The sequence below is a fragment of the Pelodiscus sinensis genome, chromosome 1 (genome assembly GCF_052426305.1).
Source record: "Pelodiscus sinensis isolate ZL-2025 chromosome 1, ASM5242630v1, whole genome shotgun sequence".
Classification (NCBI taxonomy): domain Eukaryota; kingdom Metazoa; phylum Chordata; order Testudines; family Trionychidae; genus Pelodiscus; species Pelodiscus sinensis.
This window is the reverse complement of record NC_143052.1, coordinates 355,955,274-356,026,642: the sequence shown is the minus strand read 5'-3', so window position 1 is coordinate 356,026,642 and position 71,369 is coordinate 355,955,274. Positions and strand designations below refer to the sequence as shown.

Genomic DNA, 71,369 nt, shown 5'->3' with positions numbered 1-71,369 from the left:
GGACACCCCTAATCTATCTTTGTCCTTTGATGCCTTTAAAGCCAGGCTAGAGAGTTCAAGCAGTAGGTAGTCCCTACTTGGCTGGAAAGTTGAGAGTCGGAAAAAAACCAAACAAACCTTTTCTATGACAAGAGCCGGAAACCATCCCAATTAGAACAGACCTCATCTGAAAATCTGGGCGGTATTGATAGCAGCTGCCCAAAAGTGAAACTAGGTTTGCATGCCAAAGGAATGGGATGGAGAAGAACTGGCACAGGACATGTGCTCAGTTTTCCTCTCCAGTCCCTATAAAGGATAAAACTGATACAAAGAGATTTTCTGAAACAGGTGATGAGAATGGGGGATGCTGCCCTATGTGGACAGATTGAAATGTCTGGGACTCTTTACTTTGGAGAAGAGAAAAAAGCAAGTGGGAGATGATAGAAAAGAGGATGTTCACAATTGAATTCATTGTATTGAAATGGAAAATGAGGGAAACTTTCCAACTAGTAATAGCTATAGACAGTTAGTGCTTCAGACGAGCTAGTACCCCAAAGCGGAGGGAAATTATCAGCAGAATTGATTGGGAGGAAAAAATAGACCAAACGGAAACAAAAATTGAAATTTATTTAAGACAAGATTATTAGATACCTCAAAGTGACCATTCTGCAGTCGAAGCTGGCAAAAAACAAGCTAAAAACTTAGTAGAGAGAATAAGGTAGGAAAGAAATGAGGGAGAGGGGGACAATATATAACAAAAGGGGGAAAGGGAAAAAAGCAAGGAATGCAAATTGGAAGTAATGAAAATTAATGAGGGATGTTGAAAACTTCACGGAAATATCCATGATTAGCAGAGCTAGGGATGACAAAAAGGAGTGTTTTAGGTTTTAAGAGCAAAGGAAACCCAAGGAAGATTTAACCAGTTCCTAAAGGGAGAAAGGAAACTTGTTAATGTTGCAGCAAAGATCGATATGTTCAAGAAATAGTTTTGTTTTTCATTTGGAAAAAAGCAGTATTATATCCTCCTATGACGTGAGAGGTGAAATACATTCCAGTCTATGAGCATCCAAGAAGAAGGTTAAAAAATATGAACAGTTGAACATTTGAATTGTGAACACTACAACCGCACACTGCCCAATCAATCACACATCCCATGTGGAATCAGAAGTCTGAAACCAGGCAGCAAATGCTAAATATAGACATTAAATAAATAAAGGCAAATGAAAGGCATTTTCTGTTTCATGTAATTAAAAAAAGACAAACTATCTTGTTAGTCTTCAAAGTGCTGCATAGTCCTGTTTTAACTATTGGGAGTAACTGTGAAGAGAAGTGGTGGATTCTCCAACTCAGCACGTCTCCAGATCCAGACTGGATGCTTTAATGGAAGGTTAGTAGGAGGTCTTGTCTACACTTAACATGCCACAGCGGCACTGCAAGAACCCTTGGGTCACAGTGAGGTGCCTACCACTGCCATGTTTCCCAGATAAAAGTCGAATAGCGGCCACCCCGTTACCAGCGAGAGCCCAGAGGAGAAGTAACAGTGTCCGTACCTGCACACACACCTGCCCCCTGAAGTTGTTACTTAATTCTTACTCTGGTTTTGCCTCAGGTGGTACTGAGGAAACATGGGGCCCCAGCCTCAGGATTTTGGTTTCTATTGTACATCTAGTAACATTCACTTTCCTTCTGAAGGATTCCCTGTGCCACTGAAATGGAGCCAGGGCCTGCAGAAAAAAGAATGGGGTGTTGAACCAGGCCAGTGGAAGAAATCCACCCCTCTGGCAAGGGCTGTGGGAGGTGTAGAGTCTGTTCAGAGCAAAAAGGACCATTTATTTCTGCGCTATCCCAGCACACCCACGTTGCACTAGGTTGTTGAGCGGGGGAGTTCCTCAGCAACACATGGGTACCTGTGAATCCTGAGATCAGAGTGTCTTTCCTGGGAATCTCCCTCAAGTAGCCGTATCCTGCTCCTCTCTCAGCCCAGCATCTGCAGCAACAGCCGACGCTGAAAGCTGATGCAGGGATGGCACCATTTATAAGGCAGCTCTGTGCCCTCCCACGGGGGTTCACTCCGCGTCTGGGGGAGAAGCAGCATCTAGATGTAAACAAGCTGGAGACGGGAGACCCTCAGTCCATTGTCCCTGTTCCTATTTCTGTGTGTCTGGGCTATCTATCCAGGGTTAGCGGTAAACAGTAATTATGGGACCTTCCCAGGGGGAGATGAGACGATTCAGGCTCCTGCTGATCCAGAGAGGAATTGGCTGCTCTGTGTATTTGTTTGTATTTTAAAATTAAAGTTGATTAGTAAGGAAAGGAGAGATTCGTGCCTAGAAGATCTGATGCCACGTAAATGTCCATGATGGTTGGGTGGATAGTAGAGACACAGATGCGGAGACAGATGACTGAGGAGGCCCTGCTTGTGGTGTGGGGCTGACACAGTTCCCTGGGGTGCAAGCTGCCATGTGGTCAGCTCTGAGCCCTTTGGTCTGTGCTGCCTCTTGGCCCAGGCACTGTCTTCTCTCTGTTGGATGGGTATGATGGACCGGGCTGGGTCTGAGCACTGTTGAGGGCATCAGCTTAGGGTGAATTTCTCAAAACCAGGGCTACTTACAGCCCTCAACTGGAGACCAAAACCATATAGGCCACAAACCAGTCAGACTGGGTACATCTAAACTAGATGGCTCTGTCGACAGAGCCATGTAGATTAGTTTACTCAAAAAAGGGAAATGAAGCGGCGATTTAAATAATTGCCGCTTCGTTTAAATCAAAATGGCTGCCACGCCATGCCAATCAGCTGTTTGGCGGCACAGCACAGCAGTCTAGATGGGGATCTGCCGACTCAAGATTCCTTTGTCGGCAGATCCTGTAAGCCTTGTTTGACGAGGCATAAAGGATCTGCCGATGAAGGGTTCTGGGATCGGTAGATCCCTGTCTAGACTGCTGTGCTGTGCCGACAGACAACTGATCGGCATAGCATGGCGGCCATTTTGATTTAAATGAAGCAACTTCATTTCCCTTTGTCGTCCTGCCTCGTCTACATGGCTCTGTCGATGGAGCCATGTCGTCTAGACACGCCTACTGAGAGCTTCTGCTGCCCATCTGGCCAGCAAAATTCCTTAGATACCCCAGCTCTACCTGTGCCACAATCAGCCTCAGGCTTACACACAGGTGAGGGGTTATAAAACCTGATCTCACCTACTCAGAACAGATCCTCCCGGTCCCAAAGAACCAGTCACAGTCCCTGGTCAACTTGCACTTTAGATCTTACTCACGAGAGCACACTGAGACAATCCTTTAGAATCTACAATCTAAAGGTGTATTAATAAAAGAAAGAAAAGGTGGAGAGTAAGATTGCTAAGGAGAATATATTACATACATAATTACCAAGATGCTGGCTCTTACCAGAGCTGTTACAAACTTCTAGCTTAAAAGTCTCTGGTGTACATCCTGTATTAGGATGGGTCAGCAATCCTTCCCAGATCTCTGTAATCAGTAGCAAGATTGAAGACAAGATGGAGACAGCCTCCTGGCACATTTATATTCCTTTGACACCTCACATGCCCCCCTTTGTACAGAAATGGGGGCTACCCTCCTTCTCCCGTGGGTGCAAGAGTGATCAGTCTACTCACTTTAATCCTCTTTTCAAAACACCCCATCTCTTTAATTGAGGATGTTGCTGAGGCTAAGGAAATGGCCATCTGAGAAAACACGTATGACCCTTTGTCACGTTTTTGGATTTTAAAGAAAAAATCCAGACCCGGATTAGGGTCCCTTTGTCACCTCTCTTCCCATTGCTGAGAGGTCAGTGGTATGACAGCTTCCCTGAGCCATGTCACAACACAGTTCCATCTCAGAGCCTGACCCACAGGCTGGGTGGCTGGGTGCAGGGAGGTGGAACCAGCCCATCTGCCCTGGTCACATTCCCACCATTGACCAGTGAGGTGATATACCCGTGCCAGCACTATTCCTCCACCGGATTCCTCCTCCGCCAGACCCCCCAGGACACAAACCTCTCTGCTCAGATGGGGTCTGTCCCCTGCTCATCTGGGGTGGGCTCAGAGCCAACAATCTGGACAGGTAGGTCAGGGGCAGGTACCACGTCCCCCTCCCTGTCTGAGGTGGGGTTGCCTCCTGCTGCAGGTTTATTCACCACAGAGTCTTGTCTAAGCTCAAACCATCTGCTAGAGAAGCCATCACCTCATCCACAGCTGTCACTTTTGTGTCCCACAGACATTGTGTGACGGCATGTTTGCTGAGCAACAAGAGCCAATCTCCCTTCAAAGTGCATACTGCCTTTGTCCTTCCTCACTTTCCCATCAGATCTTCCATTGTGTTTGCAGATTCCACATTCCCCACACCAACACCCCCTGCAGGTTCCTGGCAGTGGATTGGTGGGGCTCCCTCCCACTCTGGGTCAGAGGGAGGCTGCCCCACCTTGCTACATCTCTGGCCATCACCCCCAGTAAAGGAGTTACCAGGCAACCACAACCTGTGGCCCTGGCTGGCCATGTAGAGACACAGACAGTCGGGGTCTTTGTCCTGCAAACAGGGCAAAGCAGCAGTTACAAGTGCAGGCCATTGGGCAGGGCAGGGAACCAACGAACCCCTGGCTCAGGCCTGTGTCCAGGGCCGAGCAGCCAACAGCCAGTTCTGAGACCCACCCCTCAGTCAGGGTGGGCAGTGACAGGTCTATCATAGAATCATAGAATCATAGGACTGGAAGGGACCTCGAGAGGTCATCGAGTCCAGCCCCCCGCCCTCAAGGCAGGACCAAGCTCCGTCTACACCATCCCTGACAGATGTCTATCTAACCTGTTCTTAAATATCTCCAGAGAGGGAGATTCCACCACCTCCCTTGGCAATTTATTCCAATATTTGACCACCCTGACAGTTAGGAATTTTTTTCCTAATGTCCAATCTAAACCTCCCCTGCTGCACTTTAAGCCCATTACTCCTTGTCCTGTCCTCAGAAACCAAGAGGAACAAATTTTCTCCTTCCTCCTTGTGACACCCTTTTAGATATTTGAAAACCGCTATCATGTCCCTCCTTAAACTTCTTTTTTCCAAACTAAACAAGCCCAGTTCATGAAGCCTGGCTTCATAGGTCATGTTCTCTAAACCTTTAATCATTCTTGTCGCTCTTCTCTGAGGGGCTGAGACGTGAGGTAGCTGGGAATCCAGTGGATGTCTGACAGTCACAGCTTGCTTGGCCTAGAGATCAGGATAGCTTGACAAATGGTGGGGTAATGAGGTAGGGGTGCATAGTCCTTTCCACTTGCACCATGCCTCAGCCAGGTGCACTAATGAAGGCAAGCAATTTGTCCTCTTGTTGAGTGGGGAATCCAGCTAAACCACAATATTAGATTTTGTGGTTCTCACAAAGCCAGACTACGGTTGGCTGCCCCTTGGTCATTTCCTGCCCTACCCTTCATGGGTACTTGGATTCATAGGGGGTCCTCTGCTTCCACTGGTGGAAGCCAGAGGTAATCCCAGTGACTCCTCAGTGCCCTGGTCACTGTCTGGCTTCAGCAGCTCTGGGCTGTCTTCAGCTTGGTGGATATCCACTGCAGTACCCACTGGTATTTTTCATGGTATTTAGTAATTGTAAATCCACAAGCTCACTGATCAGTTTAAAAGGGGCCCGAAAAGACAACATCTAATGGCAGACAAAGCCCATTTAAGAGGGATAAACTCAACAGGAACAAGTCCCTGGGACCAGATGTCATTCACCCAAGAGTTCTGAAAGAACTCAAATGTGAAAATGCGGAACAAGTCACTGTGATTTGGAACCTATCCTTTAGATCAGTTTCTGTACTTAATGACGGGAAGAGAGCTAATGTGATGCCAATATTTAAAGAGGGCTCTAGAGGTGATCCTAGCAATTACAGACTGGTGAGTCTAATGTCAGCACTGGGCAAATTAGCTGAAACTATGGTAAACAATAAAATTGTCAGACACATAAATGAGCATAATTTGTTGAGGCAAAGTCAACATGGTTCCTGTAAAGAGATATCATACCTTACTAATCTGTGAGAGTTCTTTGAGAGAGTCAACAAACATGTAGACAAGGGGGATTCAGTAGATATATTATACTTAGATTTTCCAGAAAGCCTATGACAAGGTCCCTCACCAAAGGCTCTTCAAGAAAGTAAGTTTTCATGGGATAAGAGGGAAGGTCCTTTTATGGACTGATAACTGGTTAAAAGTCAGCAAACAAAGGGTAGGAATAAATGGTCAGTTTTCAAAATGGAGAGAGGTAACTAGTGGTGTCCCCCAAAGGTCTGTCCTGGGACCCACCCTATTCAACCAATTTATAATTTATCTAGAGCAGGGGTTCCCAAACTTTTTGATACAAGGACCAGTAAATCCATTCACGAGCTTTTGGAGGACTAGCAACATTCTTTTGCAAATTTGCATATTCATTAAGCAAATTATGAATATTCAGATGAGTTTTTTCTGGTCCTCCCAAAGCCCCCAGTGCCAGCGTTAGCAAAGCTTTAGATACAGTCACCCACAATATTCTTGCCAGAAAGTTAAGGGAATATGGATTGGATAAATGGACTATTAGATGGATAGAAAGCTAGCTAGATCGGGGTTTCCCAAACTTTTTACTTTAGTTGTAACCCGTTTCTTTTCAGTACTGTTTTTTGCAGCCCAAAAATATAAACACATTTAAAAAAAAGAATGAAAAATGAATACATTTTCAGTGTTTCACCCGGTTGCATCCTCCATGCAGCCTGGGCCAGGGTTTGGGGGGCCCAGCACCATATGGACACTCCAGGAGGCGGGAGCAGAAGCAGATTGGCGGTAGGGTATCTGGCTAAGGGGGAGGGTGCAAGGAGGGTGGGGTTGCCAGGTGTCTGGTTTTGAACTGGACAGTCTGGTATTTGATGGTTTTGTCTGGGAAACAAATTGAGAAGTTACCAGACATATAAAATGACCAGTATTTTCTAATTAGGTAAGTTTTATTATAATTGGGTGTATCAGTCCTTAGCTGCAAACTGCCTGGCTGGTAGATGTGCTCACGCTGCCTGCGTGTGTCTACCTGCCAAGCAGTTCGCAACTACTCGAGGGAGGGCATGTGGGGAGGGGGAGGAGCAAAATGGAATCCCCGGGCAGACTCACTCGTCTGCCAGGGTCTGCAGAGTCTGCATGTGCCCACGTCAGTCCTGCTCCCTACCTTCTCCTCCCGATCTCCCAGTCAAGCCCTGCTGCCCCCATCCAGCCCTGCTTCCAGTGACCGGTTCCCCCCACCCCACATCAATCTCCCCAGGTCAGCCCCACTCCTCCCATGACCCCTCCACCAGCACCGCTTCTGGCAGCTGGTTCTCCCGTCTTCCTCCTCCTGATCTCCCCTGGCCAGCCCCTCCACCTCCCTGTCCAGCCCTGGTTCCGCCGCCTGCCCTCCCCGATCTCCACCGGACACCCCACTGCCCCCAACCCTGCTTCTGCCACCCGCTCGCCTACCCCCATCTCTGCAGGACAGCCCCTCTGCCCCCAACCCTGCTTCTGCCACCCGCTCGCCTACCCCCATCTCCGCAGGACAGCCCCTCTGCCCCCAACCCTGCTTCTGCCACCCGCTCACCTACCCCCATCTCCGCAGGACAGCCCCTCTGCCCCCAACCCTGCTTCTGCCACCCGCTCGCCTACCCCCATCTCCGCAGGACAGCCCCTCTGCCTCCAACCCTGCTTCTGCCACCCGCTCGCCTACCCCCATCTCTGCAGGACAGCCCCTCTGCCCCCAACCCTGCTTCTGCCACCCGCTCACCTACCCCCATCTCCGCAGGACAGCCCCTCTGCCCCCAACCCTGCTTCTGCCACCCGCTCGCCTACCCCCATCTCCGCAGGACAGCCCCTCTGCCCCCAACCCTGCTTCTGCCACCCACTCGCCTACCCCCATCTCTGCAGGACAGCCCCTCTGCCTCCAACCCTGCTTCTGCCACCCACTCGCCTACCCCCATCTCTGCAGGACAGCCCCTCTGCCCCCAACCCTGCTTCTGCCACCCGCTCGCCTACCCCCATCTCCGCAGGACAGCCCCTCTGCCTCCAACCCTGCTTCTGCCACCCACTCGCCTACCCCCATCTCCACTGGACAGCCCCTCTGCCTCCAACCCTGCTTCTGCCACCCACTCGCCTACCCCCATCTCCGCAGGACAGCCCCTCTGCCTCCAACCCTGCTTCTGCCACCCGCTCGCCTACCCCCATCTCCACTGGACAGCCCCTCTGCCTCCAACCCTGCTTCTGCCACCCACTCGCCTACCCCCATCTCTGCAGGACAGCCCCTCTGCCCCCAACCCTGCTTCTGCCACCCGCTCGCCTACCCCCATCTCCGCAGGACAGCCCCTCTGCCCCCAACCCTGCTTCTGCCACCCGCTCACCTACCCCCATCTCCGCAGGACAGCCCCTCTGCCCCCAACCCTGCTTCTGCCACCTGCTCACCTACCCCCATCTCCGCAGGACAGCCCCTCTGCCCCCAACCCTGCTTCTGCCACCCACTCGCCTACACCCATCTCCACTGGACAGCCCCTCTGCCTCCAACCCTGCTTCTGCCACCCACTCGCCTACCCCCATCTCTGCTGGACAGCCCCTCTGCCCCCAACCCTGCTTCTGCCACCCGCTCGCCTACCCCCATCTCCACTGGACAGCCCCTCTGCCCCCAACCCTGCTTCTGCCACCCACTCGCCTACCCCCATCTCTGCTGGACAGCCCCTCTGCCCCCAACCCTGCTTCTGCCACCCGCTCGCCTACCCCCATCTCCGCTGGACAGCCCCTCTGCCTCCAACCCTGCTTCCACCTGCTGCCTGCCCAGATCTGCACTGGACAGCCCCTCTGCCTGCAACCCTGCTTCCACCTGCTGCCTGCCCAGATCTCTGCTGGACAGCCCCTCTGCCTCCAACCCTGCTTCCACCTGCTGCCTGCCCAGATCTCCACTGGACAGCCCCTCTGCCTCCAACCCTGCTTCCACCTGCTGCCTGCCCAGATCTCTGCTGGACAGCCCCTCTGCCTCCAACCCTGCTTCCACCTGCTGCCTGCCCAGATCTGCACTGGACAGCCCCTCTGCCTGCAACCCTGCTTCCACCTGCTGCCTGCCCAGATCTCCACTGGACAGCCCCTCTGCCCCCAACCCTGCTTCCACCTGCTGCCTGCCCAGATCTGCGCTGGACAGCCCCTCTGCCCCCAACCCTGCTTCCACCTGCTGCCTGCCCAGATCTGCGCTGGACAGCCCCTCTGCCTGCAACCCTGCTTCCACCTGCTGCCTGCCCAGATCTCTGCTGGACAGCCCCTCTGCCTGCAACCCTGCTTCCACCTGCTGCCTGCCCAGATCTGCACTGGACAGCCCCTCTGCCTGCAACCCTGCTTCCACCTGCTGCCTGCCCAGATCTGCACTGGACAGCCCCTCTACCTCCAACCCTGCTTCCACCTGCTGCCTGCCCAGATCTCCACTGGACAGCCCCTCTACCTCCAACCCTGCTTCCACCTGCTGCCTGCCCAGATCTGCACTGGACAGCCCCTCTGCCCCCAACCCTGCTTCCACCTGCTGCCTGCCCAGATCTGCACTGGACAGCCCCTCTGCCCCCAACCCTGCTTCCACCTGCTGCCTGCCCAGATCTCCGCTGGACAGCCCCTCTGCCTCCAACCCTGCTTCCACCTGCTGCCTGCCCAGATCTCCACTGGACAGCCCCTCTGCCTCCAACCCTGCTTCCACCTGCTGCCTGCCCAGATCTCCGCTGGACAGCCCCTCTGCCTGCAACCCTGCTTCCACCTGCTGCCTGCCCAGATCTCCACTGGACAGCCCCTCTGCCTCCAACCCTGCTTCCACCTGCTGCCTGCCCAGATCTGCACTGGACAGCCCCTCTACCTCCAACCCTGCTTCCACCTGCTGCCTGCCCAGATCTCCACTGGACAGCCCCTCTACCTCCAACCCTGCTTCCACCTGCTGCCTGCCCAGATCTGCACTGGACAGCCCCTCTGCCCCCAACCCTGCTTCCACCTGCTGCCTGCCCAGATCTGCACTGGACAGCCCCTCTGCCCCCAACCCTGCTTCCACCTGCTGCCTGCCCAGATCTCCGCTGGACAGCCCCTCTGCCTCCAACCCTGCTTCCACCTGCTGCCTGCCCAGATCTCCACTGGACAGCCCCTCTGCCTCCAACCCTGCTTCCACCTGCTGCCTGCCCAGATCTCCGCTGGACAGCCCCTCTGCCTGCAACCCTGCTTCCACCTGCTGCCTGCCCAGATCTCCACTGGACAGCCCCTCTGCCTCCAACCCTGCTTCCACCTGCTGCCTGCCCAGATCTCCGCTGGACAGCCCCTCTGCCTGCAACCCTGCTTCCACCTGCTGCCTGCCCAGATCTCCACTGGACAGCCCCTCTGCCTGCAACCCTGCTTCCACCTGCTGCCTGCCCAGATCTCCGCTGGACAGCCCCTCTGCCTGCAACCCTGCTTCCACCTGCTGCCTGCCCAGATCTCCGCTGGACAGCCCCTCTGCCCCCAACCCTGCTTCCACCTGCTGCCTGCCCAGATCTCCGCTGGACAGCCCCTCTACCTCCAACCCTGCTTCCACCTGCTGCCTGCCCAGATCTCCACTGGACAGCCCCTCTGCCTGCAACCCTGCTTCCACCTGCTGCCTGCCCAGATCTGCACTGGACAGCCCCTCTGCCTGCAACCCTGCTTCCACCTGCTGCCTGCCCAGATCTGCGCTGGACAGCCCCTCTGCCTGCAACCCTGCTTCCACCTGCTGCCTGCCCAGATCTGCACTGGACAGCCCCTCTGCCTGCAACCCTGCTTCCACCTGCTGCCTGCCCAGATCTCCACTGGACAGCCCCTCTGCCTGCAACCCTGCTTCCACCTGCTGCCTGCCCAGATCTGCACTGGACAGCCCCTCTGCCTGCAACCCTGCTTCCACCTGCTGCCTGCCCAGATCTCTGCTGGACAGCCCCTCTGCCTGCAACCCTGCTTCCACCTGCTGCCTGCCCAGATCTCTGCTGGACAGCCCCTCTGCCTCCAACCCTGCTTCCACCTGCTGCCTGCCCAGATCTCTGCTGGACAGCCCCTCTGCCTCCAACCCTGCTTCCACCTGCTGCCTGCCCAGATCTCCACTGGACAGCCCCTCTGCCTCCAACCCTGCTTCCACCTGCTGCCTGCCCAGATCTGCGCTGGACAGCCCCTCTGCCTGCAACCCTGCTTCCACCTGCTGCCTGCCCAGATCTGCACTGGACAGCCCCTCTGCCTGCAACCCTGCTTCCACCTGCTGCCTGCCCAGATCTGCACTGGACAGCCCCTCTGCCTGCAACCCTGCTTCCACCTGCTGCCTGCCCAGATCTCTGCTGGACAGCCCCTCTGCCTGCAACCCTGCTTCCACCTGCTGCCTGCCCAGATCTCTGCTGGACAGCCCCTCTGCCTGCAACCCTGCTTCCACCTGCTGCCTGCCCAGATCTGCGCTGGACAGCCCCTCTGCCTGCAACCCTGCTTCCACCTGCTGCCTGCCCAGATCTCCACTGGACAGCCCCTCTGCCTGCAACCCTGCTTCCACCTGCTGCCTGCCCAGATCTGCACTGGACAGCCCCTCTGCCTGCAACCCTGCTTCCACCTGCTGCCTGCCCAGATCTCTGCTGGACAGCCCCTCTACCTCCAACCCTGCTTCTACCTGCTGCCTGCCCAGATCTCTGCTGGACAGCCCCTCTGCCTCCAACCCTGCTTCCACCTGCTGCCTGCCCAGATCTCCACTGGACAGCCCCTCTGCCTGCAACCCTGCTTCCACCTGCTGCCTGCCCAGATCTCTGCTGGACAGCCCCTCTGCCTGCAACCCTGCTTCCACCTGCTGCCTGCCCAGATCTGCACTGGACAGCCCCTCTACCTCCAACCCTGCTTCCACCTGCTGCCTGCCCAGATCTCCACTGGACAGCCCCTCTGCCTGCAACCCTGCTTCCACCTGCTGCCTGCCCAGATCTCTGCTGGACAGCCCCTCTGCCTGCAACCCTGCTTCCACCTGCTGCCTGCCCAGATCTGCACTGGACAGCCCCTCTACCTCCAACCCTGCTTCCACCTGCTGCCTGCCCAGATCTGCGCTGGACAGCCCCTCTGCCTGCAACCCTGCTTCCACCTGCTGCCTGCCCAGATCTGCACTGGACAGCCCCTCTGCCTGCAACCCTGCTTCCACCTGCTGCCTGCCCAGATCTCTGCTGGACAGCCCCTCTGCCTCCAACCCTGCTTCCACCTGCTGCCTGCCCAGATCTCTGCTGGACAGCCCCTCTACCTCCAACCCTGCTTCCACCTGCTGCCTGCCCAGATCTCCACTGGACAGCCCCTCTACCTCCAACCCTGCTTCCACCTGCTGCCTGCCCAGATCTGCGCTGGACAGCCCCTCTGCCCCCAACCCTGCTTCCACCTGCTGCCTGCCCAGATCTCCACTGGACAGCCCCTCTGCCTGCAACCCTGCTTCCACCTGCTGCCTGCCCAGATCTCCACTGGACAGCCCCTCTGCCTGCAACCCTGCTTCCACCTGCTGCCTGCCCAGATCTCTGCTGGACAGCCCCTCTGCCTCCAACCCTGCTTCCACCTGCTGCCTGCCCAGATCTCCACTGGACAGCCCCTCTGCCTGCAACCCTGCTTCCACCTGCTGCCTGCCCAGATCTCTGCTGGACAGCCCCTCTGCCTGCAACCCTGCTTCCACCTGCTGCCTGCCCAGATCTCTGCTGGACAGCCCCTCTGCCTCCAACCCTGCTTCCACCTGCTGCCTGCCCAGATCTCCACTGGACAGCCCCTCTGCCTGCAACCCTGCTTCCACCTGCTGCCTGCCCAGATCTCTGCTGGACAGCCCCTCTACCTCCAACCCTGCTTCCACCTGCTGCCTGCCCAGATCTCTGCTGGACAGCCCCTCTACCTCCAACCCTGCTTCCACCTGCTGCCTGCCCAGATCTCTGCTGGACAGCCCCTCTGCCTCCAACCCTGCTTCCACCTGCTGCCTGCCCAGATCTCCACTGGACAGCCCCTCTACCTCCAACCCTGCTTCCACCTGCTGCCTGCCCAGATCTCTGCTGGACAGCCCCTCTACCTCCAACCCTGCTTCCACCTGCTGCCTGCCCAGATCTCCACTGGACAGCCCCTCTGCCTGCAACCCTGCTTCCACCTGCTGCCTGCCCAGATCTGCACTGGACAGCCCCTCTGCCCCCAACCCTGCTTCCACCTGCTGCCTGCCCAGATCTCCACTGGACAGCCCCTCTGCCTGCAACCCTGCTTCCACCTGCTGCCTGCCCAGATCTCTGCTGGACAGCCCCTCTGCCTGCAACCCTGCTTCCACCTGCTGCCTGCCCAGATCTGCACTGGACAGCCCCTCTGCCCCCAACCCTGCTTCCACCTGCTGCCTGCCCAGATCTCCACTGGACAGCCCCTCTGCCTGCAACCCTGCTTCCACCTGCTGCCTGCCCAGATCTCCGCTGGACAGCCCCTCTGCCTCCAACCCTGCTTCCACCTGCTGCCTGCCCAGATCTCTGCTGGACAGCCCCTCTACCTCCAACCCTGCTTCCACCTGCTGCCTGCCCAGATCTCTGCTGGACAGCCCCTCTGCCTCCAACCCTGCTTCCACCTGCTGCCTGCCCAGATCTCCACTGGACAGCCCCTCTGCCCCCAACCCTGCTTCCACCTGCTGCCTGCCCAGATCTCCACTGGACAGCCCCTCTGCCTGCAACCCTGCTTCCACCTGCTGCCTGCCCAGATCTCTGCTGGACAGCCCCTCTACCTCCAACCCTGCTTCCACCTGCTGCCTGCCCAGATCTCCACTGGACAGCCCCTCTGCCTGCAACCCTGCTTCCACCTGCTGCCTGCCCAGATCTGCACTGGACAGCCCCTCTACCTCCAACCCTGCTTCCACCTGCTGCCTGCCCAGATCTCTGCTGGACAGCCCCTCTACCTCCAACCCTGCTTCCACCTGCTGCCTGCCCAGATCTCCACTGGACAGCCCCTCTGCCTGCAACCCTGCTTCCACCTGCTGCCTGCCCAGATCTGCACTGGACAGCCCCTCTGCCCCCAACCCTGCTTCCACCTGCTGCCTGCCCAGATCTCCGCTGGACAGCCCCTCTGCCTCCAACCCTGCTTCCACCTGCTGCCTGCCCAGATCTCTGCTGGACAGCCCCTCTGCCTGCAACCCTGCTTCCACCTGCTGCCTGCCCAGATCTGCGCTGGACAGCCCCTCTGCCTCCAACCCTGCTTCCACCTGCTGCCTGCCCAGATCTCTGCTGGACAGCCCCTCTGCCTCCAACCCTGCTTCCACGTGCTGCCTGCCCAGATCTGCGCTGGACAGCCCCTCTGCCTCCAACCCTGCTTCCACCTGCTGCCTGCCCAGATCTGCGCTGGACAGCCCCTCTACCTCCAACCCTGCTTCCACCTGCTGCCTGCCCAGATCTCCGCTGGACAGCCCCTCTGCCTGCAACCCTGCTTCCACCTGCTGCCTGCCCAGATCTGCGCTGGACAGCCCCTCTGCCTGCAACCCTGCTTCCACCTGCTGCCTGCCCAGATCTGCGCTGGACAGCCCCTCTGCCTGCAACCCTGCTTCCATCATCCACCAGCCCACCAGTCCCGATCTCCGTGGGACAGCTCTGCTGCCCCTAATCCTAATTCCTAGAGGCCCGTTTCCCCACACACACACCTCCTCCCGGCCCGCACCACTCTGCTCCCCTCCCGGCAGCCACGCTGAGGCCTGGTATTTTTTTCCCACGGCCCGGTATCAGGCTGCAGCCCATCGTTTGGGAAACGCTAATCTAGAGAAAGGGATAAGCAATGGGTTGGCAAAATTTGCAGATGATTCCAAACTGCTCAAGATACTTAAGTCCAAAGCAAACTGTGAAGAGCTTCAAAAGGATCTCACAAAACTGGGTGACTGGGCAACAAATCGTCAAATGAATTTTAATATTGATAAATGTAAAGTATTGAGTTTTTTATTCAAGCCCCTGGAGAGTACTCAGAACGTACAGACAAAGCAGTGTGCTTTCTGATGTCATTTGCTACTATGTACTGGTGTGAGACACCGTTTTCATCACTTACCACCCTTAAGCCCACATTCAGAGGCAGGATGAATGCTGAACCTGAGTATGAGCCGTATGCTTTCATTGGTAGACCAAAATTCATTCATTCTTATTAAGGCTTTTTAATATAGCACTGTTATCCAAAGCACTTTACAATAGTTAGCGAATGATGCAAATGACATTTGATGAGTTCATTGGGTACGTCCCAAAAACGTGAGAAAATTTCAAGTGGTGCATGGAAAAAAGTCTGAGAAGACTGGTGAGATGAGAGTGGTGCCATTTCTCTCTCTCCCCGGGAGCAATGGAAGCCACCTCTGCCCAACACCCCTCCTTTCCTGTTAACCCAGAAGCTTGTCCTTTGAAATCTCTGCACTTGTCCTTTTAGCTTCAAAGCTCATCCTCTTCCATATCCATGAGCCTGGCCACAGGACAAAAGGCTCTCACCCAACACCCACTGCAGAGACCTGGCATGCTACAGGCCCCAGTCAGGAGGAACAAACAGCACTGGAAAGCTAAAGAAACAAGCCACACAAAAGCTTATGCCTGCAGGGCTTTGTAGCTGAGATTTATGACTCACAAGCTGTGTGATGCCCGGCCTCCCCTGTGTGTCACACAAACATGGCTCCCAACCTTTAGCCATTTTCATAGAGCTTCTGGGCTTCCCTCTCTGCTTCTGACTAGCCTGTAGACCTTGGCATTGTGTCCTTATTGCAGCCTTCCTGTCAATCTGTAGACGCTCCAGTCCCATCCCTGGTTCTGAGGGAGGCCAATTCCTGGGGATGGAGGTCAGGATGATCCAAGGAGTGATGGGGGAAGGGGAGGAGAGGTGTGAGTGAGAATACGGGGGCTTGTGTCAGAACAGAGGTTTAGACATGGGGATGCAATGGAGAAGGGGATGGGGCCTTTGGGAAAAAGGTGGGGCAAGAGGGAAGGCTTTGAAAGAATAGGCAGGGAGGGCACAGGACCTCAGGGGTCTAATCACAAGAAATTAGAAATTTGGAAACCCTGCAAGTTAAAAATACCTAGGACAGCCCAAGCAAAATGCAGGACAATGTAGCACTTTAAAGACTAACAAGATGGTTTATTAGATGATGAGCTTTCGTGGGCCAGACCCACTTCCTCAGATCAAATAGTGGAAGAAAATAGTCACAACCATATATACCAAAGGATACAATTAAAAAAAATGAACACATATGAAAAGGACAAATCACATTTCAGAACAGAAGGAGGATGCGGGGGGGGAGGGGGAGGAAGGAAGGTAAGTGTCTGTGAATTGATGATATTAGAGGTGGGGAGAGTGGGATGTTTGTGAGTTAATGGTATTAGAGGTGATAATTGGGGAAGCTATCTTGGTAATGGGTAAGATAGTTTGAGTGTTTGTTCATTCCTTTTTGGAGAGTGTCGAATTTTAACATGAATGACAGTTCAGAGGATTCCCTTTCAAGTGCAGAGGTAAAAGGTTTTTGTAGCAGAATGCAGGTGGTTAAGTCATTGAGAGAGTGTCCTTTTTGGTTAAAATGGCAAGAAACTGTTTTTTCTTTGTGATCTTGTCTGATATCTGTTTTGTGGGCATTAATCCTTTGGCGAAGTGTCTGAGACGTTTGTCCAATGTACATAGCAGACAGACACTTTCGGCACATGATAGCATAGATTATATTTCTGGATGCGCAGGAATATGTCTGGCCCATGAAAGCTCATCATCTAATAAACCATCTTGTTAGTCTTTAAAGTGCTACATTGTCCTGCATTTTGCTTCAGCTACCCCAGACTAACACGGCTACATTTCTATCACTATAGGACAGCCCAGTAAGTGATTCAGGGAAGAGGGCCCGATACCATGTCAGCAACCAGCTCTGCACAGACCTTGGTCTGCGAGCCACAGCACCATAGAATACTTCAGGGGCCTTTATGAATAAACAGATGCAGCAGCCTGTTCCGGATCTCTTTGGTCCTCACCCCATAAATGATGGGGTTGAGCATTGGGGGCATCAAGTAGTACACATTAGTAATGAGGACATAGAAATGCTGAGGCACCGTCTGGTGAAATCGGTATGAGAGGGAGAAGAAGAGTCCTGGGATATAAAATACCAAAATAGAACAGAAGTGGGAGATGCAGGTCCCAAAGGTTTTGAGCCGGGCGTCCTTTGTGGGGAGGCTGAAGATGGCCCTGAGGATCTGGGTGTAGGACACAACAATAAATATCACATCCAGACCCATCACACAGAAAAGGACAAAGAGGCCGTAGTAGCTACTGACACTGGTGTCGCCACAGGCCAGCTTCACCACGGCCATGTGTGCACAGTACGGCTGGGGGATGATGTTGGTTCTACAATATGACCACTGCCGCAACAGGAAGGGATAGGGCAGGATGAGTACACCACCCCGAAGCACCACAGCCAGGCAGACCTTGCTCACCATCGGGTTTGTCAGGATGGCAGAATGTCGCAGGGGATGGCAGATGGCCACGTAACGATCCAACGCCATGGCCACAAAGATCCCAGACTCCATTACTGAGAAGCTGTGAAAGACATAGAGCTGGGTGAGGCAAGCATTGAAATCAATCACCGTGGAGTTGAACCAGAAAATTGCCATCATTTTGGGCAGGATGAAGGTGGACAAGACCAGGTCGGTGATGGCCAGCACGCAGAGGAAATAGTACATGGGCACATGAAGGCTTGGTTCCTTCTTCACAACTAACAGGATGGTGAAGTTCCCCAAGAGGGCTATGGCGTACATGGCGCAGAAGGGGATGGCGATCCAGGCATGGGCTGCCTCCAGTCCAGGAATGCCCTGCAAGATGAAGACGGAAGGGTTGGTGAAATCGGTTTTGTTGGAACCTGACATGGAATGAAGTAGAATGTGTCGAACTCTGAAGCAAAACACAGTCTCCTGCATGTGCTGAGCGTTCCTCTGACTTCCTTTAAGTGCCCGGGATCCACAGTGATGGACACAGTACGAATGCCTGCAAGGGGTGACAATGTTAATATGAGACACCGCGTTGCATGACGGGGTGCTGTTCTGGTGGCTGACACACATGGGTTGTTCTTCACAAACTAAAAATGACATTTTCATTATTCAGAGAAACAACTATGAGCCAATAGCTCTACGAATGCAGATTGTATGTTTATGGCACTCCATTTGTCACTAATGTGTCGTGGAGTCGGAGACTTCAATAGGCACAGCAGGAAAATATGAGTTAGGAGACTTCTTACCTATCCTTGTCCTGTCCCCAATTCACCCGTTTACTGAAAAGTTGAGAGTGTGTTAAAAATAAACCACACATTTTCTATGGCATGCACCGGGAACCATCCCAATTAGAACAGACCTCATCATAAGAACATAAGAACATAAGAACGGCCGTACTGGGTCAGACCAAAGGTCCTTCTAGCCCAGTATCCTGTCTGCCGACAGAGCCACCACCAAGTGCCACAGAGAGGGTGGACCGAAGACAATGATCAAGCGATTTGTCTCCTGTCATCCCTTTCCAGCCTCTGACAAACAGAGGCCAAGGACACCATTTTATCCCCTGGCAATAGCCTTTTATGGACCTAACCTCCATGCAATTATCTAGCTTCTCTTTAAACTCTATTATAGTCCTAGCCTTCACGGCCTCCTCTGGCAAGGAGTTCCACAAGTTAACTATGCACTGTGTGAAGAAGAACTTTTATGAGTTTTAAACATGCTACCCATTAATTTCATTTGGTGTCCTCTATTCCTTCTATTATGGGAACTAATAAATAGCTTTTCTTTATTCTCCCTCTCCACACCACTCATGATTTTATATACCTCTATCATATTCCCCCTCAGTCTCCTCTTTTCGAAACTGAAATGTCCGAATCTCTTTAACCTCTCCCCATATGGGACCCGTTCCAAACCCCTAATCATTTTAGTTGTCCTTTTCTGAACCCTTTCCAAGGCCAAAATATCTTTTTTGAGGTGAGGAGACCACATCTGTACACAGTATTCAAGATGTGGGCGTACCATAGTTTTATACAGGAGCAGTAAGATATTCTGGGTCTTATTTTCTATCCCTTTCCTAATAATTCCTAGCGTCCTATTTGCCTTTTTGATCGCCGCTGCACACTGTGTGGACGTTTTCAGAGAACTGTCCATGATAACTCCAAGATCTCTTTCCTGATTTCTTGTAGCCAAATTAGCCCCCATCATACTGTACGTATAGTTGGGGTTATTTTTCCCGATGTGCATTACTTTACACTTATCCACATTATATTTGATTTGCCATTTTGTTGCCCAGTCACTCAGTTTGGTGAGATCTTCTTGGAGTCCCTCACAGTCTGCTTCTGTCTTGACTATCCTAAACAGTTTGGTATCATCTGCAAACTTTACCACCTCACTGTTTACGCCTTTCTCCAGATCATTTATGAATACGTTGAAAAGGATTGGTCTGAGAACATGTCATCCAAAAACCTGGGTGACATTGATAGCAGCTGCCCAAAACTGAAACTAGGTTTGTGTGCCCAAGGAATGGGATGGAGAAGAACTGGCACAGGACATATGCTCAGTTTTCCTCCCAGTCTCTATATAGGATACAACTGATACAAAGAGGCTACGTCTACACTGGCATGATTTTCCGGAAATGCTTTTAACGGAAAAGTTTTCTATTAAAAGCATTTTCGGAAAAGCGCGTCTAGATTGGCAGGAGGCTTTTCTGCAAACGCACTTTTTGTGGAAAGGCGTCCATGGCCAATCTAGATGCGCTTTTCCGCAAAAAAGCCCCGATCGCCATTTTTGCAATTGGGGCTCTTTTGCGGAAAACAAATCTCTACTGTCTACACTGGCCCGTTTCCACAAAATGTTTTTGGAAAAAGACTTTTGCCTTAACGGGAGCAGTATTTCTGCAAAAGCACTGACAATCTTACATGAGATCGCCAGTTCTTTTGCAGAAATTTAAGCGGCCAGTGTAGACAGCAGCTGCTTTTCTGGAAAAAGTGGCCAGTCTAGACACAGCCAGAGATTTTCTGAGACAGGTGATGAGAATGAGGGAGGCTGCCCTATGTAGATAGATTTATAGAATCATAGAACCATAGAGCTGGAAGATATCTCAGAAGGTCATCAAGTCCACCCCCTACTCTAGGCAGGACCAATTCCAACTAAATCAACCCGGCCAGGGCTTTGTCAAGCCGAGACTTAAACACCTCTAGGGATGGAGACTCCACTGCTTCCCTAGGGAACCCATTCCAGTGCTTCACCACCCTCCTAGGGAAATAGTTTTTCCTAATATCCAACCTGGACCTCCCCCACTGTAACTTGAGACCATTGCTCCCTGTTCTGCCATCTGTCACTACTGAGAACAGCCTCCCTCCATCCTTTTTGGAACCTCTCTTCAGGAAGTTGAAGGCTGCTATCAAATCCCCCCTCACTCTTCGCTTCTGCAGACTAAGCAAACCCAAATCCCTCAGCCTCTCCTCATAGGTCACGTGCTCCAGCCCCCTAATCATTTTGGTTGCCCTCCGCTGGACCCTCTCCAATAAGTCCACATCCTTTTTGTAGTGGGGGACCAGAACTGGGCACAATACTCCATATGTGGCCTCACCAAAGCCGAATAAAGGGGAATAATGACATCTCTGGATCTGCTGGCAATGCTCCTCTTAATGCAACCTAATATGCCATTAGCCTTCTTGGCTAGAAGGGCACACTGTTGACTCATATCCAGCTTCTCATCCACTGTAACCCCCAGGTCCTTTTCTGCAGAACTACTACTTAACTGGTTGGTCCCCAGCCTGTAACTATGCTTGGGATTCTTCCGTCCCAGGTGCAGGACTCTACACTTGTCCTTATTGAACCTCATCAGATTTCTTGTGGCCCAGTCCTCCAATCTGTCTAAATCACTCTGTACCCTATCTCTGCTCTCCAGCATATCTACCTCTCCCCGTAGCTTAGTGTCATCTGCAAATTTGCTGAGGGTGCAATCCATCCCCTCATCCACGTCATTAATAAGGGTATGTCTACACTACCACCCTAGTTCGAACTAGGGTGGTAATGTAGGCAACCGGAGTTGCAAATGAAGGCCGGGATTTGAATTTCCTGGGCTTCATTTGCATAAAGCCAGGCGCCGCCATTTTAAAATGTGAAACGAGGAGTAACGGTAGTTCGGAATAGGAAGCCTTGCTTCATTTGCAACTCCGGTTGCCTACATTACCACCCTAGTTCGAACTAGGGTGGTAGTGTAGACATACCCTAAGATATTGAAAAATCTGGTCCCAGAACCGATCCTTGGGGCACTCCGCTAGAAAGTGACCGCCATCCTGACATTGAGCCGTTGATCACTACTCACTGGGCCCGGGCTTCTAGCCATCTTTCTATCCATCTTACCGTCTATTTGTCCAATCCACATTCCCTTAACTTGCTGGCAAGAATATTGTGGGAGACTATATCAAAAGCCTTGCTAAAGTCAAGATATATCACATCCACTGACTTTCCCACATCCACAGAGCCAGTTACCTCATCATAGAAGCTAATCAGATTGGTCAGGCATGACTTGCCCTTTGTGAATCCATGCTGACTATTCCTAATCACTTTCCTCTCTTCCAAATGCCTCAAAATGGATTCCTTAAGGATTCCTCCCATGATTGTTCCAGGAACTGAGGTAAGACTGACTGGCCTATAGTTCCCTGGATCGTCCTTCTTCCCTTTTTTGAAGATGGGCACTACATTTGCCTTTTTCCAATCATCCGGGATTTCTCCCGATCTCCATGACTTTTCAAAGATAATGGCCAAAGGCTCCTCAATGACATTTGCCAACTCCCTCAGATAGAGCTGTCAGAGACTCTTTAAGCAAAATGCAGGACAATGTAGCACTTTAAAGACTAACAAGATGGTTTATTAGATGATGAGCTTTCGTGGGCCAGACCCACTTCCTCAGATCAAATAGTGGAAGAAAGTAGTCACAACCATATATACCAAAGGATACAATTTAAAAAAATGAACAAATATGAAAAGGACAAATCACATTGCAGAACAGAAGGAGGATGCGGGGGGGTGGGAAGGGGGAGGAAGGAAGGTAAGTGTCTGTGAATTGCTGATATTAAAGGTAGGGAGAGTGGGATGTTTGTGAGTTAATGGTATTACAGGTGATAATTGGGGAAACTGTCTTGATAATGGGTGAGAAAGTTCAAAGACTTGTTAAGTCCTTGTCGGTAAGTGTCGAATTTTAACATGAATGACAGTTCAGAGGATTCCCTTTCAAGTGCAGATGTAAAAGGTCTTTGTAGCAGAATGCAGGTGGCTAAGTCATTTAGAGAGTGTCCTTTCTGGTTAAAGTGGCAAGAAACTGTTTTCTCTTTGTGATCTTGTCTAATATCTGTTTTGTGGGCATTAATCCTTTGGCGAAGTGTCTGAGATGTTTGTCCAATGTACATAGCAGACGGACACTTTCGGCACATGATAGCGTAGATTATATTTCTGGATGCGCAGGAATATGTGTTCTTGATCTTATAACTCACTTGGTTAGGTCCAATAATGGTATCAGCAGAATGAATATGTGGACAAAGCTGGCAACGGGGTTTGTTGCAAGGGAAGGTACCAGGGTTGGTATTAGTGTGGTATGTCCTGTGGTGGTTGGTAAGAATCATCTTGAGGTTAGGTGGTTGTCTATAGGAGACTATGGGTCTGTCTCCCAGAGGGTCTGTCTGTCTCCCAGACAACCACCTAACCTCAAGATGATTCTTACCAACCACCACAGGACATACCACACTAATACCAACCCTGGTACCTTCCCTTGCAACAAACCCCGTTGCCAGCTTTGTCCACATATTCATTCTGCTGATACCATTATTGGACCTAACCAAGTGAGTTATAAGATCAAGAACACATATTCCTGCGCATCCAGAAATATAATCTACGCTATCATGTGCCGAAAGTGTCCGTCTGCTATGTACATTGGACAAACATCTCAGACACTTCGCCAAAGGATTAATGCCCACAAAACAGATATTAGACAAGATCACAAAGAGAAAACAGTTTCTTGCCACTTTAACCAGAAAGGACACTCTCTAAATGACTTAGCCACCTGCATTCTGCTACAAAGACCTTTTACATCTGCACTTGAAAGGGAATCCTCTGAACTGTCATTCATGTTAAAATTCGACACTTACCGACAAGGACTTAACAAGTCTTTGAACTTTCTCACCCATTATCAAGACAGTTTCCCCAATTATCACCTGTAATACCATTAACTCACAAACATCCCACTCTCCCTACCTTTAATATCAGCAATTCACAGACACTTACCTTCCTTCCTCCCCCTTCCCACCCCCCCGCATCCTCCTTCTGTTCTGCAATGTGATTTGTCCTTTTCATATTTGTTCATTTTTTTAAATTGTATCCTTTGGTATATATGGTTGTGACTACTTTCTTCCACTATTTGATCTGAGGAAGTGGGTCTGGCCCACGAAAGCTCATCATCTAATAAACCATCTTGTTAGTCTTTAAAGTGCTACATTGTCCTGCATTTTGCTTCAACTACCCCAGACTAACACGGCTACATTTCTATCACTATTCTTCAGAGACTCTTTAGTGTAGGGAAGAGAAAAAAGCAAGTGGGAGATGATAGAAAAGAAGATGTTAACAATTGAATTCATTATATTGAAGTGGAAAATGAGGGAAACTTTCTAACCAGTAATAGCATGGTAATTTAGGGCTTCAGATGGGCTAGTACCCCAAAGCTGAAGCAAATTATCAGCAGAATTGACTGTGAGGAATAAATATAGACCAAATGAAAACAAAAATTGTAATTTATTTAAGACGAGATTATTAGATAGCTCGAAGGCAACATTCCACAGTCAATGCTGGTGAAAATAGCATAAGGTAAGGAAGAAATGGGGGAGAAAAATATGACAGAGGGGGAAAAGGGAGAAAGGCAAGGAATGCAAATTGAAAGTAATGAAAATAAATGAGTGATGTTGAAAATATCCATGATTAGCAAAGCTAGGGAATACAAAAAGGAGGGTTTTAGTGTATTAAGGACAAAGGAAATCCTTGGAAAGGTTTAGCCAGTTCCTAAAGGGAGAAAGGAAACTTGTTAATGTCACAGGAAAGGTCGATATGTTCAAGAAAAAGTTTTGTTTTGCATTTGGAAAAAAGCAGTATTATATCCTCCTATGACGTGAGAGGTGAAATACATTCCAGTCTATGAGCATCCAAGAAGAAGATTAAAAAATATGAACAGTTGAACATTTGAATTGTGAACACTACAACCGCATACTGCCCAATCAAGCACACATCTCATGTGGAATCAGAAGACTGAAACCAGGCAGCAAATGCTAAATATAGACATTAAATAAATAAAGGCAAATGAAAGGCATTTTCTGTTTCATGTAATTAAAAAAAGACAAACTTGGGAAAAAATTGACAAGGAAATAATGGAAAAGTTGATATACAAATGGGTAAAAAAGTTTGGAATCTAATTAATGCCGATCAACATCATGGAGAGTCCATTAGCTGACAAGGAGGCTATTAATCAACCTCAACAATCAAACATTAGAGTTACAAACATCAGAGTTCCAAACTGACCAATCACACATCTCATTGTGAACTTGAAGGGAACAATCAGGCAGTAGAGGCAAAATAAATTCAGTAATGAAAAAAAGAAAGCAAATGCAAAGCTTTTCTCTCTTTAATATAAATTTTATAAGAATAAAAAAATATAAAAATAAAAATAAAGGAAAAGTTGAAAAAAAGATTTCACAAGGTAAAGGAATAATGGAAAAGCTAATATTCAATTTGATAAAAAAGTTTGTAAGCTACTTAATGCCCGTTAACATCGTGGCGAATGGAAAACAGCCCTTGCCAAATAAATCTGGGCAAATGCTAAATACAGGCAGTCCCCGGGTTTCATGGATCCGACTTACATCAGATCCCTACTTACAAATGGGGTGAGGCAACCCCGCACTAGCTGCTTTCCCCCAGCAGACCAGGGAGACGCGAAGCTAGCACCCCCCCCCCCCCAGCAGACCAGGGAGACGCGAAGCTAGCACCCCCCCAGCAGACCAGGGAGACGCGGAACGGCTTTTCTCAGCAGACACCTCAGCTTGAGAATAAGGACTGAGGGAAGTGAGGTGTGGGAGAATAAAACTGAGCTCTGGAGAAATGTTTGGCTAGAGTTTCCCCTACAATATGTACCAGTTCCGACTTACATACAAATTCAACTTAAGAACAAACCTACAGTCCCTATCTTGTACGTAACCCGGGGACTGCCTGTATAAACATTAAATAAATAATGGTAAAGGAAAGGCAGTATTCTGTTTAATGTAGTTAAAAAAAGACAAAGTTGGAAAAAAAGATTTGACAAGGAAAGGAAATAATGGAAAAGTTGATATACAAATGAATAATCTAATTAGTTTGGAATCTAATTAATGCCAATCAACATCATGGAGAGTCTATTAGCCATCAAGGAGGATATACGTGAACATCAGCAGTCAACTAATTAGGGTTACAAATACCAGAGTTACAAACTGACCAATCACACATCTCATTGTGAACCTGAAATGAACAATCAGGCAGCAGAGGCAAAATAAATTCAGTAATTAAAAAAAGAAAGCAAATGCAAGGCATTGCTCTGTTTAACATAAATTACATAAGAATTAAAAAGAAGGGAAAGTTGGGGAAAAAAAGATTACACAAGGTAAGGAAATAATGGAAGAGCTAATATTCTATTAGATAAAAAAAACGTGTAAGCTAATTAATGCCAGTAAACATCGTGGTATATGAAACACAGGCCTTGCCAAATAAATCTGCGCACGTCTATAAGGCAGGGCAAAAGTCAAATCATGATACTCATTTTCAGCTTCGTCAATTGAGTAGTTGAAGTAGCTTAACTCAGCTACATAGTTGCAAGTCCAAGGAAGAACTCACTTCCTTTGACTTCCCTTATTCCTCATGTAATGAGGTTTACAGGAGTCGGAGTAAGAAGTCCTCCAGCTTGACAGTAGTTTGACACTGTTTTGAAATAACTACCTGCTGTGGAGATGTGGACTAAATTATTTTGAAATTATGTTGAAGTGTAGACATACCCTAAGTAACATTCACTTTCCTTCTGAAGGATTCCTCTGGCACTGAAATAGAGCCAGGGCCTGCAGAAGAAAAGAATGGGTGTTGAACCAGGCCAGTGGAAGAAATCCATCCCTGTGGCAAGGGCCGTGGGAGGTGTAGAGTCTGTTCAGAGCAAAAAGGACCATTTATTTCTGCGCTATCCCAGCACACCCATGTTGCACTAGGTTGTTGAGCGGGGAGTTCCTCAGCGACACATGGGTACCTGTGAATCCTGAGACCAGAGTGTCTTTCCTGGGAATCTCCCTCAAGTAGCCGTATCCTGCTCCTCTCTCAGCCCAGCATCTGCAGCAACAGGCGACGCTAAAAGCTGATGCAGGGATGGCACCATATATAAGGCAGCTCTGTGCCCTCCCACGGGGGTTTACTCCGCGTCTGGGGGAGAAGCAGCATCTGGATGTAAACAGGCTGGAGACGGGGGTTCCTCAGTCCATTGTCCCTGTTCCTATTTCTGTGCTTCTGGGATATCTATCCAGGGTTAGCGGTAAACAGTAATTTTGGGACCTTCCCGGGGAGGGGTGAGACGATTCAGGCTCCCTGCTGAGTCCGAGAGGAACTGGCTGCTCTGTGTATTTGTTTGTATTTTAAAATTAAAGTTGATTAGTAAGGAAAGGAGAGATTCGTGCCTAGGAGATCTGATGCCACGTAAATGTCCGTGATGGTTGGGTGGATAGTAGAGACACAGATGCGGAGACAGATGACTGAGGAGGCCCTGCTTGTGGTGTGGGGCTGACACAATTCCCTGGGGTGCAAGCTGCCATGTAGTCAGCACTGAGCCCTCTGGTCTGTCCTGCCTCCTGGCCCAGGTATGATCTTCTGTCTGTCGGATGGGTCATTAGTGGTTTCTCAGACGGCCATTTCCTCAGCTCCACCGGCATCCTCCATTAAAGAGACAGGGGGTGTTTTAAAAAGAGGATTAAGAAAAAATCCAGACGTGGATTAGGGTCCGTTCGTCACCCCTCTCCCCATCGCCAAGAGGTCAGTGGTGTGACGGCTCCCCTGTGCCATCGCGGTGACAGGGTTTCCTCTCAGAGCCTGACCCACAGGCTGGGTGGCTGGGTGCACGGAGGTGGAAACAGCCCTTCTGCCCTGGGCACCTTCCCACCATTGACCAAGGAGGAGATATTCCCGTGCAGGCCCTATTCCTCCGCCAGACCCCCCTAGACACAAATCTCTCTGCTCAGGTGGGGTCTGTCCCCTACTCAGCTGGGATGGGCTCGCAGCCAACAACCTGGACAGGTGTGTCAGGGGCAGGCACCCCATCTCCTTCCCTGTCTGAGGTGGGGTTGCCTCCTGCTGCAGGTTTATTCACCACAGAGTCTTGTCTCCGCTCAAACCACCCGCTAAAGAAGCCATCACCTCATCCACAGCTGTCACCTTTGTGTCCCACAGACATTGTGGGACGGCATGTTTGCGTATAATTGAGAAATGCTGCTGAGCAACAAGAGCCAATCTTCCTTCAGAGTGCGTACTGCCTTTGCCCTTTTCCACTTTCCCATCAGATCTTTCATTGTGTTTGCAGATTCCCCATTCCTCACACCAGCGCCCCCTTCAAGTAGAGGCAGTGGATTAATGGGCATCCTCCCCCCAGGACAGAGATGTCTCACCTCATTACATCTCTGGCCATCACCCCGAGGAAGGGAGTTACCTGGCAACCACAGCCCGTGGTCCTGGCCGGCCATGTAGAGACACAGCCAGTCGGGGCTTTTGTCCTCTTACCAGGGCAAAGCAATATTACGAGTCCAGGCCATTTGTCAGGGCAGGGCAACAACGGATCCCTGGCTCAGGTCTGTGTCCAGGGCCAAGCAGCCCACAGCCCTTTCTGGGACCCAGGCCCTCAGTCAGGGTGGGCAGTGACGAGACTATGGCTCAGGCCTGTTGCCAGGAGCGACCTGCAAACAATTAGCAGCAAGGCCTTGGTCAGGGAAAGGTCTGTGGCTGAAGCCTCTAGTCAGGGCAAAATCTGACTATATGAGCCCCAGGCCTCAGTCAGGGCAGGCAGTAAAGGGTCTATGGCTCAGGGCTGTCCCCAGGCCATGCAGCAGAACCCAAAATTTAGTAGCCCTAAACCCTTAGTCTGGGCAGGAGAGAGGTGCGTATTTCCAGTTCTCGCCTGTAGTGAGAGACCCCACAGAGACATGGTAACACACAGAAACTTGTTGGGGAACATTTTAACTTGCCCAGACACTAACTAATGGATCAAAAAGTGGCTATTCGCTTACAGAGTAATTTCAGGAACCAGCTAGAGAGAGAGAGAGTCTGCGGAACTGGTCTTCATTTGCAAATTTGACACATTTACACAAGGACTGAACAAAGATCTGTCTTGGATCAGCCATTATATACAACACCCAGATGACATCAAAAGCTAGTAGGATCATTTAGCATAGACACTTTAATCAAAGGCTGCATCTAGACTGGCATGATTTTCCGGAAATACTTTTAATGGAAAAGTTTTTCCATTAAAAGTATTTCCACAAAAGAGCGTCAAGATTGGAAGTGCCTTTGCGCAAAAGATTTGCTTTTGCGCAAAAGCATCTGTGCCCAGTATAGATGCGGTTTTGCACAAGAAAGCTCCAGCGGTCATTTTCTCCATCGGGGCATTCTTATGCAAAAAAGTCCTGTCCCTGTCTACACTGGCCATCTTGTGCAAGAACACTTGCACAAGGGGGCTTTTTCCTGAGCGGGAACGTCAGAGTTCTTGTGCAAGAACACTGACAATCTTACATTAGATCGTCAGTTTTCTTGCACAAATTCTTGCGGCCAGTTTAGACATCTGGCAAGTTTTTGCACAAAAGCCAGTCTAGAAGCTCCCAATGGGTTTTTCCCTTCCGACTCTCCACTCTTTTTCTGCTTTTTATTTGAAGCTCTGTTCCTCTTGTCCCATATTTGTTGTCTGAAGAAGTGGGTTCTGCCCATAAAAACTCATGATACTATCTAGATATATTTTTGGTTAGTCTCTAAGGTTATGTCTACACTGCAAATTTGTTTCAAAATAACAACCGTTATTTCGAAAGAACTTTACTAGCGTCTACACAGCCAAAGCGCTATTTCGAAATTAATTTGAAATAGCAGAGCACTTATTTTGAATTTGATAAAGTTCATTCCATGAGGAATAATGCCAAATTCGAAATAGCTATTTTGAAATTAGCACTGTGTAGACACTTATATTGAAATAGGGGGTCTCTAGCCTCAACCAAGAACACTTCTCCCCCTTCCCTTCTCCCCAGAGCCCTTAAAGAGGTAGACTCCAGCCACAGTGCCTGTGCCAGCTCCAAACCTGCCAGCTCAGAGCCAGCAGTCACTGCCCTTACCCCTGACTCAGTGGCCCCAAAATATGAGCCAGCAAGCCACTGGAAGCCAGCCCTCCACTGCTCCCCAGGAACAGTCTGCCAGTTCCCAGGAGCCAGCCAGGGCCAGGAGAAGGCGGGCACCTTCCTGGTGCAGGGTGGAGATCATAGACGTTATTCAGGTTTGGGGGGGATGCCCCTGACATCTATGATCTATGCACTAGATGGAGGAACACAGCTGCCTATGGCAGGATAGCTGCCAGCCTGGCCACCAAAGGCCACATGCAAACCCAGGAGCAGGTTTGCATAACAATCAAGTTGGTCCAAAGATACCCCCAAGTCTGAGTCCTGAGCTTCCCCCCCTTCTTCCCTTTGCTTCCCCCTTCCCACTCCCTCCTCCCAGGTTTCCCCCTCCTCTCTCCCACCCTCTCTTCTCCCTTCTCCCATCTTCTTTCCCCAGTCTCACCAGAGTTTCCTCCCCCCCCAGTTTTGTTAGAGAGTTTGTGTTCATGAAAATATATGTATTTTATTTGACATCAGGAAGTGGGGTTAGGGAGGGGTAAGTGGGAGGAATGAGGCACAACCCCCAGTGGGGAAGACCAGGGAGGCTCTTAGTGCTCCTCAGGGTGGAAGTTCTCCCACAGGGCCTCCTGGATTCTGACAGCCCCCCAATGGACCTTCCAGATGGCAGCCTGCAGAACGTGCAGCCAGGCTCGCAACAACGTGTCCATGAGAAGCACCAGAGTGCCCAGGGGCAGCTCTGGCTCCATGGTGCAGAGTGCTGTGGTGTCCCGAGTGAGGGCAACCAGAACACGCAGAGACAAAATGCGTTGGTGTCTCTCATTGAGGTAGGCAAGCAAGCAGGGAAAGCTGAGAACCGTCTGTCCAGGGGGGTCCCTTTAAGCACAGGCCTCAGATAGCCTCAGACAGCAGCCACACAAAGTAACTCCTGACCTGATGCCCTGCCAGACCTGGTTCCAACCGGCCTTACATGCGATTCAGCGTCCACTCAGTGTGGACGCGCTATTTTGAAATAGTCCAAATAGGGGAGTTGTGTTCACTTAACTTGATGGGAGAACCACTACTGTAGATTTATGTCGTGCCTACACAGAATGTGTAGACTAACACTCAATAGGATCTTTCAGAAAAGTATCTAGTCCAAATCTGTGGACATGCAGAGCCAGAGAATCCAGCACTTTTCTTTGCAGCCCTCTAGAATCGGGGTAGGGAAGGTCGTAGTACTGGGGGTAGGGAGTACACAAATGTCCATAACCCTGAGATTGGGAAAAGGCTCCAGAGAGGCCTACCCACCATGCAACGTCCTCTTATGTCCTTACCTTATCAGGTCCTGGCATACCAAGAACCCAAAGATGACCTTGAACTGACATCCCTACTGACAGGGACACTGAGGAAAACCAGTGACTAAAACATTTTAAGATTGAGCAAGGAGTTGAAAGACACAATGTGTATCGAATAAATGAAACTGTCCTTGCAGAAATTCTTCAATTGTGTGATAGTTTCTTGCTAATGGTAAACCTTATGAAAAAAATTGGTACTGATGGTAAACCTATGCAAAGGTGTAACATGCATGACTTTGGGAATTTTGGACACGTTAGGCATAATCACCAGGAAGATGTATGGGGGAGAGTAATTCTCAACTAACACCTGTCTAATGGCGCCGAGTTTGTCACAGTGGAGAAACCATAACAAACATGCACTACTTGTGCAGAAGGGGAAACTGAGGAAATTTTTTTTAACACTGCTGCATAGATACAAAGAGAGTTATTCTAGCAACCTAGAGAAGGCACACTTCCTGCCTTTTGAGATCTCTAGGCAGAGCTAAAAGGTGTTGCAAGGTATGCAGAGTTCTGCAAGAAAACGTGGGTAACACTACACTATGCAACACCTGCGGAGTTAAAACATAGGGTATGTCTACACTACCCCGCTAGTTCGAACTAGGGTGGTAATGTAGGCATACCGCACTTGCAAATGAAGCCCGGGATTTGAATTTCCCGGGCTTCATTTGCATAAGCCGGCCGGCGCCATTTTTAAATGCCAGCTTGTTCGAACCCCGTGCCGCGCGGCTACACGCGGCACGGGCTAAATAGTTCGAACTAGCAAGCCATTCTGCACTATCTGTACACCTCGTTCAGAATGGCTTGCTAGTTCGAACTATCTAGCCCGTGCCGCGTGTAGCCGCGTGGCACGGGGTTCGAACAAGACGGCATTTAAAAATGGCGCCGGCCGGCTTATGCAAATGAAGCCCGGGAAATTCAAATCCTGGGCTTCATTTGCAAGTGCGGTATGCCTACATTACCCCGCTAGTTCGAACTAGCGGGGTAGTGTAGACATACCCTTAAAGACTATGTTTAGCCGGGCATAATTTTCCGCAAATGCTTTTAACAGAAAAGTTTTTCTGTTAAAAGCATTTGTGGAAAAGAGTGTCTAGATTGGCACGGATGCTTTTCCGCAAAAGCACATTTTGCGGAAAAGCGTCTGTGCCAATCTAGACACGGTTTTGCACAAGACAGCCCCAATCGCCATTTTCACCATCGGGGCTTTTTTGGGCAAAACAGTTTTCAGCTGTCTACACTGGCCCTTTTGCGCAAAAGCATTTCTGGAAAAGGGCTTTTGCCCAAACGGGAACATCAAAGCATTTGCACAAGAAGCACTGATTTTGGACAGTAGAACGTCAGTGCTTTTGCGCAAAATCAAGCGGCCAGTGTAGACAGCTGGCAAGTTTTTGCGCAAAAACAGTTGCTTTTGCGGAAAAACTTGCCAGTCTAGATGCAGCCAAAGAGTGCTTTAATGAAAGGAGCTACACAGTATGATGACAGTTACTAATAACAATTACTAATCTCTGATCCATTAGTGAGAGCCCTACGTGCCTGCAGAACATGTTCCGATCTCCCCTCAATTATTTTTCTCCAGATCTGTCTCATATCTACCCCTCCATCCTGGGTATTTACAGGATTTCAGAACATTGGGGATCTAGTCATTATCCCTAGTTTTCTGATTACTAAACTCTATTTTTTAAATGTACACAAATACACAGAGCTGCTATTTCCTCTCTGAGTCAATGAAGAGCCCAAGAGTCCTCATCTCCCTGTGGGAAAGTTCCTTAATTAGTGTTAAATTCTAACTCTGATCATTATCACAGAAGCGCAGCCATGCAATCAGAGACTTGGCCTAGAGCGTCTCTGGTCTCTGGACTGTTTCCATCAGGAAGCAGCTTCTCCCCTAGAGATGGAGTGAACCCCACTGAGCTGCATTATAAATGGTCCACACGTCTGTTTCAGCGCTTGGCATGCGATATCGCTGCTGATTCTGGAATGTGAGCGATGTGTGATGCGCGTCCCAGGGAAGGCACGTCCATCTCCAGATTCACAGGTACTCATCTCGTGCTGAGGAGCTCACCTGCTCAACTAACCCAGTGCAACAGGGGCATGGCACAATGTAAGTCTGTTTCCCTTTCTGCTCTGCACAGCAATTAAACATCCCAGGGACCCTAGCACATATGACACTCGTTTCTGGATCCTGTCCATTTCCTGTATCACCCTTATGTACATTGGGGACCAAACCTGGACACGATGCTCCAGCTGAGACTGAACCAGTGCCTAGAGCAAACTTTCCCTCCCGTGACTTGCATTTTTTTTGCAATAGCAAAAAATCAACACACCTAAGAGCTGTGAAAAAAACCCAGCAAGCAAATGGTCTGGTAGCTCTTTATAGACTAACAAAACATGTAGATGGGATCATGAGCTTTTGTGGGCACAGCCCACTTCTTCAGATGAGCGGAGTTATGACTAGGAGATAAGAAAACTCGAAATAAATAGGAGAAGGGAAGGGGGAAAGGGAAAGATGCTCTGTCCCCCATCCCACTACCTCTATACATAAAGGCTGTGTCTAGACTGGCCAGTTTTTCTGGAAAATCAGCCGCTTTTCCGGAAAAACTTGCCAGCTGTCTACACTGGCCGCTTGAATTTCCGCAAAAGCACTGACGATCTCATGTAAGATTGTCAGTGTTCTTGCAGAAATACTATGCTGCTTCCGTTCGGGCAAAAGTCCTTTTGCGCAAAAGGGCCAATGTAGACAGCTCAGATTTGTTTTCCGCAAAAAAGCCCCGATTGCGAAAATGGCGATCAGGGCTTTTTTGCGGAAAAGCGTGTCTAGATTGGCATGGACGCTTTTCTGTAAAAAGTGCTTTTGCAGAAAAGCATCGGTGCCAATCTAGATGCTCTGTTCTGAAAATGCTTTTAACAGAAAACTTTTCCGTTAAAAGCGTTTCCAGACAATCATGCCAGTCTAGACGTAGCCAAAATATCAGGAGAAAGGGTGCTAAACCTGAGTAGATAAAGATCAAAGTCAGTGGATAGACTGGTAAGGCAGGAAGGATACCATTCAGAGAGCAGTTAGCACCTTCAGTGATAAAGGGTCCACCACCCCGTATCTTGATTAAGTCCATTAGTAATTGAATTGAGTTTGCATATGTATTGTAATTCCAAGCTTTCCCTGTGGATTTGGCTTGAAGAACTGGCCTGAGACAAGACCGCCACCTTCAGACCTGTGAGACTATGGTTAGGTAAACAGAAATGTTCTGCCACTGGCTTCTGAGTATTTTCTTTACGTATATCCGATTTGTGTCCATTGATGCTTTCCTGTAGAGAACGTCCAGTTTGACCAATATGTATAGTAGAGGGGTGCTGTTGGCACGCTGGTGTAGCCAACATGAGACAGAGGAATTCTTCCACCGACCCTACCTCCACCTCTTTTTGGGGTGGATTACCTGTGCTGATAGAAGAGCCATTGTTGTTAGTTTAAGTAGTGTCTACACTGAAGCACAAGGATAGCAGTGCTGTAGATTGTAAGTGTAGACAAGCCCTTGTGTATATCTTCCAGAAAACGCATCCAGTCTGGATCTGCAGATATGAGTAGCTGGAGAATCTTGTTCTGCCTTTTGCTTGTAGATTACAGGGTTTGTTATTACCTATGGCTGTGTCTACATTGGCCCCTATTCCGTAATAGGGATGCAAATGTAGCACTTTGGAATAGGCAAATCCGCGGGGGATTTAAATATCCCCCGTGGCATTTGCATTAACATGGCTGCCGCTTTTTTCCGGCTTGTAGATAAGCTGGAGAAAAGCGCCAGTCTGGACGCGATCCTCCGGAAAATAGGCTCTTTTCCGGAGGATCTCTTATTCCTACTTGAAAGAGCTTATTTTCTGGAGGATCGTGTCCAGACTGGCGCTTTTCTCCAGCTTATCTACAAGCCGGAAAAAAGCGGCAGCCATGTTAATGCAAATGCCGCGGGGGATATTTGAATCCCTTGCGGATTTGCCTATTCCAAAGTGCTACATTTGCATCCCTATTACGGAATAGGGGCCAATGTAGACACAGCCTATGGTTTTTGATAAGATAAATAGACGAAAGTCTTTAATCTCCGAGGCTATGTCTAGACTGCAGAGTTAAATTGGAAAAAGATACGCAATTTGTGGTATGCAAATTGCATATATTTTTCTGGTTTACTTTTGAAAAAGGCTTTCCCAAAATTTGGCGTGTCTGCCCAGCGCCAAATTTTGGGGGGAAAAAAGTGCTTTTAAATTAATGGAGATGGTCTATCTCCTAGAACTGGAAGGGACCTTGAAAGGTCATTGAGTCCAGTCCCCTGCTTTCACAGCAGGACCAAGCACCATCCTTAATGAATTTTTGCCCCAAATGGCCATGACAAGGATTGAACTCATAATCCTGGGTTTAAGCAGGCCAATGCTCACACCACTGAGCTATCCCTCTCCCTGCTTGTGTGATACATCCCCTATGCCTCATAGAAAGAGGTTTACAGGGATGGTGAACGAGAGCATCCCCTTTTTTAATGTTTTTTGAAAAGTGGACATGTTCCTTGGATGCAGCATTGCTTCTTTGGGATACCTCCAGTATCCCAGAAAAGCCATGGACTCTAGACAAAGCCTTTCTGTCCCACACTTTCGCCAGCTTCAAATATTTTTGTGGCTCTTTTGTGCACCATCTCCAATTTTTCAACATCCTTTCCAAAATGCGGACCTTATGACAGCACTAGTTGCTTTCACCGACATCATGTCCTGCAGTCAAATCCTTCCCCTTCTCCAAGACACCTGTTTATACATGGGCCCATTTGTCCACAGCAAAGCACTGGGAATTCCACATTGACCCCCAAATACTATTCAGTGTCCCTGATTTCCAATATACAGTGCGTTAGTGTGACGGATCCTCTCATGCTTTATGAAATAGACGTATGGACATGAATATACATAACTCAAAGGTGCTTTGAGCAAATTATTTCATGTAACCACCAATCTGCATGTCACGATCCACTGGATCTGTTTCTCTTACTTTGATGTGTGTATCATTTGTGTGTGTAAAATTAGACATATGGGCTACGTCCACACTGGCATGATTTTCCGGAAATGTTTTTAACGGAAAAGTTTTCCGTTGAAAGCATTTTCGGAACAGAGCGTCTAGATTGGCACGGACGCTTTTCCGCAAAATCTAGATGTGCTTTTGCGCAAAAATCCTCAATTGCCATTTTTGCGATCAGGGCTTTTTTGCGGAAAACAAATCTGGGCTGTCTACACTGGCCTTTTTGCGCAAAACTTTTGCACAAAAGGGACTTTTGCCCGAACGGGAGCAGCATAGTATTTCCGCAAAAAGTACTGATTTCTTACAGTAGGAAGTCAGAGGTTTTGCAGAAATTCAAGCGGCCAGTGTAGACAGCTGGCAAGTTTGTCCGGAAAAGTGGCTGATTTTCCGGAAAAACTGGCCAGTCTAGACACAGCCATGGAGTGGGGAATACTTTGTGGATTTAATTGTGTGAATGAGAGACATGGAGGATGTTATCCTCAAAGTCTTGATGAGCAACTTTTAAACAGTCTCTTTTATCCCTAAGGCTAATGGTGGTTGGTACAGAGGGGCCTCTATTCCTTAACAAAGAATAGGAAAGCAGGGGCCTTGGTCTTTTGGCCGGGCTGCACCTGAAGGAAGGATCCGAAGACCCCAGGGTGGGGAGACAGCCTGGTTTGCAGGGGCAGCTGGAAAAGAGTTTGAAAAGAGGTTTTAGGGTGAGTTTGAAGAGTTTGTGCTGAGGTTTCAGTGTAGAATTAGCCAAACGTTTTTGTTTCTTTTGCTTTGTAACCTATTTTGCTCAGCCTGTTTTCACTTATCACCACTTCAATCCTACTGCTTGCACTTAACACAATCACTTTTATTTTCTATCAAGCCCAGTGTAAATAATAGTTACCTGGCGGGAGGGGAGGCACCCAGTGTGCACATCCCCCTTCCATTGTTAAAGGGGGCTCACCCAGGTCATTTATTGGGGGTTTTGATCCCATCTGGGGAGGGGTATCCCAAGGAGCTGGGCCCTACACTGCACTCTCCTTGGACCTGAGGTGGTTCAGTGTCTGTGCTGCTTCTCGGTGGGGGCAGGGACCTCAGCTCGGGGCCTTGGCTGGGGGAGACCAGGGAGCTGGCCCAGCAGCACTGGGCAATTAGGGTTCCCAGAGAGCAGGAACGCAAATGGGAGTGCCTGTGGCAGCACCCCAGGAGGCACCCCCAAGGGGACTTCTGTGACCACCCCCCTCACATCTAGGCCGTGGTTCGGGCCCCAAGAGGATAATTTGGGATTTGACAGCGTTCACATATTTTGTTTCTTTGCAGCCAGCTCACCAAACACTGGAGATCAGTTGGTACGTCTGCTCTGGCTGCTCAGTTACCCCTCTACCAGTCCTTGGATCATCCGCACATTTTATCTGCAGTGCTTTTCTATTGCCTTCCAGATCATCCATGAAAATATTGAGTAGAGTTGAGCCTTCAACAGATCCCTGCAGGACTCCTCTAGGAACATCCCAATTCATTGGCAATGGTCCAATGAGAACTGCATCCTGAGATTTGTAAGTACGCCAGTCCTTTTACCGTGTGCTCTACTGAGATCATATAATGTTCATATTCTTTTCCCATACTACATAAGAACATAAGAACGGCCGTACTGGGTCAGACCAAAGGTCCATCTAGCCCAGTGGCCAGCACCAGGTGCCCCAGAGAGGATGGACCGAAGACAATGATCAAGCGATTTGTCTCCTGCCATCCCTCTCCAGCCTCTGACAAGCAAAGGCTAAGGACACCATTTTATCCCCTGGCTAATAGCCTTTTATGGACCTAACCTCTATGAAATTATCTAGCTTCTCTTTAAACTCTATTATAGTCCTAGCCTTCACAGCCTCCTCTGGCAAGGAGTTCCACAGGTTGACTACACGCTGTGTGAAGAAGAACTTTCTTTTATTAGTTTTAAACCTGCTACCCATTCATTTCATTTGGTGTCCTCTAGTTCTTCTATTTAGGGAACTAATAAATAACTTTTCTTTATTGGCCCTCTCCACATCACTCATGATTTTATAGACCTGTATCATATCCCCCCTCAGTCTCCTCTTTTCTAAACTGAAAAGTCCGAGTCTCTTTAACCTCTCCTCATATGGGACCCGTTCCAAACCCCTAATCATTTTAGTTGCCCTTTTCTGAACCCTTTCCTAGGCCAAAATATGTTTTTTGAGGTGAGGAGACCACATCTGTACACAGTATTCAAGATGTGGGTGTACCATAGTTTTATACAGGGGCATAAAACTACTCTGTCAAATTCCTCAGAGAAATCCAACTTGGTTGCCTCATTGTGGTTTCCTTGAACCGCCAAATGTGTACTCTTACTGAAGGATGAAAGCAGGGATTGTTGACAATTCTGCTTTTTCATGAACCATGTTGTTGATTGGCATAATTATAGTCCTAGAATTTCTTTTTTACTTAATCTCGTTCCTGTCTTTCCATTGTGTCCTAATCGTGTCAAATTTTAAAGCTTCCCCTTTATTTTTAAAAGTTTACTTTTAACACAAAACTAGCCCATGTCTGCCATTTTCCTTTGTTTTGCCTCTGCTGCTACCTGATTGTGTACTTGTGATTCCGAACGAGATGCGCGATTGATCAGTAAATTCACAACTTTTATGTTTGTAACTGTAAGGTTCTACGGTAGCTTTAACAAGCTCTGCCAAGCATGGGATTTTCTCTAATGTTTTTAACCTATTCAATTTGCAGAACTTCCCATTTCTGTTGTTTGCTATTTATAGTCTCTTTTTGCATTTATCATAAATGGATTTCAAGAAGACAGACTTTAGGAAACTCAGAGAGTTGGTAGGCAAGACCCCATGGGAAGCAAAACCAATGGACAAAACTGTTTTCTTGAAAGTCTGTCTTCTTGAATTCCTCAAAAATGAGGAGTAACGTTAATTCAAACCAATGGGGTTTGGTTCGAACTAACACATCCCAGTGCGCACTTCCTGGTTCGAATCAGCTGTAATTCGAACTAGCACACCAGCGATATCATGCTAATAAAGTGCGGGATATTTAAATCCCCGCTTCATTGACTATTTCAAATGCCTGCATTTGTATCCCTGGTTCGAACTAGGGTGCAAGTGTAGACATACCCTCTGTAAGTGATCTCAGTCACTACACGGAAAAGTAGACCTCACCCAGAAGGTGTGTGGGATATACTTTTTCTCGCCATTAATCCACTGGATTTATTTGATGAGCACTCCAGGCCCCTTCGAATGCAAATATTCTATGATTCTAAAATATTTTCCCCTTCCTCAGCTATTACATTCAGTTTGCCATTCAGCTGGGCTTTTAGCTGCAGTTGTGCTTTTCATCACCTGTGGAATTGTTGCTTATTTCCTGTGAAATAAACTCATAAATAACTGACATTTGTCATTTCCAGTTTTCTTTCTAACCTATTCCTCCCCATCAGTTTTGCTGATAATTTTCCTCAGTGCAGAGAATACATTATGTTGAAGAACTAAGTGGCTACGTCTACACTGGCATGATTTTCCGGAAATGCTTTTAACGGAAAAGTTTTCCGTTAAAATCATTTTCGGAAAAATTGCGTCTAGATTGACAGGACACTTTTCCGCAAAAGCACATTTTGCGGAAAAGCACCCGTGGCCAATCTAGACTCAGTTTTCCGCCAAAAAGCCCCGATCGCCATTTTCACGATCGGGGCTTTTTTGCGGAAAACAGTACTGTGCCGTTTACTCTGGCCCTCTAGCGCAAATCATTTGCGCAAGAGGGCTTTTGCCCGAATGGGAGCAGCACAGTATTTCTGCAAGAACACCAACAATCTTACATGAGATCGTCAGTGCTTTTCCGGAAATTCAAGTGGCCAGTGTAGACAGCTGGCAAGTTTTTCCGCAAAATCAGATGATTTTGCGGAAAAACTGGCCAGTCTAGACACAGCCAGTGTGTATAGGTAATACTAGTTGGGAACTCTTCTCTGTTGGTTTATTTGAATGTAATCGATCCCATGTGTTTATTTTCCTCACCTCTCTCATATGCCTCCCTGTTTGCCTCTTTCTTAAAGAGTCCCAGATTTTTCAGTCTGCATCTGGCTGTCTCCCCACTTGTCATAGCGTATCTACAATATTCTTCATAGAGACTGGATGGTCAAAACTGAACTTATGTCCAGAGCAAGTTCTTCTGTATCCCATTCCTTGGGAAATCAGTCTTGGTCTTTGATTTGGCCACTCCTGAAGATGACAGATAACTGGTATCACAATCATATGTCCTGGTTGTGTCTAGTAAGTCCACAATATGACATGCAAGAGTTATTGCTGCATAGATCACCTGAAATAGGCTACTGTCATTGCTAGAGTCAGTTGATCACAATTAGTCTCTATGAATAATGAAAAAAGTCATGTTTTCAATATGTGGTAGGTGACCAATCTCTGCCTCCCCTGAGAACAGTCGGCAGTGTTTTATTGAATATCTCATCTTAACGTGGTCTCTCCAACCAGGTATTTGCACTGTGACCATCACCGTAGCCCTATACACATACAGGAAGTCGGGGAAAGGACGGCACATGCAGGAGACACCGTTCTGCCTCAGAGTTGGACACCTTCTCACCTACTCCATGTCAGCTTCCTACACTGCCAACTTCACCAACCCTTCCGCCTTCATTCTACTTGGAATTCCTGGCCTGGAGGGAGCCCACGTCTGGATCTCCATCCCCTTCTGTACCATGTACGCTATAGCTGTCTTGGGAAACTCTGCCATTCTATTCATTGTGAAGAGGGAGCCGAGCCTCCATGGGCCCATGTACTATTTCCTCAGCATGCTGGCCTTCATTGACCTGGCTCTGTCCACGTGCACCCTGCCCAAAACACTGAGCATCTTCTGGTTCAATTCCAGGGAGATCGATTTCAATGCCTGCCTCACCCAAATGTATTTCCTTCGCTGCTCCTCCATGATGGAGTCTGGGATTTTGGTAGCCATGGCTTTTGATCGCTATGTGGCCATCTGTGATCCCCTGAGACACTGCACCATCCTGAGAAACTCTGTGGTGGCCAAGATTGGTCTGGCCGTGGTACTGCGTGGTGGCGTGCTTGTGCTGCCTTTTCCGTTACTGGCAAGGAATTTGCCATATTGCAGAACCAACATCATCCCCCACTCGTCCTGCGAGCACATGGCCGTGGTGAAGCTGGCCTGTGCTGACACCCGCATCAATAGTTACTACGGTCTCTTTGTGGCATCCTTTTTGCCTGGTCTGGATGTGATTTTTATCACTGTGTCCTATACCCAGATCCTCAGAGCCATCTTCAGCCTCCCCACCAAGGATGCCCGGCTGAAAACTTTTAACACCTGCATCTCCCACCTCTGTGCCATCTTAGTCTTTTACATCACAATTATCTTTTCCTCCCTCACGTACCGTTTTGGCCACAATATTGCCCTATGGGTCCACGTCCTCATATCCAATTTGTACTCGCTGGTGCCCCCCATGCTAAACCCCATCATCTATGGAGTGAGGACCAAACAGTTGCAGAACAGTCTGTTCCAGCTTGTTACTCATAAAGGGACCTAAACTTTTCTCCTGGTGCTCTGGCTTTCATAGTGACCTCCATGCACACACTGTAGGACCTTCTTCCCTGACCCATTGCCTGAAGAGCCAAGGAGACCTTAAATAATTTCCTGGCCTTCCTAGGCTGGGTCAGGGTGACAAACGGTGGACTCATGCAAATCATGAATGCATAATATTGCCACCTTTTTAAAAGCTTATAACTGGAACTCCAAGATTCCACACCTGCCCTGCCTCTCCCCAAAGACTGTATCCTTGTTGTTCTCTCCTTTCCTTTCATCTCCACCAATCCCTGGATCCTCTCCACCTCCCCCAGCAGGTATGGTGACCCCATTTCAGAGTGTGGCTGGGGGGGGTCTACTGTAACTGTGATTAGAAGGGCTCTGTGTCTAATTCCTCTGTGAAAATAAAGTCATACTAAACCCACTCGCCTCTATTACTAACATATTCTAACGTCTCATGGTCTGATGGATGGGAGGGGTACTACCCCTTTCTAAACACCCCAGTATTCAGTAGCTACATTGCCTGTGATGAGTTGAACCCAGAATGGTGGGAACCCGGGAAGTGTTGGCAGGGAGACAGGCGAGCCAATGGGAAGAAAGTGTGCGATTTGAATGGAAAACAGTGATGTGCCTGCTGCAGTTCTGTGTGTGGTTTTAGAAAGAAAAGCTGGTAAAAGATGGAAAGAATCTTGTGAGCCAGACACGAAGGGTACATCTAGACTAGAGGCTTTGTCGACAGATAGGGTACGTCTACACTACATGCCTCTGTCGGCAGAGGCATGTAGATTTGTTTTTTCAGCAAAGGTAAATGATCGCGGCTTCATTTACATTTACATGGCTGCGGCGCTGAGCCGACAAACAGCTGTTTGTCGGCTCGCCGCTAGTCTGGACGTTTCCCCTGTTGACATAAAAGCCCTTTGTCGGCAGCCCTGGTAAACCTCATTCCACAAGCAGATTATTTATTTATTTATTTCCGGTTTGTGAACTCTGGGCTGTGATGATGTGCCTCTGCAGCTGAATCCCAGGGAAGCAATTCTCTGTGTTTTAAAAAGATCATAAGAACGGCCGTACTGGGTCAGACCAAAGGTCCAGCTAGCCCAGTGTCCTGTCTGCCGACAGTAACCAATGCCAGGTGCCCTGGAGGGCATGAACCCAACAGGTAATGATCAAGCGATCTCTCTCCTGCCATCCATCTCCACCCTCTGACAAACACCATTCCTTACCCATCCTGGCTAATAGTCATGAATGGTCTTAACCTCCATGAATGTATCTAGTTCTCTTTTAAACCCTGTTATAGTCCTAGCCTTCACAACCTCCTCAGGCAAGGAGTTCCACAGGTTGACTTTTCTTTTCTTTTGTTGCGCTGTAACACCTGGCAATCAAATATGCCTCACCAAATATATTTTCTTTGTTTAGTTAATAAATCACTTTTTTTACAGCTATGATCTGAAGGCTGCATCCTGCATGACAGGAAGGTCTGTATGCACGTGCCTGCGACTGAGGGTACGTCTACACTGCCACCCTTGTTCGAACTAGGGTGGCTAATGTAGGCATTCGAACTTGCAAATGAAGCCCGGGATTTAAATATCCCGGGATTTAAATATCCCGGGCTTAATTTGCATGTAAACCTCATTCCACGAGGAATAACGGGGCTGCCAACAAAGGGCTTTGATGTCGACAGGGGGAACGTCCAGACTAGCGCGCTGAGCAGACAAACAGCTAATCAGCTGTCTGTCGGCTCAGCGTGGCAGCCATGTAAATGTAAATGAAGCCGCGATCATTCAAATCGCGGCTTCATTTCCCTTTGCCAAAACAACAAATCTACATGGCTCCGTCGACGGAGCCATGTAGTGTAGATGTACCCCAGCTGTGATCTTACCCGCCTAGGTCCCCATCCACCAGCATGGCCACTGTAGCGGTGGCTGGGAGCCCTGGGGCTCTTTGAATCATCGGGCCCCAGGCAGAAGCCCCTTTGCCCTCCCCCCCAGTTAGCTGTCCTGTGCTGTGGGCAACCCCCGGTGAAGGCGCTGTCATGTCAGTGAGAGGTCATGAAGAGAGCCCCGAACCTGGGACAGCAGCACAATCAAGGGCTTTCCCCGCGGAGTGTGAAGAGAGAGCAGAACCAGCAGCTGCCTCCCTCCCAGATGGCTGAGGGAACGCCAGCATAAGGACGGGCTTTCCCTGCCGCTCTCATTGGCTGGAGTTGCAGCCAATGGGATCAGCAGGAGATTATATTGGGACCCATGAGGGCATGGAGCCAGGTAAGCAGCCCCTTCCAAGCCCAGACTCTGCACCCCAACCCACCTTGTTCCCTCCCAAGACCTTGCACCCCCAGCTTATGCCAGGGCTGGCAAAAGATAACCTGCCAGCCGGATGCGGCCCGCAAGAGCGTCAGCCGACCCCCTGCCTGCCCACCCGGCAATGAGGAAAGCCGGCTTGAGGACCATGCATGTGTGGCTGAACGCTGAGAGCCCTGAGGGAGGGGAGCGTCTCATGCTGCCCCCTTCCCCAGGAGCTCCCATTGGCCAGTTTTGGCCAATTGCAGGACAGGCAGCATGGGAAGTGCCCCTCCTCCCTCGGGCTTACCGCATTCAGTTCAGAGCAGTAAACATGGCTCCTCCTGCAGCTCCCCTGATCAGGTAGAGGGGCTGGGAGCCAGGTAAGGTCCCACAGTCACAGTCTGTGGCACCCCTACCCCTCCCGCCCCCAACCCTCTGCCCCTCCACCCCATGTAATTCAAACGTTCCGCAATCCTGCCACAGTCCCCATACACCTTCCCAGACACTGCATCTCCTCCTATGCCCCACCTCAGGTAACAGCTCCCTCCCATTCTCTGCACCCCCGTCCACTGTCCCTGGTCACAGTCCAAATCCCTGAACCCCCTACTGTACTCCTGCCCCAGGTTATAACTCCCTCCCCGACCCTGGACATAAGAACATAAGAACGGCCAGACTGGGTCAGACCAAAGGCCCATCTAGCCCAGTAGCCTGTCTGCTGACAGTGGCCAATACCAGATACCCCAGAGGGAGGGAACACAATAGGTAATCCTCACGTGATCCCTCCTCTGTCATCCATTTCCAGACAAACAGAGGCTAGGGACACCATTCCTACCCATCCTGCCTAATAGCCATTGATGGACCTAACCTCCATGAATCTATCTAGCTCTTTCTTGAATCCTGTTGAAGTCCTATTCTTCATCATATCCTCTGGCAAGGAGTTCCACAGGTTGACTGTGTGCTGAGTGAAGAAAAACTTCCTTTTGTTTGTGTTAAACCTGCTGCCTATTCATTTAATTTGGTGACCCCTAGTTCTTATATTGTGGGAATAGGTAAATAACTTTTCCTTATTCCCTTTTTCCACACCAGTCATGATTTTATAGACCTCTATCATACAGACCTTAGTCTCTTCAGGTATGTCTACACTACCACCATAGTTTGAACTAGGGTGGTTAATGTAGTCGTAAGGAGTTGCAAATGAAGCCCGGGATTTGAATTTCCCGGGCTTCATTTGCATAAAGCCGGGAGCCGCCATTTTTAAATGTCCGCTAGTGCGGACTCCGTGCCACGCGCGTACACGCGGCACGGACTAGGTAGTTCGGACTAGGCTTCCTAGTCCAAACTACCGTTACTCCTCGTGAAGCCTAGTCCGAACTACCTAGTCCATGCCGCGTGTAGCCGCACGGCATGGAGTCCGCACTAGCGGACATTTAAAAATGGCGGCGTCCGGCTTTATGCAAATGAAGCCCGGGAAATTCAAACCCTGGGCTTCATTTGCAACTCCATATGACTGCATTAACCACCCTAGTTCGAACTAGGGTGGTAGTGTAGACATACCCTTCTTTTCTAAGCTGAAGAGTTCCAGTCTTTTTAATTTCTCTTCATATGGGACCCGTTCCAAATCCCTCATCATTTTTGTTGCCCTTTTCTGAACCATCTCCACTGCCAATATATCTTTTTTGAGATGAGGTGACCACATCTGTATGCAGTACTCACCCTGCACCGCCTCCTGCACTCCTGCCCCAGGTTACAACACTCCCCCCCAGACCCAGCTCTCTCTTCTCCTACACCCCACCCCTGGGCCAGAATCCTCTCCTGCACCCATAGCCCTCCCAGACTCTGCACCCAAACTCCCTCCCACAGCGCACTCCCCAGTCCCTTACCCCAACCTCCTTTTTGCACCCAACCTCCATCCCAGACCCTCACACCTCTTCCATTCATAATGGAATGTGAAGCCAAATTCCCGGAATGCCCCCCCATCAAAAATTATTGCCCAACCCTACTCTGCACCCTCCCCCCTGGCCAGACACCCTATCCCAACCCTCTCCTGAACCCTCCCTTGCTCCTGCATCTCCCCCCTGGCCAGACATTTACCCCCACTCTGGTCCTGCATCCATCGCTGCTCTTGCTCCCTCCCCGCAGCCAGACACTCTCAGTCCAGTCTGTTTCTGCACTCCACCTCCCACCCAGATCCTGTACCCCTTCCACTCACCTGCACCCTGCCCCGCACACTGAACCCCTCCTTGGTGTCCCCACCTCAGAGACTAAGGAGGTCCATGAAGTCCACTACCTCCAGTGTGACGGACCCCCCTCCCACGCTTTCTGAACTGGACTCATGGACATGATTACATAACTCAAAGGTGCTTTGAGCGAATTATTTCATGTAACCCATAGATCTGCATGTCATGAGCTGCCGGTTCTGTTTATCGTACTTTGATATGTGTATCATTTGTGTGTGGAAAATTAGACACAGGGGCTGTGTCTAGACTGCCCACTTCTTCCGGAAAAGCAGCCGCTTTTCCAGAAAAACCTGCCAGCTGTCTACACTGGCTGCTTGAATTTCCGCAAAAGCACTGACGATCTCATGTAAGATTGTCAGTGCTTCTGCGGAAATACTATGCTGCTCCCGTTCGGGCAAAAGTCTTTTTCCGAAAAACTTTTGTGCAAAAGGGCCAGTGTAGACAGCTCAGATTTGTTTTCCGCAAAAAAGCCCCGATCTCAAAAATGGCGATCGGGGCTTTTTGGCAGAAAAACGCGTCTAGATTGGCCATGGATGCTTTTCCGCAAAAAGTGCTTTTGCGGAAAAGCGTCCTGCCAATCTAGATGTGCTTTTCCGTTAAAAGCATTTTCGGAAAATCATACCAGTGTAGACGTAGCCAGGTAGTGGGGAATAATTTGTGAGTTTCCAACGTGCGAATGGGAGACTTGGAGGGTGTTTCCTGCAACTTCAAGATGAGCCACTGTTCAGCAATCTTTTGTCCTTAAGTCCTAGCAGTGGTTGGTAGGGAGGGGCCTCAGCTCCTTAACAAAAAGAATAGGAAAGCAGAGGCCTAGATCTTTTGGCTGGGCTGCACCTGAAGGAAGGAGCCAGGGACCCCAGGGTAGAAGAGAGCCCTGGTTTGGAGGGTCATCCTCCTTGATTGAATCCACCTCGTCGTTTCCAGCCTGATTCTGACCTGCATATTTATACCTGCCTCTGGAAATTTCCACTACATGCACCTGCAGAAGTGGGTCTTATGCTCCAACACTTCAGTTAGTCTATAAGGGTATGTCTAGACTACAGGGTTTTGTTGACAGAAGTTTTGTCGACAGATACTGTCGACAAAACTTCTGTCGACAAAGAGCGTCTAGAATACATCCAGTTCTGTCGACAAAGCAAGCCGCTTTGTCGACATAACAGTGTGGACGTAAAGGACAGTGTAGATGCAATAATGCCTTCTATCGACAGAACTCTGTCAACAAAAGGCGTTATTCCTCGTAGAATGAGGTTTACATATGTCGACATAACTCAAAGGCAGTGTGGACGTAGGTATAGTTTTGTCGACAAAAGTCCACTTTTGTCGACAAAACCCTGTAGTCTAGACACACCCTAAGGTGCCACAGGACTCCTCACCCCTTTTGCTAGTTTGGAGGGGCATCTGGAAGAGAGGTTTTAGGGGGTGTTTAAGCTTGTACTGAGGTTTCAGTAGAGAATTAGCCAAGTGTTTTTTTTTTCCTTTTGATTTGTAACCTATCGGAGGAATGAAGAATCTCAGTTGGGGGCCACATCAGTGAGGATTGGAGGGTTTTAGAAGAGGGTATTTTTTTTGTATTTGTTTTTTTGATTTTGCTTCTTAAGTGTGTGGTTCCCTACTTATTTTTCTGTAGCTCAGTGGTCCCTGATCCAAAAAAGGTTCCCCACACCTGCCGTAAATAAAGAAAACATGGGAACCTTTTGTGTTGAACATAAACTACTATTTTACTTTATTTAAAAGGAAGTTTGATTAAATGAACATGGGAAAGTTGAAACACATTATCCGTTTAATCATTTCAATTAAACCGCTCTCCCTAGCTGCAGCACTAGCAAAATGGCTCGGATGTAATTATGTATTTAACGCTGATTTCCATTAGCAACTGGTGGTCGGTGGCAAGATTTGCATTGAGCCAGGTGGTCCATGGGCCACAAAAGTTTGAGAACCACTGCCCTAGTGAGAAAACGTTCCTGTTTCCCCACAGTCATTTTTCTCCAGATCAGTCTCTTCTCATTTTCGTTCTCTTTTCTTATTACTGAACTATACTTTTCAAACATTCACAACTATAGAGAGCAGCTAATTCCTCTCAGAGCCAACCCAGAGCCCAACAGTTCTCACAAATCTCGCCTTTGGGGAGGTCCCTTGGTTTACTTCTCACACTTTGCTTCTCTGTAGAACAGAAGCTCAGCCATGCAATCAGAGACATGGCCTAGAGTATCTCTGCTCTCCAGACTGTTTACATCAGGAAGCAGCTTCTCCCCTAGAGATGGAGTGAACCCCGCTGGGATTGCACCGAGCTGCATTATAAACGGTGCACACTCTGTGTTGGCTCTCAGCCTGCGATGCTGCTGCTGAGTCAGGAATGCGAGAGGTGTGTGACACGGTTACTTCAGGGAAGAGACGTCCACCTCGGGATTCACAGGTACCCATCTCTGGCTGAGCTGCTCACCGGCTCGACAGAGCCACACAACCCGGGCATGGCAGAGCATAAGCCTGTGCGTTCTTCGGCACTGCACAGCCATTAATCAACCAAGGGACAATGTCACTGACGATGGCTTGCTCCAGGGTCAGTGGCCAGAACGTCCCCCTATTCCTTGGCTGATGGTCTCCAGCCCCCAGCGTGGCTGCGCTTTCCATGGCACAACAAATCCTGCAAGATGAAATGTGCTTATGTAACCCACACATCTAGGCTACGTCTAGACTGGCACGATTTTCCAGAAATGCTTTTAACGGAAAAGTTTTCCGTTAAAAGCATTTTCGGAAAAGAGCATCTAGATTGGCACGGACGCTTTTCCGCAAAAGCACTTTTCCGTGCCAATCTAGATGCGCTTTTGCGCAAAAAAGCCCCGATCGCCATTTTAGCCATGGGGGATTTTTTGTGCAAAACAAATCTAAGCTGTCTACACTGGCCATTTTGTGCAAAAGTTTTGCACAAAAGGACTTTTGCCTGAACGGGAGCAGCATAGTATTTCCGCAAGAAGCACTGATTTCTTACAGTAGGAAGTCAGTGCTTTTGCGGAAATTCAAGCGGCTAGTGTAGATAGCTGGCAAGTATTTCCGGAAAAGTGGCTGATTTTCCAGAAAAACTGGCCAGTCTAGACACAGACCTAGTGTGGTTACCATGCGGTGGGACCTAAACTACAGGAACAGTTAAGATCAAGAAACCTCTACAGCAGGGGCTAGAAAGTAGCTCGCTTTTAGCTCAGAGGGTAGAGGCACCTATAGTCTGCTTCCCAGGTTCCACTCCACCTGCTGGTGGTTACACTAGCAGATGTACAAGTCCAAATTCTGAAGCTGTTCCCCATCATTTAAATAGGTCACATTGAGGCAAATCTCCCCTTGGTAGTCAGAGAGTTGTTGTTAACGGTTCTAAATCCTGCTGGAAAGGGATAACAAGTGGAGTTCCTCAAGGGTCTGTTTTGGGACCCGTAAAGTTCAATATCTTCATCAATGATGTAGATATTGGGATAGAGAGTACGCTTATTAAGTTTGCAGATGATACCAAATTGGGTGGGGTTGCAACTTCTTTGGAGGATAGGGACATAATTCAAAATGACCTTAGCAAGTTAGAGAAATGGTCAGAGGTAAACAGGATGAAGTTTAATAAAGAGAAATGCAAAGTGCTCCACTTAGGAAGGAACAATCAGTTCCATACATACAAGATGGGAAGCGACTGTCTAGGAAGGAGCATGGCAGAAAGGGATCTAGGGGTCATAGTGGACCACAAGTTGAATATGAGTCAACAGTGTGATGCTGTTGCAAAAAAAGCAAATATGATTCTAGGTTGTATCAACAGGTGTGTTGTAAGCAAAACTCGTGAAGTCATTCTGCCGCTCTACTCTGCACTAGTTAGGCCTCAGCTGGAGTACTGTGTCCAGTTCTGGGCGCCACATTTCAAGAAAGATGTGGAGAAATTGGAAAGGGTACAGAGAAGAGCGACAAGAATGATTAAAGGTTTAGAGAACATGACCTATGAAGCCAGGCTTCATGAACTGGGCTTGTTTAGTTTGGAAAAAAGAAGATGAAGGGGGGACATGATAGCGGTTTTCAAATATCTAAAAGGGTGTCACAAGGAGGAAGGAGAACATTTGTTCCTCTTGGTTACTGAGGACAGGACAAGGAGTAATGGGCTTAAAGTGCAGCAGGGGAGGTTTAGATTGGACTTTAGGAAAAAATTCCTAACTGTCATGGTGGTCAAATATTGGAATAAATTGCCAAGGGAGGTGGTGGAATCTCCCTCTCTGGAGATATTTAAGAACAGGTTAGATAGACATCTGTCAGGGATGGTGTAGACGGAGCTTGGTCCTGCCTTGAGGGCGGGGGGCTGGACTCGATGACCTCTCGAGGTCCCTTCCAGTCCTATTATTCTATGATTCTATGATTCTATGATAAGAACTGAGTAAAGACTTTGGGAGGTGGTTGTATTAATGCACAGACACCGTTACCTCCTCTTCCGGCATTGCAGGACTCTCGCTCCACAGGGCAAGTGGCCGTTATCTCACATTCATCTACTGTCCGGTGTGGAAGTGCTGGAGCAAAAAGAATATTTCATTCTGGGCAAGAGATATGTTCTCCCAGCTTCCTGCAGGAAGTGGGTTATAGTCTTAGGTTAGAAACACTGAAACATGAATTCAGCCAGAAGCAAAAACCCAGAATGGGAATTTCCGTCCAAATAGTTAGGGTTGGGCAAACTTATAAGCCTCTCAAAATCAGTCTTCTAATTGACGGTGTCAGATAGCCTTAGGAGAAAGTTGTGCACCAGCAACACCAACAAAGCTAATCCATGTAGGAATCTGTTTTCACTAAGCTCTTTGCTCCAGTAATGCCAGTTGCAAAGAATGTCACAGGCCAAATGTGGATTATCTCAATATTTTTCTTTAATAGGAGTTCCATGTTTCGACTTTCAATGAAATTGAACATTCCCTTGTTCGCGTGCTGTGAGACCCAGCAAAAATCAGATTTCATTGACGGATTCATAAGGGATTAAGGGAAGTAAGGGACGTTGGATCATCTACTCTGATCGCCTGTATAAAACAGGGCGTTACAGTTCATCCAGTTAACCCATACTGAGCTTCATAACTGCTGTTTCATTAAGACCTGGTCCATTGTAGGATTTTACATAACTGAATCAGAGTCCCACAGGGTGAGAAGGGACCACAAGGGTTAACTAGTGTGATCCCCTGAAAAAAAGCAAGATTGATTGATTCCCATCTACCCAAGACAAACGGCTATCTGGCCTCCTCTGGAAACCCTCCAGCATAGGAGCTTCCACAACCCCTGCAGGTGTCTATTCCATTGCCCGCCTGGTTTTACAGCTAGGAAGTTTTCCTTGAGATTTCAACTATATTTGCTATGCTGTAGTTTGAGCCCGTTGCCTCTTGTCCCACCTCTCAAGTGTCTGTCTGTTCCTTCTTTATATCGGTGACGTAAACCGGACAAAGTGCTCCAGCAGAGATAAAATTAGTGCTGAGAGCAAACATTTACCTCCCACGACTTGCAAGCTAGGCCTCTGTTAATGCAACAGAAAATTGTGTTTTCTTTTTCTTTTTTTAAATAAAAGAAAATCAACCCACTTGAAAGACATGGCTACATCAATCTAACCCAGGTGTTGATGGTATGAGGGAGATGGGGGAATTCTTCCACCAACCTAGCTCCCACTTCTTCTGGGGGTGGATTCCCTACGCTGAGGGAAGAACTGCTGCTCTTGGTTTAAGTAATGTCTATACTGAATCACCAAGGTAGCAGTGCTGTAGAATTTTAAGTAAAGACGAGCAGTCAAATATACATATACTCCAGAAAAAGAATCCAGTCTGTTATGAATTGAGAGAGTCCCCCCTTTTTTCTCCACTCTACTCACCTGAGGAAGTGGGGTTTGCCCATGAAAGCTCATGATACTATCTATCTATCTATCTATCTATCTATCTATCTATCCCCACACCTCTCTCTCTCTCTCTCTCTCTCTCTCTCTCTCTCTTTCTGTGTGTTACTCTCTATGGTTACAGAGCTACTTGAAGATTTTTTGGAGAATCTTGCTCTTCCTTTTCTTCCTAGATTATACTCTGCATTGAGTATCTGAAATGTGTACTCTACTGATATAATAAAGCGTTCTTTTTATTATCTGATTTTTTCCGTATTACATGAAACGCCTCCAAGGCCGTGTCCAGACTCAGGGGTTTTTTCGGGAAAAGTAGCCTTTTCCCGAAAAAACTTCACCTGCGTCCAGACTCAAGCCGCGTTCTTTCGAAATTATTTCAAAAGAACGCGGCTTTTCTTTCGATGGCGGTAAACCTCATTTCACGAGGAAGAACGCCTTCTTTCGAAAGCTCCTCTTTCGAAAGAAGGCGTTCTTCAATGTAAAGAGGCCGTCTTCGAAAGAGAGCATCCAGATTCGCTGGGTGTTCTCTTTCGCAAAAGCGGATTTCTCTTTCGAAAGATTCGCCTGCAGTCTAGACGCGATCTTTCGAAAGAGGCTCTTTCGAAAGATGCTTTCGAAAGAGCCTCTTTCGAAAGAAGCCTGCAGTCTAGACATAGCCCAAGAAATCCAACTTTATTGCATCATCGGGGCTTCCTTGATCAGCTAAATGTGTACTCTTACTGAAGGATTCAACCAGAGTTATCTGACCATTCTGCTTTTCCAGGAACCATGTTGTCGATTGGCATTCATTATATTCCTAGGCTGCGTCTAGACTGGCAAGATTTTGTGCAAAAGCAACTGCTTTTGCGCAAAAACTTGCCAGCTGTCTACACTGGCCGCTTGAATTTGCGCAAGAGCACTGACGTTCTAATGTTAGAATTCAGTGCTTCTTGCGCAAATTACCCACGGTTTTCTCCCCATGAAACTCTTTGCTTGGTCATGGTTTTGATAAGGGAAATAGATGAATTTATCACTATCTCTCGTGTTCTCCAGTTTCAAATGTTTTGTATGTGGCTCTTTTCTGAACCTTCTCCAATTTTTCAACAGTCTTTTCAAAATGTGGAACCCATGACTGCATTCACCCATATCATGTGTGGAGATTAAATCGTTCCCTTACTCCACTCACTCCTGTTCATGCATTCAAAGATTGCATCAGCCCTTTGTCCGCACCAACACTCTGGGCGCCCATGATAAGTTGGTTGTCCACAATGTTCCCTAAACAGGGGCAGATGACGATTTTGTGGGGCCCAGGACAGCACAATTTCACAGCCCCCCCCCCTTTGACATGGCGCATGTGCGGTGGTGATAATGCACATGCTCAGGGCTTCTTGAAGCACGGGGCCCAGGGCGGCTGCCCCACTCGCCCTGCCCTATATCCGCCCCTGCCCCTAAATACTTTTCAGAGTCTTTGCATTCCAATATACAGTGTGCTGGGTTGGGATTCAGGCTGGCATTCCCTGCCCTACGATGATAGTTTGAGATTTGACAGTATTCATATATTTTATTTCTTTTTGCCCAGCTCACCAAAAGCTACAGACAAATTGGTACGTCTGCCTCATTGTTATCCCTCCGCCAGCCTTTGGGTCATCCCCCAATTTTATCTGCAGTGCTTTTGTATTTACTTCCAGATCATTGATGAAAATATTGAATAAATTTGGGCCTTGAACTGATCCCTGCAGAACGCCACTAGAAACATCCCCATTGGTCCATTGACAGCTGCCTTCTGAGATCTGTAAGTACGCCAGTATAGGTGGAAACTATCTAATCTGGCACTCTGTGGTCTGGTAACATCTGTGGTCTGGTGGCATTTGAGTTAGTCGGATGTCCACTTAGCATGGGTGTAGCCAAGTTTCGCACAGTCCCATAAAGTTTGTTTACAGCCACCAGGCCTGGTTGTTAGTGTTCTGTGCTGTTATTTGGCTCTAATTTACCTCTAAATGTCTTCTCAGTGCCCACTAACTTTCGGAAGTGCTGGTAATGCCACCTAAAAATATTGATCTCCCATGGTTTGGCAGATTCTCTGGTTCAACATCGGTCCGGTCCCCAGGATGTCAAACTAGAGAAGTTCACTCTGCATTTAGTATCTGAAATGTGTACTCTACTGATATAATATAGTGTTCTTTTTATTATCTGATTTTTTCCGTATTACATGAAACGCCTCCAAGAAATCCAACTTTATCGCATCATTGGGGCTTCCTTGATCAGCTAAATGTGTACTCTTACTGAAGGATTCAACCAGAGTTATCTGACCATTCTGCTTTTCCAGGAACCATGTTGTTGATTGGCATTCATTATATTCCTAGGCTGTGTCTAGACTGGCAAGATTTTGCGCAAAAGCAAGTGCTTTTGCGCAAAAACTTGCCAGCTGTCTACACTGGCCGCTTGAATTTGCGCAAGAGCACTGACGTTCTAATGTAAGAATTCAGTGCTTCTTGCGCAAATACTTTGACGCTCCCACTCAGGGATAAGTACTCTAGAGCAAAAATACTTGCTCAAGAGGGCCAGTGTAGACAGACACCTTAATTTTTTGTTCAAGAAAGCCTGATGGCTAAAATGGCCATCGGAGCTTTCTTGCGCAAAAGCGCATCTATACTGGGCACCGATGCTTTTGTGCAAAAGCACTTATTGTGCAAAAGCATCCATGCCAATCTAGACGCTCTTTTGCGGAAATACTTTTAACGGAAATACTTTTCCGTTAAAAGTATGTCCGCAAAATCATGCCAGTCTAGATGCAGCCCTAGAGTTTCTTTTTAAGTAAATTTAGCTTTTTCATTGTCTCCTAACTGTGTCAAATTTTTACACTTCCCTTTGATTTTTAATAGTTTATATTTAACCCAGAACTATCCTGTATTTGGCTTTTGTTTGTTTGTTTTAGCTCTGCTGCTGCTTGATTTTTCACTCGTGATTCCAAGGTTGATCAGTCAGTGCAAAATTCTGATGAGTGCAACTTTATGGTTCTATTGTAGGTGCTGTTTATCATCTTCCTTCAGAGCTAATGGACTGGAAAGTATATGATTACTTCATGTGGTCTAAATACATTATTCTGCTTCTTTTGTAATGCAGACAAAACTATTTTGAACACATCTTCCTTTTCTTGCAGTCAAATATTTTTTTTCTCCCACTAGCAACTGCCTAATTTTTTTCCCAGGATTTCTTTTCTTCTTAATATACTTAATAAATGGCAGAGGTGTGTAATGACTTCTATGTTTCAGTTTTCACAAAGAAGATTGGTGGTGATTGGATGCCAAACATAGTGAATGCCAGTGAAAATGGGAAAGGATCAGAAGGTAAAATAAGGAAAGAATAAATTAAAAGACATTAGAAAAGTTAGATATCTTCAAGTCAACAGACCCTGATGAAATGTATTCTAGACTATACTGGGATCTGACTTAGGAGATATCTGAGCCATTACAGATTATATGTGATAACTCAGGGAAGATGGGAGAGAGTCCAGAAGACTGAAAAAGGGCAAATATTGGTTCCATCTGTCAAAAGGGAAGTAAGGACAACTTAGGAAACTTAACAGACTGGCTTAACTTCTGTACCAGGAAAGACAATGGAGAAAATTATTAAGGAATCAATTTGCAAACATCTAGAAGATAACAAAGTAACAAGAAATAGCATAGGTTTGCCCAGAATATATTATGTCATACCAACCTGATAGCTTTCTTTGACCCGGTAACAAACCGTGTGGATAAGGGAGAAGCTGTAGATTTGGTACATCTAGAACTTAGTAAGGTTTTTGATACAGTCTCACGTTACCTTGTTATTAACAAACTTGGGAAATGCAGCCTAGATGGAGGAAGATACAAGGAGGAGGGAGAAAAAATATCCTCCACGACCTGCAGTGATAGGACAAAAAGGAATGGGTTTAATTGTGGCAAGGAGGGGTTAGGTGAGACATTAGGAAAAACTTCCTACCTGTCAGGGTGGTGGAACACTGGAATAAATTGCCTAGGGAGATTGTGGAATCTCCATTGCTGGAGATGAGACAAACATCTATCTATCCTCATACACCCCATCGATCTATCTGCCTATCAGGGATGGTACAGGTGGTACTCATGTAACATGGGCAGATGCTATCTGCCTCTGAGTGGAATCAAACCTGAAACGTCTAGCCCTTAGTGCATAATCTTCTACTGGTAACTAAGGAGGTGGGCAGACTCATTGTTGTATCTGTACGTGTTCTAAGTGCTACTAGATGGGATACCACATCCAGAAGGTATGGTCTTGCCATAGGCCCAGGGGATTGTACTTGAAGGCTACTCAAGGTCCCTTCCAATGTCAATATTCTATGGTTCTCTGTAGGTTTCCCTCTCCGCAACTCCTGTCTTCACTTTGACATTGAGTTGGGCTTTTAGCCAAGGTTGTGCTCTTTGTTGTCCGTGGAATCGTTGCAAATGTGAATGTGAAAATACTCAGACATACTTGACCATTTTCATTTCCAATTACCTTGCTAACCTACTCTTCCCCATTAGTCTGGCTGATAATTTTCCTGACTGTAGAGAATGAACTCTGTGGAAGAACTAAGTGTGTATAGATATTACTGGCTGGGAACTCTTCTCTGTTTCTTCGATGGAATGTAATTGATTCAATGTGTTTATTTTCCTGGAATCTCTTGTATGCCTCTATGTTTGCCTCTTCTCTTAACTAAAGAATCCCAGACTTTTCAGTGTATCTGCATTGGGTAGTATCCCCCCTTTTTCATAGCCTATCTGCAGTATTCTTCTCAGAGACTGGTTGGTCAACATTGAATAGAATAGAGACAGTTGTTCACAATTAATCTCCAAGAAAAACGAAAAAGGTAATGTTCAGTATGTGGAGAGTGACCAATCTGCATCTCCCCTGACAACAGCTTGCAGTGTTTTATTTAATATCTCATATTAACACGGTCTCTCCAACCAGGTATTTCCATTTTGTGACCATCACCCTAGACCAATAAATATACAAGAAGATAGGGGAAAGGACGGCACATGCAGTAGACACTGTTCTGCCTCCAAGCTGGACACCTTCTTACCTAACCAATGTCAGCTTCCAACATGACCAACTTCACCAACCCCTCCACCTTCATCCTGCTGGGCATTCCTGGCTTAGAGACAGCCCATGTCTGGATCTCCATCCCCTTCTGCACCATGTACTCCATAACCATTTTGGGAAACTCCGTCATCCTCTTCATAGTGACGAGGGACCTGAGCCTCCATGGGCCCATGTACTATTTCCTCAGCATGCTGGCCTTCACTGACCTGGTCCTGTCCACATCCACCCTGCCCAAAATGCTGAGCATCTTCTGGTTCAATTCCAGGGAGATCGATTTCAATGCCTGCCTCACCCAGATGTATTTCCTTCGCTGCTCCTCCATGATGGAGTCTGGGATCTTCGTGGCCATGGCATTTGATCGCTATGTGGCCATCTGCCATCCCCTGAGACACTGCACCATCCTGACAAACCATGTGGTGGCCAAGATTTGTCTGGCTGTGGTACTGCGTGGTTGTATGCTGGTGCTGCCTTACCCATTTCTGACAAGGCGCTGGCCATACTGCAGATCCAACATCATCCCCCACACATACTGTGAGCACATGGCTGTGGTGAAGCTGGCTTGCGCTGATACCCGCATCAGTAACTACTACGGCCTCTTTGTGGCATTTATTGTGCCTGGTGTGGATGTGTTTTTTATCGCCATCTCCTATACCGAGATCCTCAGGTCCATCTTCTGCCTTCCCAAAAAGGATGCCCGAATCAAAACTTTTGGGACATGCATCTCCCATCTCTGTGCCATCTTAGCCTTTTACATTCCAATTATTTTTTCCTCCCTCACGTACCGTTTTGGCCAAAATATTGCCCTATGGGTCCATGTTTTCATTGCCAATTTCTATCTTCTAGTGCCCCCCATGTTAAATCCCATCATTTATGGGGTGAGGACCAAACAGCTGCAGAAGAGTCTGTTTCAACTTGTTACTTGTAAAGGGACCTAAAGTTATCTCCTGGCGCTCTGGCTTTCACACTGACCTCCATGCACATGGTGTAGGACCTTCTTCCCTAAACCATTGACTGGAGCGTCAAGGAGACATTAAATCATTTCAAGGCCTTACTAGAATTTGTCAGCATGACAAACTTATGGAATCAGTCCAAATGCAACCCATTAACTCATAGCATTGCCACCTTTTATTTGTTCATAGAATCACGGAATCATAGAACACTAGAACTGAAAAGGACCTCATAAGGTCATCGAGTCCAGTCCTCAGCCCTCATGTCAGGACCAAGCACCATCTAGATCATCCCTGATAGATGTCTGTCCAACCTCCTCTTCAATATCTCCAGTAATGATTCTACAAGCTCCCTAGGCAATTTATTTCATTGTTTAACCACACTGAGAGGTAGGAAGTTTTTCCTAATGTCCAGCCTAAACTCCTATCACTGAACTTTAAGCCCATTGCTTCTTGTCCTATCCTCAGAGGCCAAGAAGAACAATTTTTCTCCCTTCTCCTTATTACACCCTTTTAGATACTTTGAAAATAGCTATCATGTCCCCCCTCGGTCTTCTCTTTTCTAAACTAAACAAGCCCAGTTCTTTCAGTCTTCCCTCATAGATCAAGTTTTCTAGACCTTTCATCATTTTTGTTGCTCTTCTCTGGACTTTCTCCAATTTCTCCACATCTTCCTTGAAATGTAGTGCCTGGAGTTGGACACAATATTCCAACTGAATCTTAATTTTACAGGTTAACTGGGAAGAAATTCTTCCCCTTTCTTTATCTTTCAATGTGCTTCCTGTTCATGTTGCCCCTAGTTCACATGTTATGTAAAGGAATAAGTAACATTTTGTTATTCACTTTCTCCACACTTGTTACCATTTTATAGACCTCCCTCATATTCACCCTTAGTCATTGTTTGTAAGCTGAAAAGTCCCAGTCTTTTAAAATCTTTCTCCAAAGGGAACATGTTCTATACCTTTAATCATTTCTATTGCAGTTCTGTGTATCTTTTCCAATCCAGTATGTATTTTTGAGATGAGATTGTTGGCCAAGATTTGAGGGGTATGCATACCCCAGAATTTGACTAACCAAATTTCTGTTGTAAGTTGAGGGTTGGTAACATGGAGTCAGCAGGCCTGAATAAGGTGCCTATAACATGAAAACAGCAGCAGGGCTGAAATCTAGTGAGCAAGATTTTGGGTCAGTAACACGGCAACCAGAAAAGAGGCCTGTCAGGGGTCTGGCTCCCCCTCAGGCTTACAGCCCTGTCATCATCATGGTTGCCTTACCCTAGCTGACCCTTTAACACCAGTGTTCTTAGGACCCTGTGCTCCCACCATTGCCAGTCAAGGCCCGGACGGGCCCGTTGCCGCCCATGAGGGGTCCGGCCGCTCACTCAGGGTTCTGGCCGGCGTCCCACTGTCAGACACCGAAAGTCCCCTTAGGCGTGCCTCCAGCCTCGGGGCTTCCCCTGCCACTCACCTGTTCTGCCCTTCCTCCACGCTCTCCCCACCGACCCCCACTGAGCTGGCCGTCCAGCCCTTTTGAATCCCCTGCCGGTTCATTTCTCCCCGCCTCCTCCCGTCGCTGGGTGATGATGTCACCCCGTGCCTCGTCTTGGTTGGCCCCTTCCTGTGGCCAGCTCGCTCCACCTGTCTCTGACCCCGGAGTCCACGAGGAGTAACGGTAGTTCGAACTAGGAAGCCTAGTTCGAACTACCTAGTTCGTGCCCCGTGTAGCCGCGCTACACGGGGTTCGAACCAGTGGGGTTTTAAAAATGGCGGCTCCCCGCTTATGCAAATGAAGCCCGGGAAATTCAAATCCTGGGCTTCATTTGCAAGTGCGGTATGCCTACATTACCCCGCTAGTTCGAACTAGCAGGGTAGTGTAGACATACCCTCAGAGATCAACTGTATTGACCCAAGTGCACAGGTTTAACACTTTAACTAGAGGGAGCACACACATGTATGCATGCAGCCAAAAGTTTATCATCACCGATGGAGTAGAGGACCTGTCAGGAACCTATCGAGACAACCCCAAACTCTGATTGACAACAATTTCAACACCTTGTGTGCATTCAGAGACCATGGATTAATGAAACAGAACACCATACATTTAAGGGTTAGTTGTAAACTAGACTTTTAGATGCAAAGGAAATACAAAAACCAAAACCAACCTAACTGGAATTTTCTTCACATCGCTATGGAATGCTGGGAGAAGAATTAAAAGAAAATTAGAATGAAAGAAGATAAGTTGGATGGAAGCCTTGAATCTAGACACCTCTGAAATTAGAAGTGTATTGGAAAATAGGAAAACTGAGGAATCAATAGGCGTAATTGTGGACTATGTATTTGTAAAAGTTAGAAATAAAGGAATTGGCTATAGAGTGTACTTTGGAGCAATTGTGTGGTGTGAGCTTGAGACACCTTTTTTCTGATGGTTTTATTCCCCACTGGGTGAGCAACTGGCCTCTGCAAACCGGATGGTAATTGCTCAATACCATTTAAAAGTTTGGGTAAATATCTGGGATGTTCTAAACCTATTGGCTACATCTAGACTGGCATGATTTTCTGGAAATGTTTTTAACGGAAAACTTTTCCGTTAAAAGCATTTTCGGAAAAGAGCGTCTAGATTGGCACAGACGCTTTTCCGCAAAAGCACTTTCATGATCAGGGCTTTTTTGCGCAAAACAAATCTCAGCTGTCTACACTGGCCCTCTTGCGCAAAAGTTTTGCGCAAAAGGGACTTTTGACCGAACAGGAGCAGCATAGTATGTCTGCAAAAAGCACTGATTTCTTACAGAAAGAAGTCAGTGCTTTTGCGGAAATTCAAGTGTCCAGTGTAGACAGCTGGCAAGTTTTTCCGGAAAAGTGGCTGATTTTCTGGAAAAACTAGCCAGTCTAGAGACAGCCTCAGATTTTGTCTGTATTTGCTTATATCCAATAGACTGCAGAGTTAGGCTAGATTCTAGATCCCAACCTCCTGCCCCAGAGATAAATCCCACTGCACCCAAAATCCTTCCCAGAGTTTGCATGCTAAAACCCCTCCTGGACTCCAATCCCCAACCCTAGGCTGAGCCTGGAGCCCCTCCCACATTCCAAACCCCTCGGTGGAAGACCAGAGCCTGCACCCTAACTTCCCACCCCAGCCTAGTGAAAGTGAGTGAGGATGGAGGAGGAAAGGGAAGGGAGTGAGCAGGATGAGACCTCGGAGAAGAGGTGGAGCAGGGCCTCAGAGAAGGGGCAGGAAGGAAGCAATACAAGAGTATTTGGGTTTGAGGTAGATCTTACATTGCGCTTAAATTGAAAAAGTGATCTTGTGGTTAAAAAGGTTGGAAACCACTGGTCTAGAACTTTCACTTGCATTAATCTTTCAGTAGAGAGAAGTTCTGTGTGCCCGCTGATTTATTCCAGACATCACCTGGAGTGTCAGAGTTACGTTACTCATTTCATACGTTTAAAAAAACCCCAAACAGGTAACAGGGTGACCAAACTGCACACAATATTTGAATGCACCATGGATGTATATGTACACAAGATAATATTGTTTGCCTCATTTTCTATCCCTTTCCTAAATATTACAAACCTTTTTGTTCGCTTTTTTGGATGACCACTCTACATTGAACAGGTCTTCTCGGAGAAGTAGTAACAGAGAACTCCAAGATCGCTTTCTTGGTGGGTGACAGTTAATTGCGATCTCATTGTTTTGTATGTAGAGTTGGGCTTATATATTGTCATGTACATCACTTTGCATCTATCTATAGTAAGAAGTGGGCCTAAAGCATCAGTCCATGTATCACAGGCCTTGTGTGAGGCCTGAAGCCTAGATAGAGGTAGTCAAGGCTCTGCAAATATAAAGCCAAGTTGAATTGTGAGCAAACGGCAGGCCCTGCTATCAGAATCTGGCAAGAAAGGGGCTGATATTGCAGATACATCTCTAGGGGGCCTTAGGTATTAGTCATGTTAACACATTCCAGGGTAGTACGACAAGACTACGAGAAGAAGAAATGCAAATGAGAGCATGACATATGCAAATGAGTGCTCCATTTACATTTCCTCTTGTGAAAGAGGCTAGTAGTGTAGACGTAGAATAGTTGTGCAGGTTACACGTCAACACTACCAAGCCCGTTATTTTGAAATAACAGGCCGCTTATTCCAAAATCAGTACTCCTGTTTTCCTCCAGGAATAACGCTAGTTTTGAAATAGTTATTTCTAAATAGCTACTCTCCAGAGTCATTCGAACTAATTTTTCCCCAGTGCTTCTTGCGGCGGTAAGTCAAGGCAGCGCATCCACATTCACGGAGCCTGCCTTGGACTAATTTCAAGGCTTCCCCAGAGCGTGGACACGCTATTTCAATTTTGTTATTTCGGGAGTCGTTATATTGAGTTTCATTATTTCAAAATGATTTCCTAGTGCCGACCTGCCCCTAGAGAGCTTGTCAGAGCCTCACAATTGTGGGAGAGCACCTAGCTTGCTATGGCAGAGGACTCAGAGGTACCCAAAGCTCAAGTGGTACCTAGGGAAGCACATCACAACCACCCAACAAACAGGCCTTGCTAGACCATGTCTCCATTTTCCTGTTGTCATGTGCTCAGTTACCAATATCAAGATGGTAGTGATGGCAGGAAAGTCGGAACTCCTACTCTCTCAGTCATGCTCTGGTGCCTCAGTTTACATACCTGTAAAATGTGGATATGTCCATAGTTGCTTTCCTTTGCTAGGTGCCTTCAAGATCATAGAATCCTAGAATCCTAGGGCTGGAAGAGACCTCAGAAGGTCATTAAGTCCAGCCTCCTGCCCAAAGCAGGACCAATCCCAACTAAATCAATCCAGCCAGGGCTTTGTCAAGCCGAGACTTAAAAACTTCTAGGGATGGAGATTCCACCTTGTCCCTAGAGAACCCATCCAAGTGCTGCCCCACCCTCCTAGGGAAATAGTTTTTCCTAATATCCAACTTAGACCTCCCAACCTCCTTCAATGAGAACTCCTCAATATATGATTGTGATGAGAATCACTGATCTCTGAATCTAAAGTGACAGGCCTATTTGACTGCAGAAAGTATTTGCAGCTCTCCTCAGCCATCTTTCCCCAGATCAGTCTACTATTTACCCATCCATCCTGGGCATTGACAGGCATCAGACTCTAGGGAGAACTCAGCTTATCCCTCATTTTTTAAAAACTAATTAACTATCATTTTTTCAATATACATAAATACACTGAGCAGGGAATTTGTCTGACTCCGCCTAAAGCCCAAGAGTTCTCCTCTCCCTTTGGGGTGGTCCCTTAATTGCTGTTTGCTTCTGAAGCTGGATAAATAGCCCAGAAACCCAGGCAGGCAGGTCTCCAGCCTTTTGACTACCAGCGGCTCGCTTCTCTGCCACAGGTTGTGCAAACCCCGATGGGACTGGCCGAATGATATTATACACGTTGCACTCAGGGTCGGAGGCTGCTGCCGATGCTGGGTGGAGAGAGGTGGGACGCAGTCACTGGAGGACAATTTCTGAGAGGTTCACAGGTATCTATCTCTTGCCGAGGCTCCACAAAACTACTGCATGGGGTGGGGTAGGGAGTAAGTCAGTCAGAAGGAGCTGCATTTCAGGGGCACAGCAGCACAGCATAGTATGAAAGTGTCAGTAGATTTACAAGGCCAAATTCCAAGGCCATGGGCTGTAGTTTATTCAGACCCTACCAAGTTCAAGCTCCCCTTGGAGTAACAACTGGGGAAAGAGCTCATAAGCCTGCTGTGTTTTCATGGAGATTCACCTCCCACTCTTTCATTTTAAGGCTCTGCCAAATAACCAGGGACCAATGGGTGGTGAGGTGGGGAAGGGATGCAACAGACCTTGTTGCCTAACTTTCAATTCTTGGAAACATGGTGTAGGGTGATCTAGGCAGGCAGGACCATCAGGACCCTACACAATACTATTCAAGTTGCATCCAACAGCCATCCACAGCAGCAGGAGAATGACTTTTAGAGGTGTGATTTTATACATTCTAGTGAAATATTTTAAACATAGTGGAGATTGCCTAGCTCCTAGAACTAGAAGGGACCTTGAAAGGTCATTGACTCCAGTCCCCTGCCTTCTTATCAGGACCAAGTACCATCACTGATGAATTTTTGCCCCAAATAGCCTCTACAAGAATTGAACTCATAACCCTGGGTTTAGCAGGCCAATGCTCAAACCACTGAGCTATCCCTCCCCCTAAGGTTCTCTAGACTCACCCAATAAGTTGAGAAACTGACAGTCTATGTCTTGGGTGAACACATACCTAGTCTCTGGCTTCATTACCACCTTTATGGCTCGTTCATCGGCGCAGTGTTCCACTCATCCACCTGGCAGGCTTTTTCTCTTACAAGTTAATGAAGTCCCCTTATTAAAGGGGCCTCTGAATTTTTCTGGGAGGATCCTTTTGGCCCTAGAGACTACAATTCGCATGAGCCCTTGAGGAAAACAGGGGAAGTAGGGCTTGTCTGGGCATGTTGGGAGAGGGGCTCTTCAGTTCTGGGGCTCTCCATTTTGGGGAGAGAGGAGCCAGGCTGCTGTGGAGGAGACTTATCCAGGCCAGGAGCTGTTGTGGTACAGCTACCACCTGCGACTGGGAGCCTGCAGTGCTTGGATCTAGCAGGCTGCTGATTGCCCTAGAGGGGAGAGACTCTGGCTGTGCATATGGCTGTGAAAGGCTACACAAACCAGCACACAGGAGGAGGCTGTATTTAAACAGGCTCTTTGGGAAAGTGCTGCCTGGGACAGAGCTCAGAGAATAGACTGACTCTGGGTCCAAAGAGAGGCAGAGGGCCCAACCCAGTGAATCAGAGCTGCTGGCATTTAATGACGTGGCAGAGGGAGTTGACAGCTGGCTGCTCAGCTTGTACTAACACACACAGAACCTACACAGAACCTTCACTCCAGCTGCAGGCCTTCAAGCGCGCCCACACAATCAAGTGTCTGGACTCTGAGTCCATAGGCGTGCGCCCTCTGGAGTGGGATCAATGGTGTCAGTGCAAATGCCAGAGAGATAAGTTCCTATTACTTCTGTGTACTTTGTTAATTGATTTTAGTCACTGTTAATCTGTTAAACTCTGTCTCTTTAAGTTGTGAAGTAAAGGAGTGTTCATTCTAATGTAATCAATTAGATGTGTATTGTTTATAATTTATCATTGTCATCCTGGAGTTAGTTCTAGGTTATTTCTGGAATAAGTTTATTCCTGGAGGCTCCCAAGGCACACTAGTAAGGCTACGTCTACACTGGCATGATTTTCCGAAAATGCTTTTAATGGTTAAGTTTTCCGTCAAAAGCATTTTCCGAAAAGCACGTCTAGATTGGCAGGATGTTTTTCCGCAAAAGCACTTTTTGCGAAAAAGTGTCCGTTGCCAATCTAGATGCACTTTTCCGCAAAAAAGCCCCGATCGCCATTTTCGCAATCGGGGCTTTTTTGTGGAAAACAGCACTGTGCTGTCTACACTGGCCCTTTTGCGCAAAAATCTTTCTGAAAAAGACTTTTGCCTGAACGGGAGCAGCATAGTATTTCCACAAGAACACTGATGATCTTACATGAGATTGTCAATGTTCTTGCAGAAATTCATGCGGCCAGTGTAGACAGCTGGCAAGCTTTTCCGCAAAATCATGTGATTTTGAGGAAAAACGTGCCAGTCTAGACACAGCCTAAGTTTGTACAGGGCCAGCCAGATGGCGGCACGACCATTGTATATTCTTTATGAACGAGGGACTGCAGAAGGGGGTGGATAGGGAATCTCCAACTAACATCACCACTGGGGTACTCAGGATTTCCTTATATGTTAAAACAATCAGGCGCCCAGGCACACCTATGAGTGTGACCTGCTCCCAAGTAACCTGGGGAGGAAAAAGGGAGTTACATTAACTAGCTCCTCCCCAGAGAAAGCAGAACCACAGTATGGGGGGAAGAAGTGGTGTGTGGGTGGACATTAAGACTCAGTAGTGTTCCATATTTTCAGATGACCTACACAGCCGCATTTTCAGCATAAGGGTGGGGACTACTCTGGTTCTAGGGCTCCTCTTGGAAACAATTCTAAGAATTTCTCACTAGGGGCAAATAATCTTCTCTCTTGTCCTGACGTGAGCAGTCAGATGGACTGTCATCCCTGAAATGGTCCAGGGGAGGCTAACATTGAATGTGAGAAATTTCAGTCCCAAGGGTTACATTTTGGAAAACTTATAAGTAACTGGCAAATTAGTTCTTTTAATTCACAGAGTCAGACACCCTTCCTGAAAGGTGTTCAGCGTGACCCCTCCATTTATGAGCTCCATTCACCTATGCTATTAGCTCCCACAATGTCTGTGGCAAGGAGATCCACAGTCCAAAAATGGATTTTGTAAACGCTTTTCTCTAATCGAGGTTAAAAGTTCAAATTTTCAATGTAACTGAAAGTTTCTTTCTTTTGTTATGTGATGTAGTAATTGCAAATGCCTAATGTGCATTCTTTATAGATAGATTCTTAGGCGTTGAGGTCCATGGGACCATGGGAGCTCAGGGGACCATGGGACCATTCAGTCTGTCCTGCAGTATAGGTAAGGCTATTCAATTTCACCCCGTTGGCTTTTTTTAATTCTCTTTATTTATGAGTGACCTTTGGCCCTTCTCTGCAGCTACAATTAGTGTGATGTCAACTTTCAGACACTAGATCTTGTTCTACATTTCTCTACATGACAGAGCCCATTAATACTCCCAGTTTTCTCCTCGTGCAAGTCTCCACTGGATAGTCTTATGATTAGATAGAGCTCTTTGAGTCTCTCTCTCTCTGGCATTTTCTCCAGCCACCAATAAATTGCTATGCACCTTCTTTTCTGCACCCTCTGCTGGTTTTCAATTTTTTTTTTTGCAATATGTAACAAAGACCTAGATGGAGGCATTATCACCAGTGCTGGGTGCAGAAGAAAAACCCTTCCTTTGCTCCAACTCACCATTCCCCTGTAGAGCCATCCAAGGATCCCAGTAGCCCTTTCAGCCACAGCATCAAACTGGGAACCCATGGGAGAAAAGCAAAAAAAAATGATTAACAGGCAAGAAAATGTGACCTATGTGGGAAGACTGAAAGAACTGGGCTTGTTCAGTTTAGAAAAGAATATATAATAGAGGTTTTCAAGAACCTAAGAGGGTGTTACAAATAGGGGGAGAAAAATTGACATTGCAGCAAGAGAGGTTGAGGTTGGAAATTAGAAAAAACTTCCCACCTGTCAGGGTGGTTAGACATTGGAATAAATTGCCTAGGGAGGTTGTGGAATCTCTATCCCTGGGGATATTTAAGAGCAGGATGGACAAACACCTGTCAGGGATGATCTGGAGGGTGCTTGGTCCTGATGTGAGGGCAGGGGACTGGACTTGATGAGCTCTTCAGATCCCGACCAGTTCTAGTGTTCTATGATTCTATGGTGAGTTTGTTGTCTACAACACGAAGAGGAAGCTTACAAGAAGTGGAAACTTGGACAGATGACTAGGGAGGAGTATAAATATATTGCTCGAGAATCTAGGGGAGTTATCAGGAAGGCGAAAGCATAATTGGAATTTCAGCTAGCAAGGGATGTGAAGGATAACAAGAAAGGTTATCTACAGGCATGTTAGCAATAAGAGGGTGACCAGAGAGGGTGTGGGGCTCTTACTAGATGAGGGAGATAACCTAGTGACAGATGATGTGGGAAAAGCTGAACTACTCAATGCTTTCATTTCCTCTGTCTTCACGGTCAAGGTCAACTTCCAGACAAATGGATTAAGCAATGCAGTATGGGAAGGAGGTGGACAGTCCTTGGTGGGGAAAGAACAAGTTAGGAACTATTTAGAAAAGCTAAACATACACAAATCCATGGGTCCAGATTTAATGCATCCGAGGGCACTGAGGGAGTTTGATAATGTCATTGCCATTATCTTTGAAAACTCGTGGAGATCAGGTGAGATCCCAGATGACTGGAAAAAGGCAAATGTAGTGCCCATCTTTTAAAAAGGGAAGAAGGACAATCCAGGGAACTATAGAGCATTCAGCCTTACCTCAGTCCCCAGAAAAATCATGGAGGGGATCCTCAAGGAATCCATTGTGAAGTACTTGGAAGAGGGGAAAGTGATCAGGAATAGTCAACATGGATTCACAAAGGGAAGTCATGCCTGACCAATATGATTAGCTTCTATGATGAGGTAACTGGCTCTGTGAATGTGATATACCTTGACTTTAGCAAAGCTTTTGATACAATCTCCCACAATATTTTTGCTGGAAAGTTAAGGGAATATGGATGGTTTAAATGGGCTGTAAAATGGATAGAAAGCTGGCTAGACTGTCGGGCCCAATGGGTAGTGATCAACGGTTCGAAGTCAGGTTGGCGGTCGGTTTCTAGCTGAGTGCCCCAAGGATCAGTTCTTGGACCTGTTTTGTTCAACATCTTTATGAATGACCTGGATGAGGGGATGGATTGCACCCTCAACAAGTTTGCAGAGGACGCCAAGTTAGGGGGAGAGGTAGATACACTGGAGGGCAGGGATAGGATCTAAAGTGACCTAGACAGATTAGAGGATTGGGCCAAAAGACAAGTATAGAGTTCTGCACTTGGGACAGAACATTCCCAAGCAGGAGGAATAGCTCAGTGGTTTGAGCATTGGCCTACTAAACCCAGGATTTTGAGTTTAATCCTTGAGAGACCAAATCTGTCAGGGATAGTGCTTGGTCCGGCTGTGAGGGAGGGGCACTGGACTTGATGACTTCTCAAGGTCTCTTCCAGTTCTATGAGATAGGTGTATCTACATATATTATTATTGTTATAGGCTGGGGACCGAATGGCTAAGTCACAGTTCTGCAGAAAAGGACCTGGGGATTACAGTGGATGAGAAGCTGGATACGAGTCAACAGTGTGCCCTTCTAGCCAAGAGGGCTAATGGCATATGAGGGTGCCTTAGAAGGAGCATTACCAGCAGATCCAGAGATGTCATTATTCCCCTTTATTCGGCTCTGGTGAGGCCACATCTGGAGTAGGGTGTCCAGTTCTGGGCCCCCACTACAAAAAGGATGTGTACGCATTGGAGAGGGTCCAGCGGAGGGCAACCAAAATGATTAGGGGGCTGGAGCATATGACTTATGAGGAGAGGCTGAGGAACTTGGGTCTGTTTAGTCTGCAGAAGAGAAGAGTGAGGGGGGAGGTTCCAAAGAGGATGGAGAGAGGCTGTTCACAGTAGTGACAGATGGCAGAACAAGGAGCAATGGTCTCAACTTACAGTGGGGGAGATCTAGGTTGGATATTAGGAAAAACTCTTTCACTAGAGGAGTGGGGAAGCACTGGAGTGGGTTCCCTAAGGAGGTAGTGGAATCTCCATCCCCAGAGATTTTTAACAACAATGTTTCTTCATCCAGGCATTTCTGCATTTTGACTGTGACCATAACTGTTGATCCTGGATACACACAAGAAGTCAGCGGAACACACGACACATTCAGGGGACACAGTTCTGCCTCAGAGTTGGACATCTTCTTTCCTAATCCATGTCAGAGTCCAACACAAGCGACTTCATCAACCCTTCCACCTTCATCCTGCTGGGCATTCCTGGCTTAGAGACAGCCCATGTCTGGATCTCCATCCCCTTTGCAGCCATGTACACAATAGCTGTTTTGGGGAATTTCACCATTCTGTTCATTGTGAAGAGGGAGCCGAGCCTCCATGAGCCCATGTTCTATTTCCTCTGCATGTTGGCCGTCACTGACATAGTCCTGTCCACATCCATTCTGCCCAAAACGCTGAGCATCTTCTGGTTCAGTTCCAGGGAGATCGATTTCAATGCCTGCCTCACCCAGCTGTTCTTCATTCACTGCTTCTTCGTGATGGAATCTGGGATCTGCGTGGCCATGGCGTTTGATCGCTACGTGGCCATCTGCCACCCCCTGAGACATTCCACCATCCTGACTAACCCCGTGGTGGCCAAGATGGGCCTGGGTGTGGTGCTACGCAGCAGCATGCTAGTGCTGCCCTGTGTCCTCTTGGTGAGGAGGTGGCCGTATTGCAGAACCAACATCATACCCCATACTCACTGCGAGCACATGGCCGTGGTGAAGTTGGCCTGTGGCAACACCCAAATCAGCAGTTATTACGGCCTCTTTGTGATGTTCTGTGTGATGGGGCTGGACGTGTTTTTTATTGCTGTGTCTTATACCCAGATCCTCAGGTCCATCTTCAGCCTCCCCACGAAGGACGCCCGGCTCAAGACCTTTGGGACCTGCGGGTCCCACATTGGTGTCATCTTAGCCTTTTACATTCCAGGTCTCGTGTCTTCTCTCATGCATCGGTTTGGCCAGAATATGCCCCTGCATTTCCACATTCTTATTGCCAACATGTACCTCCTTGTGCCCCCTACACTAAACCCCATCATCTATGGGGTGAGGACCAAACAGATAAGGGGCAGGATCCTGCGCCTGCTTGGTCATAAAGGGATGAAAGTTCTCTCCTAGTGCTCTGGTGCTCAGACCCAGCTCCGAACAGAGTGGTGTGGTAACATGGTGTTGGGCTCCCTTCCTTGAATTGCTTACTAGGCCGTCAAAAAACCATTGAAGCATTTCCTGAGAGCACTGCGCTTTGTCAGTCTGGCCTACTCGGGATACAAACTGTATAAAACACATTAACTGCTTTGGTGTACACTTTTCTAACTGCAGAGATCTGGATAAGGAACATAAAAAATCCATAGCAGGTGAGACCAGAGGCCCAGTGTCCTTTCTTCCTCCAACAGTGGCCAATGCCAGCTGCCCACTGAGGGAATGAACAGAACAGGGAATCCTCATGTGATCCCTTCCCTGTCCCCCATTCTCAGTCTCTGAGAAACAGGGGCTAGGGACAACATTCCTACCCTTCCTGGTTAAACCCTGTTACGGTCCTGACTTTCACAACATCCTCTGGCAAGGAGTTCCACAGGTTGACTGTGCATTGCGTGGATCCCTGAGGTCCAGCCCCAACTTTTCCATTGCTCCATAACTTCCCTTAGTGGTCTACCAACTTATGTAACTAGGCCCCCTAAGACTCACCCCTCACCTCTGTGTCACTTGCTGGATCATTTCCACATCGCCCATGCTCCAGGACTGGCGTGTCTGCAGTCTCACAAGGAACCTGCAGCAAGGGCAGGGAGGATGCAGCCCTTGGGGCTACAAGCCATTCCAGAGCAGAGAGGGAAGCCTGGCTGTGATATAAATACTGCTGAAGGTTGGGAGCAGGGTTGTAAGGCAGGCAGGGAAAGTGGGGGTCATGTACCATGCACCTTGTGGGCCCTGCAGCTCAGCTATGAAGCCCTGAGGGAACAGACCTTCCTGGACTTTTGTCAACAAAACTATACCTGTGTCCACACTGTATTTGAGTTATGTCGACATAACGTCGACAAAACTCAGCAGTTTTGTCAACGTATGTAAACCTCATTCTACGAGGAATAACGCCTTTTGTCGACAGAGTTCTGTCGATAGAAAGCATTATTGCATCTACACTGTCCTTTGCGTCCACACTGTTATGTCGACAAAGCGGCTTGCTTTGTCGACAGAACTGGATGTCGTCTACATGCTCTTTGTCGACAGTATCTGTCGACAAAACCCTGTAGTCTAGGCATACCCCCTTGACTGGCTTTGTTATTTAGCTTTCAACTCCCTTTTGGTCCTCCTGCCTGAGGGCAGACAGGGTCCCTGCAGCAGGTATAGGATTTGAACTACCAACTCTGCTTTCCCCAA

At 47.9% G+C, this 71,369-nt stretch overlaps 4 protein-coding genes across 4 annotated transcripts; 3 read left to right on the top strand and 1 right to left on the bottom strand.

Moving 5' to 3' along the window:
• Positions 1-16,892: 16,892 nt before the first annotated feature.
• Positions 16,893-17,891, bottom strand: LOC142830713 (olfactory receptor 52K2-like). The gene has a single exon (XM_075937196.2). The coding sequence runs from the start codon at positions 17,889-17,891 to the stop codon at positions 16,893-16,895; it is 999 nt and encodes a 332-aa protein (XP_075793311.2).
• A 22,434-nt stretch (positions 17,892-40,325) lies between these two features.
• On the top strand, positions 40,326-41,273 carry LOC102458943 (olfactory receptor 52N2-like). The gene has a single exon (XM_006111292.3). The coding sequence runs from the start codon at positions 40,326-40,328 to the stop codon at positions 41,271-41,273; it is 948 nt and encodes a 315-aa protein (XP_006111354.3).
• A 15,441-nt stretch (positions 41,274-56,714) lies between these two features.
• On the top strand, positions 56,715-57,662 carry LOC102458715 (olfactory receptor 52K2-like). The gene has a single exon (XM_006111291.5). The coding sequence runs from the start codon at positions 56,715-56,717 to the stop codon at positions 57,660-57,662; it is 948 nt and encodes a 315-aa protein (XP_006111353.5).
• Positions 57,663-69,155: 11,493 nt separating this feature from the next.
• Positions 69,156-70,115, top strand: LOC102458479 (olfactory receptor 52E2-like). Its single transcript, XM_025184003.3, has one exon. The coding sequence runs from the start codon at positions 69,156-69,158 to the stop codon at positions 70,113-70,115; it is 960 nt and encodes a 319-aa protein (XP_025039788.3).
• The last annotated feature ends 1,254 nt before the right edge of the window (positions 70,116-71,369 follow it).

Bases quoted from the DNA above. Each gene is read 5' to 3' on its own strand.
- LOC142830713 (XM_075937196.2), bottom strand. From the start codon at position 17,891: ATGCAGGAGACTGTGTTTTGCTTCAGAGTTCGACACATTCTACTTCAT.
- LOC102458943 (XM_006111292.3), top strand. From the start codon at position 40,326: ATGTCAGCTTCCTACACTGCCAACTTCACCAACCCTTCCGCCTTCATT.
- LOC102458715 (XM_006111291.5), top strand. From the start codon at position 56,715: ATGTCAGCTTCCAACATGACCAACTTCACCAACCCCTCCACCTTCATC.
- LOC102458479 (XM_025184003.3), top strand. From the start codon at position 69,156: ATGTCAGAGTCCAACACAAGCGACTTCATCAACCCTTCCACCTTCATC.